The sequence below is a fragment of the Bombina bombina genome, chromosome 3 (genome assembly GCF_027579735.1).
Source record: "Bombina bombina isolate aBomBom1 chromosome 3, aBomBom1.pri, whole genome shotgun sequence".
NCBI lineage: Eukaryota > Metazoa > Chordata > Amphibia > Anura > Bombinatoridae > Bombina > Bombina bombina.
Window position 1 is genome coordinate 1,029,268,902 of NC_069501.1, and position 72,089 is coordinate 1,029,340,990.

General features: G+C 40.1%; 1 protein-coding gene across 1 annotated transcript; it reads right to left on the minus strand.

The window, feature by feature from the left end:
- Positions 1-17,958: 17,958 nt before the first annotated feature.
- LOC128652038 (chymotrypsin-like elastase family member 1) lies at positions 17,959-25,651 on the minus strand. The gene is made up of 9 exons (XM_053704993.1): positions 25,565-25,651; positions 24,137-24,234; positions 22,845-22,945; positions 20,801-20,926; positions 19,470-19,606; positions 19,215-19,360; position 18,807; positions 18,566-18,717; positions 17,959-18,077 (listed from the first exon to the last, which is right to left on the minus strand). Exons 1-9 carry the CDS (start codon positions 25,602-25,604, stop codon positions 18,060-18,062), a joined length of 819 nt encoding a protein of 272 aa, XP_053560968.1. The 5' UTR covers positions 25,605-25,651; the 3' UTR covers positions 17,959-18,059.
- Positions 25,652-72,089: the final 46,438 nt, after the last annotated feature.

Genomic DNA, 72,089 nt, shown 5'->3' on the forward strand with positions numbered 1-72,089 from the left:
ATTCTGATTCTGATGACTCCTCTGGTTCAGAGGATTCTGTCTCTGAGGTTGATGCTGATAAATCTTCATATTATTTAAAATGGAATTTATTCGTTCTTTACTTAAAGAAGTACTAATTGCTTTAGAAATAGAGGATTCTGGTCCTCTTGATACTAATTCTAAACGTTTAGATAAGGTATTTAAAGCTCCTGTAGTTATTCCAGAAGTTTTTCCTGTTCCTAATGCTATTTCTGCAGTAATTTCCAAAGAATGGGATAATTTGGGTAATTCATTTACCTCCTTCTAAACGTTTTAAGCAATTATATCCTGTGCCGTCTGACAGATTAGAATTTTGGGACAAGATCCCTAAAGTTGATGGGGCTATTTCTACCCTTGCTAAACGTACTACTATTCCTACGTCAGATGGTACTTCGTTTAAGGATCCTCTAGATAGGAAAATTGAATCCTTTCTAAGAAAAGCTTATCTGTGTTCAGGTAATCTTCTTAGACCTGCTATATATTTGGCTGATGTTGCTGCAGCTTCAACTTTTTGGTTGGAAACTTTAGCGCAACAAGTAACACATCGTGATTCTCATGATATTATTATTCTTCTTCAGCATGCCTAATAATTTTATCTGTGATGCCATTTTTGATATTATCAGAGTTGATGTCAGGTTTATGTCTCTAGCTATTTTAGCTAGAAGAGCTTTATGGCTTAAAACTTGGAATGCTGATATGGCTTCTAAATCAACTTTACTTTCCATTTCTTTCCAGGGTAACAAATTATTTGGTTCTCAGTTGGATTCCATTATTTCAACTGTTACTGGTGGGAAAGGAACTTTTTTACCACAGGATAAAAAATCTAAAGGTAAAAACAGGGCTAATAATCGTTTTCGTTCCTTTCATTTCAACAAAGAACAAAAGCCTGATCCTTCATCCTCAGGAGCAGTTTCAGTTTGGAAACCATCTCCAGTCTGGAATAAATCCAAGCCAGCTAGAAAGGCAAAGCCTGCTTCTAAGTCCACATGAAGGTGCGGCCCTCATTCCAGCTCAGCTGGTAGGGGGCAGGTTACGTTTTTTCAAGGAAATTTGGATCAATTCTGTTCACAATCTTTGGATTCAGAGCATTGTTTCAGAAGGGTACAGAATTGGTTTCAAGATGAGACCTCTTGCAAAGAGATTTTTTCTTTCCCGTGTCCCAGTAAATCCAGTAAAAGCTCAAGCATTTCTGAAATGTGTTTCAGATCTAGAGTTCACTGGAGTAATTATGCCAGTTCCAGTTCCGGAACAGGGGATGGGGTTTTATTCAAATCTCTTCATTGTACCAAAGAAGGAGAATTCTTTCAGACCAGTTCTGGATCTAAAAATATTGAATCGTTATGTAAGGATACCAACGTTCAAGATGGTAACTGTAAGGACTATCTTACCTTTTGTTCAGCAAGGGAATTATATGTCCACAATAGATTTACAGGATGCATATCTGCATATTCCGATTCATCCAGATCATTATCAGTTCCTGAGATTCTCTTTCTGGACAAGCATTACCAGTTTGTGGCTCTGCCGTTTGGCCTAGCTACAGCTCCAAGAATTTTACAAAGGTTCTCGGTGCCCTTCTGTCTGTAATCAGAGAACAGGGTATTGTGGTATTTCCTTATTTGGACGATATCTTGGTACTTGCTCAGTCTTTACATTTAGCAGAATCTCATACGAATCGACTTGTGTTGTTTCTTCAAGATCATGGTTGGAGGATCAATTTACCAAAAAGTTCTTTGATTCCTCAGACAAGGGTAACCTTTCTGGGTTTCCAGATGGATTCAGTGTCCATGACTCTGTCTTAACAGACAAGAGACGTCTAAAATTGATTGCAGCTTGTCGAAACCTTCAGTCACAATCATTCCCTTCGGTAGCCTTATGCATGGAAATTCTAGGTCTTATGACTGCTGCATCGGACGCGATCCCCTTTGCTCGTTTTCACATGCGACCTCTTCAGCTCTGTATGCTGAAACAATGGTGCAAGGATTACACGAAGATATCTCAATTAATATCTTTAAAACCGATTGTTCGACACTCTCTAACATGGTGGACAGATCACCATCGTTTAATTCAGGGGGCTTCTTTTGTGCTTCCGACCTGGACTGTAATTTCAACAGATGCAAGTCTCACAGGTTGGGGAGCTGTGTGGGGATCTCTGACGGCACAAGGAGTTTGGGAATCTCAGGAGGTGAGATTACCGATCAATATTTTGGAACTCCGTGCAATTTTCAGAGCTCTTCAGTTTTGGCCTCTTCTGAAGAGAGAATCGTTCATTTGTTTTCAGACAGACAATGTCACAACTGTGGCATACATCAATCATCAAGGAGGGACTCACAGTCCTCTGGCTATGAAAGAAGTATCTCGAATTTTGGTTTGGGCGGAATCCAGCTCCTGTCTAATCTCTGCGGTTCATATCCCAGGTGTAGACAATTGGGAAGCGGGATTATCTCAGTCGCCAAACGTTGCATCCCGGCGAATGGTCTCTTCACCCAGAGGTATTTCTTCAGATTGTTCAAATGTGGGAACTTCCAGAAATAGATCTGATGGGCGTCCCATCTAAACAAGAAACTTCCAGGTATCTGTCCAGATCCCGGGATCCTCAGGCGGAGGCAGTGGATTGCATTATCACTTCCTTGGAAGTATCATCCTGCCTATATCTTTCCGCCTCTAGTTCTTCTTCCAAGAGTAATCTCCAAGATTCTGAAGGAATGCTCGTTTGTTCTGCTGGTAGCTCCAGCATGGCCTCACAGGTTTTGGTATGCGGATCTTGTCCGGATGGCCTCTTGCCACCGTGGACTCTTCCATTAAGACCAGACCTTCTGTCACAAGGTCCTTTTTTCCATCAGGATCTGAAATCCTTAAATTTAAAGGTATGGAGATTGAACGCTTGATTCTTGGTCAAAGAGGTTTCTCTGACTCTGTGATTAATACTATGTTACAGGCTCGTAAATCTGTATCTCGAGAGATATATTATAGAGTCTGGAAGACTTATATTTCTTGGTGTCTTTCTCATCATTTTTCCTGGCATTCTTTTAGAATACCGAGAATTTTACAGTTTCTTCAGGATGGTTTAGATAAGGGTTTGTCCGCAAGTTCTTTGAAAGGACAAATCTCTGCTCTTTCTGTTCTTTTTCACAGAAAGATTGCTATTCTTCCTGATATTCATTGTTTTGTACAAGCTTTGGTTCGTATAAAACCTGTTATTAAGTCAATTTCTCCTCCTTGGAGTTTGAATTTGGTTCTGGGAGCTCTTCAAGCTCCTCCGTTTGAACCTATGCATTCATTGGACATTAATTACTTTCTTGGAAAGTTTTGTTCCTTTTGGCCATCTCTTCTGCCAGAAGAGTTTCTGAATTATCTGCTCTTTCTTGTGAGTCTCCTTTTCTGATTTTTCATCAGGATAAGGCGGTGTTGCGAACTTCTTTTGAATTTTTACCTAAAGTTGTGAATTCCAACAACATTAGTAGAGAAATTGTGGTTCCTTCATTATGTCCTAATCCTAAGAATTCTAAGGAGAATCGTTGCATTCTTTGGATGTTGTTAGAGCTTTGAAATATTATGTTGAAGCTACGAAATCTTTCCGTAAGACTTCTAGTCTATTTGTTATCTTTTCCGGTTCTAGAAAAGGCCAGAAAGCTTCTGCCATTTCTTTGGCATCTTGGTTGAAATCTTTAATTCATCTTGCCTATGTTGAGTCGGGTAAAACTCCGCCTCAGAGAATTACAGCTCATTCTACTAGGTCAGTTTCTACTTCCTGGGCGTTTAGGAATGAAGCTTCGGTTGACCAGATTTGCAAAGCAGCAACTTGGTCCTCTTTGCATACTTTTACTAAATTCTACCATTTTGATGTATTTTCTTCTTCTGAAGCAGTTTTTGGTAGAAAAGTACTTCAGGCAGCGGTTTCAGTTTGAATCTTCTGCTTATGTTTTTCGTTAAACTTTATTTTGGGTGTGGATTATTTTCAGCAGGAATTGGCTGTCTTTATTTTATCCCTCCCTCTCTAGTGACTCTTGTGTGGAAAGATCCACATCTTGGGTAGTCATTATCCCATACGTCACTAGCTCATGGACTCTTGCTAATTACATGAAAGAAAACATAATTTATGTAAGAACTTACCTGATAAATTCATTTCTTTCATATTAGCAAGAGTCCATGAGGACCCGCCCTTTTTTTGTGGTGGTTTTGATTTTGTATAAAGCACAATTATTCCAATTCCTTATTTTATATGCTTTCGCACTTTTTTATCACCCCACTTCTTGGCTATTCGTTAAACTGAATTGTGGGTGTGGTGAGGGGTGTATTTATAGGCATTTTGAGGTTTGGGAAACTTTGCCCCTCCTGGTAGGAATGTATATCCCATACGTCACTAGCTCATGGACTCTTGGTAATATGAAAGAAATGAATTTATCAGGTAAGTTCTTACATAAATTATGTTTTTTGGTGGTTGCTAGGTACCATCATCCCCAGGGCCTATAGGGATTTAGTTGGCGCGGGTCCATACCCATTAACCTGATACTAGTTGTGAGCATTATGGTGCTATGTGCTGGGACACTATCATACTAGTGGTGAGCAGTATGGTGCTAGTGCTGGGCAGTATGATACTAGTGGGGGGGCAGTATGGTTGCTAGTGCTGGGCAGTAGGATACTAGTTGTGAGCAGTATGGTGCTAGTGCTGGTACAGTATGATACTAGTGGTAAGCAGTTTGGTGCTGGGCTGTATGATACTAGTTGTGAACAGTATGGTGCTAGTGCTGGGCAGTATGATACTAGTGGTGAGTAGTATGCTGCTGGACAGTATGGATACTAGTGGTGAGCAGTATTATTATTATTGGTTATTTGTAGAGCGCAGTATGATGCTATTGCTGGGGCAGTGTGATACTAGTGGTGAGGCAGTATGGTGCCAGTGCTGGGACAGTAATGATACTAGTGTTGGGCAGTATGGTGCTAGGCAGTATGATACTAGTGGTGAGCAGTATGGTGATAGTGCTGGGCAGTATGATAGTAGTGGAAAACAGTATGGTGGAAATGGTGGGCAGTATGATACTAGTGGGGGGCAGTATGGTGCTAGTGCTGGGCAGTAGGATACTAGTTGTGAGCAGTATGGTGCTAGTGCTGGTACAGTATGATACTAGTGGTAAGCAGTTTGGTGCTGGGCTGTATGATACTAGTTGTGAACAGTATGGTGCTAGTGCTGGGCAGTATGATACTAGTGGTGAGTAGTATGCTGCTGGACAGTATGATACTAGTGGTGAGCAGTATTATTATTATTGGTTATTTGTAGAGCGCAGTATGATGCTATTGCTGGGGCAGTGTGATACTAGTGGTGAGCAGTATGGTGCCAGTGCTGGGACAGTATGATACTAGTGTTGGGCAGTATGGTGCTAGGCAGTATGATACTAGTGGTGAGCAGTATGGTGATAGTGCTGGGCAGTATGATAGTAGTGGAAAACAGTATGGTGGAAATGGTGGGCAGTATGGTTATAGACATACAGATACCAACATAGATAAACAGACAGCTCATACTATTGGTGTATAAAATAAAGTAATTGGGCTTATCCTACTACAAGATGTTTCACAAACACCTTTATTTGCAATGACTATTTTTCTATGTGTGTACACTTGTTTTTCCCATGCAAACTTCATCCTTGCTATTTTTGGAAGAACAAAAAGTAATTCCAATCAGAGAGAAAGCAGGAAGCTGGAAATACATGACTCTGCCTTCTTTGATGAGCAATTTTTTTCTTTGGTTAAACTATGAACTTTTTTATAAAAAAACAACTTTAAAATAACTAAACTAGACACACATGAACGTATGTTTAATAACAAGATCCATGGTGTCCATACTTTGTTTTTAACTTACATGGTGCATAGCCAGCTTAGCTTAAGTTCCTCACACCCTTCTTCCTCCCTTCACCTTCCTTTCCAGGGCGGGTTGAGACCTCTGTGTCTAATAGCAACTCCAGACTCCTCCTTTGTCACCCATTTATTATTTAATAGTCCTATTTCTGCTGAGGGGAGCTAAATAACCCCAGAGCAAGACACACAGAAATGTAAGCACCATGTGTTCCACACAGTGCGGGATGATCACACAACTGGACCAATGACAGGCTTAAATTTAGTGTATTGTAGTAAGTGTTACTGTCCATTACTAGAGGATCTCACTTTCCCTCTAACCAGACTGTGGTCCAGCTCCTCCCACCTGCAGCAGCAGCAGTAGTTTTTATTAAAGCATTTCTGTTCTCTGTCATGGGGTAACTTAGTTCCACCAGCAAAAATAGTGCAGTTCCCATGCGTTCCTACTGGACTTGACCCCTGGCGCTAGTATTGAGCAGTATGGTGGAAGTGTTGGTCAATATGGTTGTAGGCTTGGGGCAACATTGCATACTGTGTTCCAACAACATTTTTAATATGCACAAACAACTGAATCAAAAGTTAGAGTTAAAACATATGTTATTACTCCAGTAAGGGGCCCCACTAAAGCAACTATTTTTTTTTGTAGGTTTTGAAATTTGAATGCATTTATATAGTTCAAAACCTTGCAATACCACACATCCTATGTTTTTCATTTGTTTAAAACGTGCATTCTAATCAATAAGATAGCCTTTAACATTTTCATGTAATTTTGCGCTTTTTAAATTCACCACTTGAACCTCTTTTTGAGCAGATTTTTGGAAGTTTAAGTAAAATAAAAATACAAGTTGTAGATGAGCAAAATAGCTATAATAGAGAATGTATTTTTCTTGTATTTAACAATGATTTTCTTATTCCTTGATTTATGACATGTGCATGCTCCATACAAATAAAAAGGGATTTAATACTTTATAGCTGATTTAAAAAAATGAAAATCGAATTTATATTTTTCTAAAGTGCATCCATAACGTCACTAATAAAAATGTAATATTACTGATATGACCATTCTGCAATAGCGTTGAGAATGTAAGAGGAGCAGCATCTGTAAAGATAACTGATAGTGGGGCTGTTAGAATTGTGGAGCCTAACATTGGGGCTTTCCTGTAAATAGGACATTGCATTAGGACCAGCCATTAACAGATGCCGAGCTGGAGTGACAGAGATGGGTGAGAGTAGATGGATTATGAGAGTTGAAAGTCCAGTAGATGCAGGTATAAGAGTGAAGGATAGCCTGAAAGTCTGACCTCTCTTTGGGTAAGATACAACCAGGCTCATGATAAGCCAATAAAACCCAAAGCTCCATAAATACTGCACCAAAGGGTTCTTCTTCAGGGTCTGAAGGATTTGGAATGCAAAGATATAGGTCTTGGTTTCCTTGCTTTCTATGACCTACTAAAGGATGAAATGAAGTCAATATATAGAGGGAACAGGTCTGTGCCTAGGTTGAAAAGGATGCAGATCTGCATACATTTTTTTCAAACTTCCTGTATTTTTCAGCTGTCCAAGGGCTTTGCCATTGGAATGACCCAGTTAACTTTTTCAAAGTTTCCAGGCCTCTTCCTGACAACTCTGAGGAAATGCAGATAGAGAGGTTTGTATTATTTTCTGCTACTGTTTTTGTGGTTTTGATGAAACAAACAAAAAACAAAAACCCAGCCAAAACTGTGAGCAAACAGAGGCCTGTAATGCTGACCTCAGAATTAAGTCTCTGCAAGAAGAGTAGTAACAGCCTCACAAAGGACAGGCATAACAGCAGTAAACAGAATAAGTTGGTGATATTAATCCCACCAAGCCTGAAAGTGAGTATACTGGATGCAGTGACTGGATGACTAAGTGACAAAGATTTCAGAGAATCCAGATATGATCCCCAAAACAGGAGCAATGTTCATAGGCCTTGATACATGGATTAAACTCATTAGCCGAATCAGAAGTCTTTAAAGATGCTGTGGTCAAAGGTATAGATGAAGAGACTGAGACCTTAGAGACTGGCACTGAGAGACAGCAGGGCATCTTGGTACCAACGGAGTTACTTGAAAATAGGACAGCACATAAAAAGGCCTCTTGAGATAGAATGGCACAGCAGAAATTCACTATTAGAAGAATGGCACTGTAGAGATTAACTGAAGGCAGCAAGGCACTAGAAAGTTTAGCTAAAGGCAGATTGGAGGTTAATTTAAGGTAACATGGCACTGAATAAACTCACTATTAGAAGCATAGCAATGGAGAGGTTAATTGAAGGCAACATGGCTCTTTGGGGCATTCAGATTAATGTTCATCTCATACATAATAGGTGGAAGCAATGCCTCAAAATGATGTGCATTCTGTAGAATTTTACGGTCAAGTTTAACAGAATCTAATTCCCTATAAGTATCTATTACAATGTCAATCACCAATTTACTAGCCACAGTATTAAGGCGGCAAAAAAATAGCTCTGAAAAATAATGGGAGAGAAAAGTGTTGGAAGGCAAGGACTGTCTCTGTTTCTAAGTTTATTTGTTGTTTTATCCTGCAGGACTGTTATAAGTGCATCTGGAACTGCCACACAGGCTTGGGACTTGTAAAAAGACACAGCTGATTGTGAAAACTCCAAACTTACCATAGTGTGGATGGTTGGTGATACGGAAATGGAATTGGAGATACCCACGGCTCTAAAGGGACCATCTTTAAACTATTGCTGACTGTCACATACCTCATATGTGTGAGTTCATCCTTGTGAGTGTACATTTTTAACTGCATTTAAAAATAAATTGTTGCTTTTAACACTTAGATCGTCTGTGCACTTGTTGCGTTCATTTGTTCTGTTTTAACTGATTTGTTTTGATACAAGGTTTTTCAGCCACGGAGAATACACCAGTGGGCTAAGAAAGAGCTGCATATCACTATACAGAGGATCATATATCTGCAAAGGGGACTAAGTATATGTGCCCTAAGAGACCTGAAGTACTTGTTTCTGTTTATATCTGAATGTGCTTTTGCATGGCAAAACAATTTTTTTACTAATATTATGCTTACTGCTTTTTCAGCATTTGGCTGACATTTCATTTATGTGTGGCACACCTTGTTTTGCTGTTTTCTTACAAGGACTGCCCTTTAAGATGGCAAAAAAGAAAAATCTAGATAGGAGAATAAAACAGCTGTAGGAGGAGAGAGTAGTTAAAACAAACAATGGGAAAGCAAAGGTAAGGGTAAGAAACTGTAGATGAGTTACATATCTGATCTGAAAGCATTTAATCCTATACGCCTAGATTACTAGGGGTGCGCTTACTGTAGCGCAAATGCGATATTGTTTTTTTTTTAGGCTCCCTAGATCGTCTTCAGCCTCACCAGTCCTCACGTAGGACTGGTGAGGCTAGAGAGGCTGAGAGGCGTGTTTTATGTATCTCATTGTTTTCCTTATGCAAGTGCTGCTGTAATAATGTCTTATGTGTTTAATTACTTCCCACTTTTGCAAAAATGCTCAATATCTTCATATTCCTTTCTGCTACCTCTTGTTTCTATAACAAACTACTTTATTCAATTACTCCTTCTCCCTCACCACCTGTACTGTTCATTAGCCCACCCCTCTTAAACTCACCTTACTTTTGTACTCATGAACTTTATTCCTAAACACTCTCTCTCCCCCCTGTACCTTGTCCCATTACTGCAAACCTGTATCTCATCTTATGTCACTCTTCCTATTGCTGTATACTAGCTGCTGGGTGACATCTCCCCTAATCCTGGTCCCCAACAACTCCTAGCCATGCACATCCAGGTGTACCGTTCCATAGACTCAGAAAACAAAACTCTGGTAACCTTACTCACATTCCTCTTGCATCTAAAGCCACTACCCCTTTCACTTGTGCACTCTGGAATGCTCGCTCTGTTTGCAACAACCTTATTTCTATACATGACCTCTTTATCTCCCGCTCCCTCAACCTTCTGGCTCTAACAGAAACCTGTCTCTCTCCCTAGATACAGCATCCACTGCTGCTATGTCACATAGAGGTCTCCACTTCAGCCACACTCCTAGGTCTGGTAAAAGACAAGGAGGTGGTTAGGTATTTTACTTTCCTCTCGTTGCACCTTTCAACAAATACATCCCAGTCTCTTCCCTCGCATTTTCCTCATTCGAAAACACATGATTCTCTTATTCTATCCCCTCTTATATGTGTTGCAGTCATATACGGACTCTCTGGCTCCTCAAATCAATTTCTAGATAACTTGACTGCCTGGCTACCTTATTTCCTTTCCTCAGACACCCCTGCCCTCATTCTTGGTGACTCAACATCCCTTTTGACAATCCCATTGCCCCCTCTGCAAAACAACTTCTGCAACTCACTTCTTCTTTTGGTTTGTCACAATGGACTGACTCTCCCACTCACAAAGATGGTCACTCCCTTGACCCTGATCTTTAGCTATCGATGCACTATTTCAAACTTCAAAATCTTCTTTTCCTCTTTCGATGAGGACCACCATCTCCTCACTTGCACAAATCTCATCCCTCCCTACAACTTTCCTCCTTTCTTCTCCTCACACCAAACTTCACAGAAACATTGTCATTAGATCAGCAACAGCTTGCTAATTCCCTCAAACCTCTCCTCTCATCCATCTTCCTCCTTTTCTTGCCCTGACCTATCTATCTGCCACTATAAACTCCACCTTTACACGGTCCTGACAATCTGGCCCCTCTTACCATAGCTCGTAAATCAAACACTCATCCTCCAGCCCCTGGCATACTCCTCTGACACAGTACCTACGTAGATGTTCCCGTACTGCTGAGTGGCACTGGAGAAAATCTCGGAGTATAAGCTGATTTAGTTTATTACAAGTTCATTTTGAACTCCTACTATTCTGCCCTTAATTTCAATAAGCACATTACTTCTCTACTCTTATCTCTACCTCTTTCTTCAAACCCAAAACATCTGTTCTCCACTTTCAATACTCTTTTTTTCGCCCTCCCCCGACCTTCCTAATACAGCTTCTTCTGTCAGCTCAAGACTTTGCCCAGCCTCTTCAATAAAAAATCGACTCCATCAGAAATAAAATCAGGTTTCACATACTTCCATTCTCTCACGCCCTCAATGCTCGCTATCAACCACAACCCACATATCCATAAATGTATCTCTTTCTCACCAGGTTACTGAGGGAAGAAGTTCTGCACTTATACAGCACTCTCCACCTCACTACCTGTCCCCTTGACCCTATCCCCTCACAGCTACTCCCCTCCCTCTCTTCTACCCTTACCCTATACTCACCACACATTTTCAACGCTTCCCTCAGCACTGGTATATTTTCCCTCAATCTCTGAAACATGCACTGGTCACACCTATCCTCAAAAAAAACCTTCTCTTGATCCAACCTCCCCATCCAACTACCGCCCTATTTCCCTTCTCCTCTTGCCTCAAAGCTTCTCAAAAAGCTAGTACATGCACACCTATCCCATTTCCTTACACTAAACTACCTCCTTGACCACTGCAGTTACAGCAAAATCAAAAGGCCACTTTTCTCTGCTGATCCTCCTTGATCTGTCCCGCAGCCTTTGATACTGTTGGCCACCCTCTTTTGCTCCAAACCCTCCAATCCTTCGGCATTTGTGACACAGCTCTTTTTCTACTGTCAAACCATACCTTTAGTGTAGCCTTCTCTGGGTCCCTCCTCTACCCATCACCACTTTTTGTTGGGGTACTGCAAGGCTCTGTCTTCTGTCCCCTTCTCTTCTCCAATCTACACGTCATCAGTTAGGTTCCTAATAACGTCCCACGGGGCTCCATAATCATTTGTATGCCGATGACAACCAAAATCTACTTCTCTGCACCAGACCTATCTCCTTCCATGCTAACCTGTGTCACTAACTGTCCTTTCTCACATCTCTTCCTGGATGTCCTCTCACTACCTCAAGTTAAATATCTCCAAAATCCGAGCTCCTTATTTGTCCCCCTTTCTTCCAAAATCTCCACCCCCTATCCTCTATAACTGTCGACAACTCGATCATTACCCCTACAACACATGCCCGATGTCTTGGGGGTAACACTTGACTCAGATCTCTCTTTCACGCCTCACCTGCAGTCCTTGCTAAATCCGGCCGCTTCCACCTTAAAAACATCTCTAAAATTAGACATTTCCTGACACTAGACACAACTAAGATTTTAATCTACTCTCTCATCCTTTCCTGCTTCGATTACTGCAACTCTGTCATCTCTGGTCTCGGCCTCCCTGCGCCGCCTAGCTACTTTACAATCCTAATAAATGCCTCTGCCAGGCTCATCTTCCTTACACGCCGCTCTTCTTCTGCTGCACCTCTCTGCCAATCCCTTCACTGGCTTCCTCTTGCCTCCAGGATTAAACACAAAATTCTCACTCTGACATACAAAACCCTCAACTGCAACTGGCGCCCCCCTGATATCTCAGACCTTGTCTCCAGATACTCTAGCTCCCGTCCCCTTCGCTCTGCTCACAACCTCCTCCTCTCTTGTTACCATCCGCACACTCCCCGTTTACAGGACTTCTCCAGACTGGTTCCCAGTTTGGTGGAGCTCTCTGCTCGCCTCCACAAGACTCTCACCTAGTTTTGTAAGCTTCAAGTGCTCCCTAAAGGACCCTACTGTTCAGGGATGCATACAACCTACACTAACCTTTCTTTATATCAGTTCCTCTCCTCCATTGCTATCCCCTGAAACCCCTTAGCATGTAAGCCTAAGAGTCCAGCTGTTTGGTAGATCACCTTCTTTAGAGCTGGACTACAACAGTGTGACTCTTGGCAGGGCCCTTCTAACCGTTTGATCCCTATAAATTGTTTCCTAGTATTCCGCCTACGTTTATAGCGCTGCAGAAGTCTGTTGGCGCTCTACAAATACACGATAATAAAAATAACAATAAATTGTTTCTGCTTTACATTATACTATTTCTGATCATTTCTTCCATTTCAGGTTTAATAAACTTTCTGCTTCCTTACTGCTTATTTTTAGCTTAATTCTGATACTTAAAGGCACAGTTGTACACTATTTGCATAAATGTTTTGTAGATGATACATTTATATAGCCAATCTGGGATTATTTTTGTAACAATGTATAGTGTTTTGCTTTTTTTTAATAACGTGCTGAGTTCAGACTCCTAACCAAGCCCCAAAGTATCAGATTTAGGATCCAGGTCTAGAGAGTTGTGCTGCTATTGTTTGAGTAATCGGTCTTTTCATATGCAGGGAAGAGGGGAGTGTCTGTTCTTTTCTTTCCCAGCCCCTTTCACTAGGGTGTCCCAGCCTGACCTCATCGACAGTGCTAAACTGGGAGCTTCTAAGTATTTAAAAGGTTTTATACTGGATAAATAAATAAATGTTGAGGAGGTCAGGTGGATATTTACTTATCCATCAGGCAATACCATCAGGGAAGGCATCGTGATTGGCCCCAAAATTATTCGGCAGTGATGGTATGGGCCCCCACAGAGCTCATCTTCATTGAGTCTGTTCCAAGACAAGATGTTTGGAACAACCTACCTAGTAAGTTCCTTAAAAAACTGTGGGAAGTGGTACCTAGAATAATTTATGCTGTTTTTAAGACAAAGGGCGGTCAAACCAAATATGGATTTGATTTAGATTTTTCTTCTGTTCACTTTGCATTTGGTTAATTGATAAAAAAAATAAACTATTAACATTTCTATTTTGAAAGCATTTTTACTTCAGAGCATTTTTTCCACATGTCTATAATGTTTACAAAGTAGTATATATATATATATATATATATATATATATATATATATATATATATATATATATATATGATATAGATGGTCATGATCATTATTCAGTACAACATGACCTATTTCAGTGTTTTTAGTGTGTAAATCATTATGCTGCACAGAGTGTTCATCCTATACAGGTCAGTCTGTTCTGTTTTGTTTGCTGTATGAGCCCTCAACATCATTACACAATGTAGCATTTATGTTATAAGTGTATAAATGCCTTGAATTATTATATAGTGCAGAGTGTTGTGTTTATTTCTTGTCCAAAATAAGTGTGAGTTGTACTGGTCCCCAGGCCAAAACTTGCCAGCAAGTGAATGTAATCTGTTGTAGGGCTGTTGCAGTTCAGGCTGGCAAGAGTGAGTCTGCAACCACCAATCTCCGCTTCTTATGCTAGGCGGCACATTGGGGTGATTGACAGGCCCTGCTCTCACGCAATTGGTTGCCCAAGAGAAGAGGGCAGGATTGAACAACAGAGCTCTTCTGCAGTCTTAAAGTTTGCCAAGCGGCGATTGCAGGTGAACACGTTTGTGTGTTTTATATATTGTCACCACTATTTGATTCATTATGCAGAGCCAATACTAATTTTGGTACGTTGTACAGAGACACCGGTTTGGTATGTTATGTCATGAAGAAATGAACCATTATAGCTTTTAAAGTTATGATGATTTAGATTAAAGGGACATGAAACCAGAAATGTTTCTTTCATGATTTAGATAGAGAATACAATTTTAAACAACTTTCCAAATTATATATATTATCTAATTTGCTTAATTATTTAGGTATCCTTTGTTGAAGAAATAGCAATGCACATGGGTGTGCCAATAATACAAGGTATCTATGTGCAGCCACCAATCAGCAGCTCCTGATCCTATTTAGAAAGTTTTTTTAGCAAAGAATATCAAGAGAATGAAGCAAATTGGATAACAGAAGTAAATTGGAAAGTTGTTTAAAATTGTATTTTCTATCTCACTGGTTTTCAAACCTGTCCTCAGGCCTCCCTAAAAGGCCACATTTTAAGAATATCTGAACTAGAGCACAGGTGAAATAATCAGCTGATTAGTAAACATGGTTATTTTACCTGCTCTCATCCAAGGTAATCCTGAAAACCTGGCCTGTTGGGGAGGCCTGGGGACAGCTTTGAAAACCAGTTCTCAATCTGAATCATTAAAGAACAAATTTGGGTTTTATGTTCCTTTAACAGTCTAGAATTTGATGAGTTAACGGAAATCTATTTTCTCTATCATTAGAGATAAAGGGCGCGATCCGATATAGATCGTAGTTTGCGGCGCAAGCGAGGGAACCCCTAAACCGATGCTCCCGGACCCCGCCGCACCTAATAAAGTTATTAACCCCTAAACCGCCGCTCCTGGACCCCGCCGCCACCTACATTATCTACCCCCTAATGTGAGCTCCTACCCCGCTGCCAGCTACATTAACTACCCCCTAATGTGAGCTCCTACCCCGCCGCCAGCTACATTAACTACCCCCTAATGTCAGCTCCTACCCCGCCGCCAGCTATATTAAAATTATTAACCCCTAATCTAATCCCACTATACCTCCGCCACCAATATTAAATTAATTAACCCCTAAAATACTAAACTATCCCTACCACTAAACCTAAGTCTAACCCTACAAATAGCCCTGAAAAGGGCTTTTTGCGTGGCATTACCCCAAAGTAAACAGCTCTATTGCCAGCCCTTAAAAGGGCTTTTGCGGGGCTTTGCCCCAAAGTAATCAGCTCTTTTACCAGCCCTTAAAAGAGCATTTTGCTGGGCATTGTCACAAAGTAATCAGGGTTAATATAGTTAATATAGGTGGCGGCGGTGTAGGGGGATTAGATTAGGGGTAATATAGTTAATATAAGTGGCGGCGGTGTAGGGGGATTAGATTAGGGGGTAATACATTTATTATAGGTGGTGGCGGTATAGGGGGATTTAGATTATAGGCAAAAGAGCTGATTACTTTCTGACAATGCCCTGCAAAAAGCCCTTTTAAGGGCTGGTAAAAGAGCTGATTACTTTGGGGCAAAGCCCCGCAAAAAGCCCTTTTAAGGGCTGGCAATAGAGCTGTTTACTTTGGGGTAATGTCACGCAAAAAGCCCTTTTCAGGGCTATTTGTAGGGTTAGACTTAGGTTTAGTGGTAGGGATAGTTTAGTTTTTTAGGGGTTAATTAATTTAATATAGGTGGCGGCGGTATAGTGGGATTAGATTAGGGGTTAATAATTTTAATATAGCTGGTGGCGGGGTAGGAGCTCACATTAGGGGGTAGTTAATGTAGGTGGCAGCGGTGTAAGGGGCTCACATTAGGAGGTAGTTAATGTAAGTGGCGGCGGTGTAAGGGGCTCACATTAGGGGGTAGTTAATGTAGTTGGCGGCAGTGGTAAGAGGGCTCACATTAGGGGGTAGTTTGAATGTAGGTGGGTGGCGGTGTATACGGGCTCACATTAGGGTGGTAGTTATGATAGGGTGGTGGCGGTGTAGGGGCTCACATTAGGGGGTTATACTATTAAATGTAGGTGGCGGCGGGGTTCGGGAGCGGCGGTTTAGGGGGTTAAATACTTTATTAGGGATTGCTGCGGGGGATCACGGTTGAAAGGTAGATAAACATTGCGCATGCGTTAGGTATTAGGTTTATTTTGCAGTAGTTTAGGGATTTACAGGGCTCCAATAGACAGCGTAAGGCTTACTACGCCTGCAATTTGTGGGCGAGGTGAAAATGGAGTAGGATTTCTCCATTTCGCCACGGTAAGTCGCTTACGCTGTATATTGGATACCAAACTGCGCGTGGTTTGGTATACCCGTCTATGGGCCAATGAACTACGGCCGAAGGCAGAAATATACGAGGGTAACTTCTATGTTACGGCCGTATATGTGATACCAAACCAGCACAAAATTTGGCTTCGCCGGCTTATGCGGGCGACGCTGCATATCGGGATCGATGGCCAAAATATTTATCTATAGCTGCTTAACACATCACTAGAACATTTTGTGAAGAAGCAGAAATTGCAGGGGTTTATCATTTCTTTAGGGGGGTGGGAAGGCAAATGTGTTTTGACTGGGTAGCACCGGGCCCAATGGAACCTATAGCTTATCTTTTTATTACATTATTTACTGCTACATCTACGTAAAATAGCACTTCCTTTTTGTTTGTGTCCATTTTTCTTGTATTGTAATTGCCTTATATTCATTCTTTTGTATTTATTGGTTGGTGGCTCTATAGTAAGTTGAAAAAACCCAGAAGTCAAAAGATACCAAGTGTGAGAAAAAATTGCAATGCACATTAAAAGGGACAGTATAGTCCAAATTAAACATTCAGGACTCAGAAAATAAATTTAAACAACTTTCCGCAATTTATTTTCTTGTATCAAATGGTGCTTTGTACTCTTGGAATCCTTTGTTTAAAATGTAAACCTAGGTAGGGCTGATATCAGCGTAGCAGCGTGCACGTGTCTTTAAGCAGTCCTATAGCAGCAGTATATGCAACATTATGTATCACTGCAATAAAACAATGTTGCATTACGATGCCAGATGCTACGACAGGGTGCACATTCATGAGCTTCACCTGATTACTCTTTAACAAATGATACCCAAGAGAACTAAGCAAAATTGAAAATAGGGGTAAATTGGGAAGCTGTTTAAAATGTAATATTTTATTCAGGTGAATTTAAGTTTCATTTTTGCTTTACTGTACCTTTAACTGACGAGGTAAGAAATCTATGTTCATAACATCTGCAAATTTGTACTTATTTGGTTTGTTAAATGTTAAATGGTTCTTTAGTTTACTTAACTGGGATTCAAACTTATAGTTTGCCTCACTCTTGTATAATGTCTGTTTATTTATTACATGTGCCCCCTTTGTAAGCATAGGACACAAATCTCTCCATACAAGTCATTGTATCTAATTTGTGACACCTGCTCACATGTGTTATAATGTAAAATTTATTTCTGATGATCATTTCTGTGAAACCTATATTTTAAAGGCCATTGCATTATTTTTTTTCTGGTTTTTTTTCCAGCTGAAATACTATTTTTAAAAATAAAGTATATTTGTAATGCTTGTTTTTGTGTTGAATAAATCATTTGAATTATGTGCAATTTGTATTTCCTGCACAATTTGTTTTAAATTTAAACTGTTTTTTACATAGCACCTTTTTAAACAAATACATTCTTAAAATATTGAGGTGATTGCTCTTCCATACATACATAATTGTACGTCCCTTTTAACTGCTAATAATAGGTGATGATTTAATTATAGAAAAATACTTCTTATTTGTGGTTTTGTCAATTAATATGTTTATACAAATAAAACAGGACACATAATTGATGCCAATGTATTGTTTAATTGTATATTGTTCTTAAACAGCATATCAAGTATAGTAGATATTACATTTAATCGGTCATTCTCCTTTTTTGATGTCAGTTTAGTTAGTGGCAATAGCCTGCAAGAGAAGCAGAACACAGATTGTAAGTCATTTTTTGTTTCAGCTTTTTTCTTGCTATATTAAACAGACAGCAGTTACACATCGATACATGATAAAAGACCCATAGAACAATAATGAAATGTTAGGACAAGAGAAGAGTTAACTAGGGAAGAAATATTTTAATGAAAGAACAGAATGATATAACTGTAAGACAAAGAAAAGATAGAATGAATGGAGGCTAATGATAAAAGTTATCTTAGGAAAGTAGTGAAAGAATGTCTATCAGAAGTTTTAAGTCAACTCAAGGGTAAACATGATTGAAATAAGAAAGGCAGGAATAGATAGTAGGCAATGATGACCCCACCAGGACCTGCTGTCTATCCTTGATATTTAGGTTTGTGCCAGATTTATAAGCACCCCGTTCCAAATTTTTAAGATCTAAAACCAACCCTAATCTTTTTATTTTCAAAAACATTGACTATATGTGATTTGCATTAGTAACTTACATTATCGATCCAGGCATTGTAAGCTGAAACCCTTGTGAACACTGATGGTTTGAGGTAGTAGTTGCATCCAAGGGCAGATCCAAAGCTAGTGATTACCATGGACTTGTGAAGACACCATTGACAGCACAGTTTGAGAGGTCCACCAGAATCTCCTAAGAAAGAAAACATATGAATTGACTGTTGTAAAAGTACAAATCATGTAGACAAGTATGAAAAAATAATCTTAAATAAAATATGCAACCCTGGACTATTAACACATGGGTGGTGGGAGGTAAGGAAATATCCTACTTGTCCTCATTTTTTTCCCATACAGAAATGTTTTAACAATATTATTGTACAAATTACCTAATGTTAATACCTCCAGTTAAACTATGCAACCCCTTTGTTTCAAACTATGCAACTTATTGTACGCTGTCTTCTATGATATTGACTGCAGGTTACAAGAATGAAAGATTCTGAAAATGCCTTGTTACATTGAGTGAGCTACAAACTGTGATTTATTGTGGCTCTTTAGATAAAACACCTATGGCTTTATTTTGTATCACAATTATTATGATAATATTTTAAATATAATAAAGCTAGCTGGAAAAAAATATGAAATATTACAAGCAAGTTGGAAATGCCATATAATTGATGTAAAACATCTTACATTGCAGCTTGAAGTGATTCCATCACCACCAGCGCACACCATGGTGGTCTTGACTGTGGTGCCCCAATAAGAGCCGGAGGAACAAGTTGAGTGGGCGACCACAGGGAGAGGAGCCTGCTGAAGAATAGAAGGGAGAGATCCACCAGCTGCAGGAAGAATGAAATGGGGAAGCACATTAAAACTTTGAAGCAACTTTTACAACTCACAATAAAAAACAAGCAATAACTTAATTTAATAAGTATATTTTTAACTTACTGCTAGTCCTGCCCCATCCTGTAACGGTGCAAGGGTAATTGTGGGCCAAGACAGATCCACTGCTGGGCAGGGCAGCCACTTTCACATAACTGTTCAGGACAGCGTTGGAGGCCAGCTTGAGAACTGCAATATCATAACTAAATACAAATATAGAAGATTATAAATTAATTAAACCATTAGGTCATTTACTTGAATATTTACTCTAGGTATATAGTAATTCATAACATGAGGACTTCTCAATGAGAAACATTTCACCTAGGCCCTGATGATCGAAAGTGCCACCACACGGCAACATTTTCAAAAGGGATCTGTTGCAAGGTCGAGAAAGCGAACAAAATATTCAAAAGGGCCAACAGTAGTACTGTTTAAAGGCAGCATTGCTGAGAGGCGTTTTACCATATATTATATTAATATACTTCTAACCTCAGTGATTACCTGGTATCTAAGCCTCTTTTTTATTTATTATCTATTGACTTGCATTTTAGCCAATTAGTGCTGTGTTGTGCACAACCCACGGACGTGAACACAATGTTTTTTATATGGCCCACATGAACTAGCAGTCTCCTGTTGTGAAAAGCTAATAAAAAAGCATGTGATAAGCGGCTGTCTGAAGTGGCTTAAATACAGGCAGAAATTTAGAGGTTTAAATGATATAAAGTATATTAATATACAATGTTGGTTGTGCAAAGCTTTGGAATCGATAGTTAAAGGGACAGTTCACCCAAAAACTTTCTCTCCTTTAAATTATTCCCAATGATCCTTTTTACCTGCTAGAGTGTATTAAATTGGTTGCAAGTAGCTCCTTTACTCATATTTCGGCATTTGAAATAGCTAATTTAGCCTGTGGTTTCCCAACCTATACTGAAAGTTTTGATACTGGCGTATACGCTATTGACAAGCCTAAGTGAACACAGTCAGCAGAAGGAATAAAACTCACAGTGGGGGGCAGGATAGTTAAGTAATAAAATGATAATTTTCCATTGTTCTCTCTATGTATTGAGCTTTGGTGTTCCAGACAAATATAAGATAAGGAAGCAAGTCTGTGTACATAAAAGTGATAACATAATGAGATCTGATATTACCTGAAGCTCAACCCATTGTAATAGGCTATGGTTTCAAAGCATAAAACCAGCTACTTCAGATAAACAAATAAACCCGAAAACTCAATTTCTCAAATATTTTATACTCTGCAGTTGGTATAACAAGTAATTTAAAATACATTTATGGAAAAACAATTTTACAGTGTACTGTCCCTTTAAAGCATTATCTAACTTTTTAAAAAATAACAATTTTATTGTTGACTGTCCCTTTAAGTTGTATGCATTACTTACCCAGCTGCAACATTGTTGGTGTTCCAGTTAGCATGTTTCACAATCTTTGACACAGCAATGATCTGCTCAGTACCATCATTCAAGCTAAGGTTGTGATCTCCCAATGCCACACGGAAAGAAACCACTCTGTGCATGAAACATAAAAAGTATCTTAGTCTGTTTATTGACAGCGTCAGAAGGAAGTTTATCAGAACAGCTAGACTGAAGACAAACCAGTGAACAGAACACCATGAACACTAGCGATCATTGCACAAATGTTACAACACAAGAAACTCTGCATTAAAGGTCTGTTATAATCCATTTATCAATGCACAATCCTCATTTAAACAATTCTAGGTGTATTCAGTATGTTAAAGTACATGCATATTTACATAAATTTAGTAAGCAGGAAAGGTCAGCAGGTGTTTTTGGAGTGGGCATTACGCTGGCATGAAATCTTTGGCTGCCAGTAGTACTGAGGGGTGATAGAGGTTGCAAGTAGTACTGAGGGGTGACAGAGGTTACAGAGGTGCCCTATGTATGCATGTAGCTGTCCTTAAAGGGGTTGCAGAGGCATGGTTTTGGTCTGAGGTCTCATGTGGACATGTAGGTGGCCTTAGCTGGTTAAGGCAAGGGTTGAGGTGGGATGCAGGTGTTTAGAGTAAAGCTTTTATATTTTAAAGATAGCCATGCAGGCCATATTTGTAATTATCTGGCTTCTTTAGTAGTTCTATATCAGGGACTTTCTTAAATAATTATTACTAGTTTACATAATTTACACAAATAAGTAAGATTGCAGCAAGACAAAAGAGGAAAAGTGCAACCCCACATCAAGGTAGAAAATTTAACTTTATTATGCACACTGTATACGGTTAAAATCACTTACAAGATAGGTATAAAAACAGGCATATATCCCAATCAGGGAAAAAAGAAGACCTCAGTCCGGTTTAGTTGTTTCCAATGTGATTCAACATGTGAAATATGTGGATACCGGTGTCTGTCTCCGTTGTAGCTTTGTTTCACCAGGAACAAACGGCTACAACGGAGACAGACACCGGATATCCACATATTCCACATATTGAATCACATTGGAAACAACTGAACCGGACTGAGGTCTTCTTTTTTCCCTGATTGGGATATATGCCTGTTTTTATATCTATCTTGTAAGTGTATACAGTGTGCATAATAAAGTTAAATCTTCTACCTTGATGTGGGGTTACGCTTTTCCTCTTTTGTCTTGCTACAGGATTGTTCTATTGAGAGAGTTCAGTGACACACCTCTGAGTGTAGCAGCACCCCACGAATTAAGGAGATCGGGAGGACCCTGGAACTTTGCAAATTAAAGGCACTATTGGGAATACCTGGACCTTAAGGACTATTTTGTTCCTTTAATCTGGAGTTGGTAAAACGTACTGTTTTTTTTAACTACCTATAGGTTTAATGTATGCTGCTATTTTGTAACTACAAATTGCAGGATTTTTTTTACTTTTTTTTAAGTATTGCAGGCAGTGTTGCCTTTTAGCGTATTTATATTATGTATTGTATAATTTTGTTTTTTAGGCACTGTTTCAATACCAAATACTTATCTCTTTTGATATTTAAATTTATTATCTTAATTGTGGTATTATAATCTAGACCACCCACGCTACCTCCAGCCACACTTATAACATCACACATCCATTAAGTTGCGCTGTTAATACTTTTCTTGGTTCAAATAAGTAAGATACCTAATATTTACGGTTATCTATCTATCTATGCGGTGGAAGAAAATAGAAAACATTTTTTGGCGTAATAGCAAATGGAATGATAGAATGCATTAAACAGTGGAAAATTAGTCTACATAAAATTGTGTAAATGGGTTCTTTGTTGTAAATAATATATGTTACACAATGCTTTTTTTAACATTTTTACATTTTTTGTAAGCTTGAAGAACTGTTATCACAATTTGCTTTGACCTTACACCTCACAAAAGAATGTGCTGAATCTTCCCATGTGTGTAATATAGTACAGATCATGCAAAAGATTGTTTTAGTGCAATTGTTTTGCAAATCTGAGGACTCCTTACCTGTCCACACAGTGAGCAGCAGTCAGGACCCAGTTAGCACGGATCAGGGTTCCACCGCAGGTGTGGTACCAGCTGCTGCCAGAGAGATATTGCAGAGAAACCTGGTTGAGAAAAATAATGATACACAAAAATTATGAAATTACAAAGTAGTTATTAGAAAGTTAGTGGTATATTTTAATGTAATCTTTTAGACTTCTGACATCTTGGTTGCTCTGTGGTTACTACTTTTAGTTGAAGCATTTTGAACACCTGTGCTAAATGTCTGATCATAAACTGAATTTTACTTTACACACTGCTACCAAAAAACATAGTAGCATCACTTTCTTATTAATATATATATATGTTTATTACAGCATGTATTCCATGAATGATCATTTTATGGTAACCTAGTCTTTAATCAATTAAAAGGTTAAAGGGACACTGAACCCAAAATTTTTCTTTTGTGATTAAGATAGAGCATGCAATTTTAAGCAACTTTCTAATTTACTCCTATTATCAATTTTTCTTCGTTCTCTTGCTATCTTTATAGGAAAAAGAAGACATCTAAGCTTTTTTCTTGGTTCACCACTATGGGCAGCAGTTTTTGATGTGTTGATGGGATTAATTTATCCACCAATCAGCAAGGACAACCTAGGTTGTTCACCAAAAATAGGCCGGCATCTAAACTTACATTCTTGCATTTCAAATAAAGATACCAAGAGAATAAAGAACATTTGATAATAGGAGTAAATTAGAAAGTTGCTTAAAATGTCATGCTCTATCTGAATCACAAAATAAAAAATTTGGGTTCAGTGTCCCTTTAAGCAAATGTAAACTCTGCCAACTAGAAGCTTATATTGTCAAATGAAGAGGCCTTTGTTAAGAAGATTTTTTCCAGTTGGGCTCTCTACAAGGGGGAAGACTGAATACCTAATGTAGAGTATGAGTATAAAACCTCATGTTACCATATTCCAGCAGCAGGACATAAGCTCCTAAAGTCTGTTTCTTCCTTTTTGTCCCAGAGACTCAGGGCTAGATTAGCGTCAGAAAGTGGAGCGCAAAATTTTTACTTTCAACTTGTAATACACGTAGTACCTGACAAGCGCAAAAAGCGAACTTCTAGCGAAGTTTACACTCGAGCAAAAGTGCTAAATAGGGTGCCACTTGTAATCTGGCCCTCAGTGGGGTGTATGACCAAATACAATTTTATTTGTTTTGCAATATAATGTCTCTTTAAATATGTAGCTGTTTAAGTATTTGTTTAAATATGTTCCTAAAGGGTTATCAAACATTTTATTGCTATTAATATTTACCTGCCAAGGCCATGCATTTTTGGCTGCATTGGTTCCTCCTACAACACGTGCACTATCCTGTATGTCCTCAATGTAGCTGATGTCCTCGGAACATTGTCCTTGAAAAAAAAAGAAAGAGTTGTAAATATGAAGATACTTAACACTTCTGCTTCTTTCACTGTTAAAAATGATTATAAAGTGTTTACTCCTATATTAAATTGTATGGTTGCTTAATGAGTTTGTAATTATTCTCTAATAATTTGCCTTGCATGGGCATTAAAGCTACTGGCAAGAAAGTTTACTTGTTTGACATAAATGTTTTGTTATGTTTAACATAGAAAAAAGGGACATAAAGAACTAGTAACTAGATTCAATGCTTCTGCTTTCAACGTCTTTCTTCTAAACAGTTTACCATATATATATATATATATGTCAACCATATCTGAATTCTGTAAAAAAAAATTTTTTTAAAAAAAACCTAATAATCAGAGCTAAGAATAGTTGCTGTACTTTATGAAAAATAAATTGGGCCGTTATGTAAAAAAATGTAACTGTAGAATATTATGAAATAATGCAAAGCACTGAGAAGAAAGCTACAGTCTCAGCAGTGTAGTGAGGAGGACTTATCTTACTTCCTCATGCCTTCTATCCTCCCCTTTCTTTCCTCCCCTTTTTTTCCACAAGAGAGTCTAATAAATAATGTTCTTACTTGCCCCCCCCCCCCCCACGTCACTTCGGGTCACAATATTATTTAAGAGGGCCTGCCTTTAAGGGCACACATGCTTGTTTGTGGACTGTTAAAGGGACACTGAACCCAATTTTTTTCTTTCATAAATCAGATAGAGCTTTACATTTTAAGCAACTTTATAATTTACTCCTATTATCAAATTTTCTTAATTCACTTGGTATCTTAATTTGAAATGCAAGAATGTAAGTTTAGATGCTAGCCCATTTTTGGTGAACAACCTGGGTTGACCTTGCTGATTGGTGGATAAATTCATCCACCATTAAAAAAGTGCTGTCCAGAGTTCTGAACCAAGAAAAAAGCTTAGATGACTTCTTTTTAAAATAAAGATAGCAAGAGAACGAAGAAAAATTGATAATAGGAGTAAATTAGAAAGTTGCTTAAAATTGCATGCTCTATCTGAATCATGAAAGAAAGAAAAAATTGGGTTCAGTGTCCCTTTAAAAAACTGTATTACAGGGTTCCAAGACAGTTGCAATTTTATGAAATAGAATGAATTTAATACAGGAAAAATGGAAAATAATGGTGATTTATAGTGTGATTTTACTAATTCATAGTGTGATCTGGAGAACAGACCTCAAGCAGTCTGTTACATTACCTAATAGTGTGACTTGACAACTCTGCTATATACAATTACATATGCACAGACACATATATATTTACTAATAGACTGCTGTATAATAGTGTATAAATATGTAACTTACCGCAAAGGACAAGAGCAGCAAGCAGAACGAGCTTCAGCATTGTGGATCTGTTTCAAGTGAACTTCCCTACTGAATATCATTGTTGACTTATATTTATACCCGGACTGGCAAGGAATCTGCTAATGTGAGTATGGGAATAGCTCCATAAATTACAGGTGCAACAAATGGCAAACACGTTGCTTTGTTTCGCAATGGTCATATTTATAGTTCTCAAGGTCTTGTAGCATATTTATAGTTTATTTTCTTATTCAAGTTATACAGTAGTTTGCATAAGCACTCACCCCCTTATAGGCATTTGTTTCTGTGGTAAATTTATTTAAAGGGACAATCTACACCATAATTTTTTATTGTTTTTTTTTTTTAAACAAAATTTTTTTATTGAGACAATATATTATATAACAACATTGCCTAAGTAGATAAATTTGAGATTATAACGATATGTAATTACAGTACAGATATGAATATTGCAATACAGGCATTTGTGAACGTATACAGACAATGGTGAAAACAAATCAAGGATGAATGTAGGCCTGGATATGGTCTCTTTTTCTGAAAGTGATATGCTATAGGTAGGAGTTTAGGAACCGTGTCTGTGATTTTGGGTATGGGAATATCGTGAGCGTGGGGGGTGTGAGGAGAGGGACAGAGAAAAAAAAAGGGGGGGGAGGGGGGGGGAGGGGGTTGATGAAGGATAAGGGGAGAATGAGGGAAGAAGGGGAGAAAAGTGGACGGTGGGCCTGAGGTGGTATCTAGATGTTTGGCGACCAGTTAGGAAATTTTGTGAGCCAAGGATACCAGATTTCATGGAAAGTATCTGTCTTGTCAAGTACACTGTACGAGTATTGTTCCATTTGGCCAATATAGTATACACATGAGATTACTTGGTAGAGTGTTGGAAGCTCTACTTTTTTCCAATTTCTTGCTAGGACCAATTTTGTGGCCATGAAGACATAAATTGTGAGTGATTCTCTAGCTATAGTGAGATTAGGCATCTGCATTGTGCGAGGAAGAGTTACGTTCAGGGGTAAATGGGGGGGTAGGCCTAATGTCTGGAGAAGTGCGAATACTTTTTTCCACAATGGCTGTATAACTGGACAAGTCCACCAGATGTGGAGTGGGAGAACCAAGCAGTTTGCATCCTCGTTCAACACTCTGGAGACTGCGAGATGGTATATCTTGTGTAGTATAGTTGGGACAAGAGTGCCCAGGCGCACCAGGATCTTATAATGCAGCTCCCACAGTGGTGGCGCAATGGAGGATCTTTTTGGTGTATTTTGATTCGAGTTTGCCATAGCCTCCGTGGTAGATGCAAAACCTATTCTTTCTCCCAGGCATGATGCTGGAGATTTTATGTGAGGGAGACGGGTTAGTGAGTATGCTGTATTGGAAGTATAAAAGGTGTCTGAGGCTATGAGCCCTATACCAAGACTTCTCCCAAGTGGTCATTGGACGCAGTGTCTGTTTGGGGTACCCCCATGTGCGTAGTCGAGTGCTTAGGCAAAATCCCTCAAAGTGCAATTTGGGTGGGAGTTGAAGTTTAGTGCAGATTTCAGGGTGTGAGAGCCATTTGTCTTCTTCATAGAAATCTGCGATCTGGGGTGTTCTTAACTGTGGCCATAGGTCACAGTGAGAGTCCGGGAGACAGTAAAGGGCTGCAGGGATTGTCATGGCGGGAGAGGGATGGGGGGGAGATGTCTGGGTTATGTCTGATCTGATCCCAAAATCATAGCACATGTTTAAAGACAGGGTGTAGGTTGTCAATAGCTCGTCTGTGATGGGGGGGAATCCATATTATGTCAGGAAGGGTTACACTTGAGGGCAGTAGTGAGGCTTCTAAGAAGTACCAGCCGAGTTGTCTCTCGGGGTCATTCCACCGGAGAATGTGCGATAGCTGAGCGGCGTTGTAATATGAGATCAAGTTCGGGAGGGCTAAGCCCCCTTGTAGAATCGTTTTTTCGAGTGTGCGACCCGACGTTCTAGGCTGTTGGTCTCTCCAAACATAAGAGGTAATCAGGCTTTGGAGTCTGTTAAGGAGTGCTCTCAGGATGTTATATGGAATAGATCTTAGGAGATTTGTAATCTTGGGGAGGAATGACATCTTTATCGCCGCTATGAGGCCACTCCATGAGATTTCGCGGCATTCCCATGACTCGAGGAGTCTCTTAAACTCTGGCAGTCTGTCAGTGTAATTCTGCGTTATAGTGTCGGTAGGATCTGGGCCGAGGAGGACCCCCAGGATCTTGAGTGAGGTGTTTTTCCATTGGAAATGGTAGGTTGACTGAAGAGAGGTGAGAACTCCTGGAGGGATGTTTATAGGGAGTGCTTCAGTTTTGGTCACATTAAGTTTATAAAAACTCAGAAGGCCAAACTTTTCTAAAATGGTGAAGACTGCGGTGAGGGAGGTGTTAGGTGATGTCAGGAAAAGAGTGATGTCATCCGCGTAGAGGGAGATTTTATGGGTATGTGGCCCTATGACGAGTCCCATGACTTGAGGTTCCTGTCTGATAGATTGAGCTAAGGGTTCTATGGTGAGGGCAAACAGGAGTGGGGAGAGGGGGCAACCTTGTCTGGTGCCGTTAGCTATGGTGAATTTGGAGGACTGGAACCCTACTCCTCGTACAACGGCCATCGGGTGGTTATAGAGGGACGTCACTGCACTTATAAAGGGAGCGGGGAAACCAAAGGTATTCATGGTCTCCCAAAGGAACTCCCACCTGACCCTATCAAACGCTTTCCCTGCGTCTAGTGACAGGGCCAGGAATGGAGCACCTCGCCGGGCAGCCAGGTGGAGGACATCCAAAATTTGTCTAGTCGCGTCAACGCCTTCTCTGTTCGGAATAAATCCGACTTGATCCCGAGCTATGAGGGAAGGAATGACCTTCGTGACCCTATTGGCCAGAAGTTTGGCATATATTTTTGTGTCACGATTGATTAATGAGATCGGCCGATAACTGCTGCAGAGATCTGCGGGCTTACCAGGTTTTAAGATAGTGACAATGACCGCTTCTAAGAATTCAGCTGTAAAGGATGTCCCTGAGTATATCTCCTGAAAGAATTTGCAGAGAATAGGGGCTATCTGAGGTAGATAAGTTTTATAAAATCTGGCTGTAAAGCTGTCAGGGCCAGGGACTTTCCCTAATTTTAGGTTGCGAATAATTTTTACTATTTCCTGAGTTGTGATTGGGGACGTGAGGATAGATGTGTCTGCAAGGGTTAGTGAGGGGGAGAGCAAGGGAATGAAGAAACTCGGATATGCACTCCACAGAACAAGCTGCAGAATCCAAGTTGGCCTCAATGTTATAGAGGTTCAGATAGAATTGTCTGAAGGTGTCTCCGATATCGAGAGGGGCAGACACATGTGTGTTCGAAGGGGTTTGTATAGACATAATTCTGGCTTGGGCTATTCGGTTTTTGAGTTTGTTTGCTAGAAGAGTGGAGGCTTTGTTACCGAAATGATAATGAAACCTTCTGTATTTTTCTAGCATGTTTTGGGTCTTTTTGAGCTCAAGGGTTTAAATTTGTTTCATTGTGTCAGTTATTTTGTCATTGATAGAGGGGGAGTATGCGTTGGACAAGCCGCTTTGAGGCGGCGAAGCTGGATAATCAGGGAGGATAAGGTGGCTTTACTTTTTGAGCGTGTTTCGAATTCAAATTGCATGAGGTGGCCCCTCACCACTGCCTTCAAGGCTGCCCATAGGTTCTGGGCTGAGGTCTGGTCATTGTCATTAAGGGCTATATAGTCTATGATGGTATTCTGGAGAACAGACTTGAAGTGGGGATCTGTGATAGTCCAGTCTTGCAGGCGCCAAGTGAGAGGGGGTGAATGGGCATGTGGGCCTATATACAGGTGAAGTGAGTCATGATCTGACCAGGAAATGGGGGAGATAGAAGCGGAGTAAATAGTATCTAGGAATGTCGCATGCGTGAAGAAGTAATCTATGCGTGTATGCGATTTGTGTGGGGAAGAATAGAAAGTGAATTCTTTGTCTTGCGGATGTAGGGCACGCCATACATCATATAGCTCGTATTGTGCGATTAGGGATTGGAAGGCTGATGATAGGGAGTGAGTTGCTCTGTCCTTTCTAGAGAGGGGGTGTCCACATCTGTCTGTTTGTACGTCCCATATTAGATTGAAGTCTCCCCCTAGTATAAGGTCACCCTGTTTAATAGCTGCTACCGACTTGAGGAGAGTCCTGAGGAATTTCAGTTGTTTAATGTTCGGGGCATAAATGTTAAGGAGGGTCACTAGGTGGGTGCTTAACTTGCAAATAGCTATAATGAAGCGTGCTTGGGGATCAGATTCGGTATAAATCGGGACATAGTGAACATTCTTGCCTATATAGATAGCGACTACTCTAGATTTCGATGGGAAAGTGGCTTCTAGAAGTATGGGGTAGTGTTTGGAAGTGTAGCGGCTGTCTTGTGTGGGGGTCCAATGTGTCTCTTGTATGAAGGCGATGTCAATGTGGTTTTTGCGTAAAGAAGATAATAGCAAACTGCGTTTGGTAGGGGAGTTTAGTCCCTGGACATTGAGAGTTAGGAGATGTAGGCCCTTAATTGTAGAGCTGGATAATATGTCAAGATTGGGGAAGGGAAAGAAAGAAGGGGAGGAGAGGGGAGGGAGAGAAAGAAAAAAAAAAAAAAAAGGGGGGGGGGGGGAGAGGATTGGCGTCGGTGAGATGTGAGTGGATACTAATTGCCGACACGGGGAGCTGTTGTTAAATTCGCTTCCAAAAATGCTGTTCAGGGGGGGGGGAGTACAGCGGACCAGAGCCGCTTTGGTTATAGATAGAGAAGGGATGAGGGGAGGGAAGGGGGATGAGCTAGCTTAAGGGAAGCGTATAATACACAGTAGTAAATGTAGGGGTAAGGGGAAAAGGAAGGGGGGAGGGGGACGGAGCCTCAAGTGTAAGGTCAATAGGAAATTAATATGTAAGCGGGTGTTGGAGCAAGTCAGTAGTATGAAGGAAAGGGGATGATATTATGGTACAGAGCTAGTAATGGTGGTAGAGAAAGGGGAAGAGGAGATGATAAGGAAAGAGGACCACAAGCACTTAGGGGACGATGGGAGGCAGCGGAAGTATGTGAATGGAGATCAGGATAGGAGGAAGAGTAGGAGTGGGGAGGCAGCGGGGGCGACGCCCCCCAGTTTTGTGTGAAATGGTGTATGAAAAGGATTAGCAGTGTGTGGAGGTGTGGACAAGGCTGAAACTTGGTGATTAAATGGGTGTATGGGTGGCCATCCCAAGCTGGAAGAGAGGAGTTAAAGTATGTGTGCGAGGAGCGGCACTTAAGGAGTAGAAAATGGTGAGTAAAGATGCATGGAGCTTACTTGTGAGGGGGCGAGGAGAACTAAGTCTTAGGAGATAGTAGTAAGAGTATCGTAGGGGAGAATATGTAGATGTGAGCACTGGGATTTGTTATTGAAGAGGAAATAACAGGGCGTGGAGACAATCCTGTGGGAGAAAAGGCAAAAGAGCAAGAGAGAGAGAGAAAAAAAAACACATCTGACATATCAATACCAGTAATAATTCTAAGTGATGTAGTACAGGCTAAAACAAAAACAGAGGCATAACATTAATGTTGTATATACAGATCCATATATGGAGCCATAAATACAGTTACAGAAAAGGACATTTTCCTAAATGCATAGGTGAATACCAGGACAGAGGCAAGCCTGCACATGTTATGTACTAGATTTCCTCTGGCATGATATATTTTTTTATTGTTTTTACAATATATGATAATACCTTTATTACCCATTCCCTAGATTTGCATAACCAGCTTTTTACCTCTGTGATTACTTTGTATCTAAGCATCTGCAATACTGCCCCCTTAGTTCAGTTCTTTTGACAGACTTGCATTTTAGCCAATTAGTGCTGACTCCTAGGTAACTCCACGTGCATGAGCACAATGTTATCTATATGACACACATAAACTAACACCCCCTAGTGGTGAAAAACTGTCAAAATGCAATCAAATAAGAGGCGGCCTTCAAGGTCTAAGAAATTAAACTAAGAATACCAAGAGAACAAAGCAAAATGTGTGATAAAAGTAAATTGGAAAGTTGTTTAAAATTACATGCCTTATCTAAATCATGAAAGTTTATTTTGGACAAGACCCTTTAATTAGGATTGTCTGTCCCTGATCTTGAATAATATTAAAGCGGAAAACCTTGTTTTTAAGAAAACCTTGTTTAAAATTAGAAACCAGGAAACATATTAAGGGCTAGATTACAAGTGAGGCGCAAACGTCTATATTGTGTTTTTGTGGCTCCGTTTAATTGTCTTATGATTACAAGTTTGAGCGAAAACGCGATTACGATACAATTCTTACCGCAATCTCAGAGCTGTGGTTAACTGTTTTGCAAAACTAATAAGTTGAACAAAACACTTCAATAACACAATTACAAAGTACAGGTTACACTCATAATAGTACCATCTTATAAAATAAGTTAAAAAATATTGCATGAAGATGCCCTTAATTTGAAAGAAAAATAATTAATCTTAAAGGGACACTGAACCCAATTTTTTTTTTCGTGATTCAGCTAGACCATGCAATATTAAGCAACTTTCTAATTTACTCTTATTATCAAATTTTCTTCATTCTCTTGGTAACTTTATTTGAAATGCAAGAAAATAAGTTTAGATGCCGGCCCATTTTTGGTGAACAACGTGGGTTGTTCTTGCTGATTGGTGGATAAATTCACCCACCAATAAAGTGCTGTCCATTGTTCTAAACCAAAAATTAGCTTAGATGCCTTTATTTTCAAATAAAGATAGCAAGAGAATGAAGAAAAATTGATAATAGGAGTAAATTAGAAAGTTGCTTAAAATTACATGCATCTGAATCACGAAAGAAAAAAATTGGATTCAGTGTCCCTTTAAGCCTACTTCAGTTTATTCTGACCCACAACTATTTCCTATTCAATAGCCAGTTTTATTTGCAAATATGTCGGACTGCGATGGGGACTGCCTACACACCCACATATGCACATTTATGTTTAGGCTGGTGGGAGGCCACTATGATCTTCAAGGAGAACATGTCAGATGATACCAAACATATAAAATTATGGACAAGGTATATAGGATAATATTTCTGGTATTTTGGGAAGGTCCAATGGAAATTTTGAGATAATTTGTTGATACCCTTAACTCCAATACAATGGGCCTGGAACTCACAATGAATCATGACACACAAAATCTCAAATTCCTAGACATAGTCATTTCTAATTCAGAGAAGAAACTACATTAAAACAGATCTTACAGAAAGTCCACAACAATAAATAGTATGCTGTTAAGCAAGTAGGTAATCATGCCTCCCTCTACTATAAGGGATCTACCAATAGGGAGAGTATCTATGACTGAGAAGAAATTGTTCTGACCTCAAATCATTAAAGAGGCAGCATGTGATTTTAAGGTCCTAAGTAGAGGCATACCATAGGGCTTGAATTTAAATATAGAAAAAACTGTTAATACCTAAGAAAAGGAATGCAAGGGAAGGGTGATAATGAAAGCCAGATTCATAACCACATACTCCACACAGTCTCAGGCAATTAAGTATATCTTGCAAGAACACTGGCATGTACTCCAGAGTGACCCTGAATCTATAATAACTGAGAGCCCCAATGGCACATATAGAAGAGGCCCACATTTGAAAAATAAAAGGGTCAGAAGACACTATGAAAGGTATGAGCGCAAAAAGCCTTTATACAGTGGATCTATTGGCTGTGGTCATTGCATAACATGTGCATGTGAACATTTTTACTATGTAGGGATGTCCACTAGGAGCTTGGTTACCAGACTCATAGGATTTGGATAAGGACAAAAAATTGACCACAGTGGCTAAACATTTTAATTTATACCATAACAGTGATGAAAACCACCTGAAATGCTGGGGGACTTGAACAAATAAATCCAGACATTAGAGGTGGGGATATACTAATTGAACAGCATACACCCAAGAGGGATGAATGGAAACAACAATTATTGGGTGTTTTTGTAATGTGAAAGATTAAGGTGGGTGTACTTAGTTATGTATTAATATAACATTCCTTCCTTTCTTTCACTAATGTGTCGGTGTAATATACATCTGTCATGAGAGGACATAGAGGAAGCTTCTAATGTTGTTAATACAATTGCCACAGTAGGTTAAAAGTAAACTTTAAATATTTACTTTATTTTAAAAACATTTTTTTTCCCATTGAAAACAAAGGAGGTGGTAGGCGCCAATCTGATTGGTCGGCGTTTTCAAATACCACACAGACCTGAATGAGAATTTAGAAACAGCATGCTGAAACACAAATATAGGGGAAGGTAGGCGTGAATCTGATTGGTCGCCATGATTTACATCTAGAAGAACCTGATTGAGAACTGATAGAAACTGATATAACGGATAGAATCCTCAGCGCTTTTTTTAAATGGAGATCAAGCGGAGAAAAGCAAGCGCTTTCTGATTGGTCACCATTTTATTAAAATTTTCAGAAAGTTTTTTTTAGCAAATACAGTCTTTTCTTGGTTTGAAAAAGTCCCGTATGACAGCCGAAACCCCCACCTGACTTCAAAAGTCCTGTAAAACTCTTTTCAGCCTGTTGGAGGGTGTGAGGGGGTGTCTCCACCCGACGCCGAGGTGATCCAGCTTTGGATGGAAATCTTTGGGGCATTTTCCTCTGTCATCTTTGGCAGTATATTTTCATCAGCTCTGCTGGATTTTCTCAAAGTCTGGAAAGCTCCTCTTAAACAAGGCCTTTTTTTGCCAATTGGAGGAGAGAAGTCCACAGCGCTTTTTTTGACAGTTTATGTATGTATTATTCTGTTCCTCACTTTTTGATATAAATATAAATAGATTTTAATCTGTGTAATAAGCTTTAAATTTTAGAAATAAGCTGCACTCTATAGGCACCCTTTTTCCTAGCTTTTCTTTAGTATTAAAAGTACAGTTACACTCATAATATCATATAATAAAATGTTTAAAAAAAAAATGGACAAAAAAGTTATAAGGAGTTAAAGAGATATGAGATCTCGGGTGTTAGATTCCCCCCTCCCACCAAAGTACTTTAACATAGAGATACATACAGATACAGTTGCTAAAGAGTATTTGTGGTGTATGTGTGTATATATACGTATATATATATATATATATATATATATATATATATATATATATATATAGTATATAGTTTTAACTGTGTATTTACTGTGAGATTTCACATTCCAATATTCTGCACACTAGCAGAATATGTTCTATTTTAAATAGATACTTCTATATTATCTCTATATATCTATACCCTATATATAAACAGTCTATATAGTTATGTATAATATATATTATGTTAAAAAAACCATTCCGATAATGCTAAATATATGGTAGAATTTATGAATAAATAGAACATATTCTGTTATGTTAAGAACATTGGAATATAAAATATTCATATTTTCATGTTGGGTTAGCGCAATTGCGAAAATGTGATCGTGTTTGTGCCATATTCCGGTGTTATTTTTCTCTTGATTGACTTCTATGGGGGAATACATGAATGCCCAAGCGTATCAATGTTAAGATTTTTGCCCCAGTCGGGTTACCACTTGCGCAAAATATATTTTTTTAACTTGTAATACACGCGCAACCCAACTAACGCAAAAAGCTTAACTCTAGTGGAGTTTTCACGATCGCAAAACCGCAATATACCGCACCCCTTGTGCAGCCAGTTCCTTTTTATTAGTTTAGAAGAGTTTACAAAAGTGCCACATGATCTCTGATTAAATTAATTAAACCTAGACAGTACAGAAAAAAATGCCCAAATTGCTGATAATCATCTAAAGAAATCCTGTAGCAGACAGTTATGATTATAGTGGTTGGGGCAGTATTTTGCAGATAGTAGGCAATAGGGTGGAAGTGCTGGCTAGTATGGGGTTATTAGTAGTCTGTATGGTGCTAGTAGTGGGAAGTATGGTGCTGGGCAGTATGATACTAGTGGTGAGCAGTATGGTGCTAGTGGCTGGGCAAGTATGATACTAGTTGTAAGCAGTATGGTGCTAGTGCTGGGCAGTATGATACTAGTGGTGAGCAGGTATGGTGCTGGGCAATATGATACTAGTGGTGAGCAGTATGGTGCTGGTGCTGGGCAGTATGATACTAGTGCTGAACAGTATGGTGCTAGTGGCTGGGCAGTATGATAGTAGTGGAGAGCAGTATAGTGCTAGTGCTGGGAAAGTATGATACTAGTGGCTGAGCAGTATGGTGCTAGTGCTGGGCAGTATGATACTAGTTGTAAGCAGTATGGTTGCTGGGTGCTGGGCAGTATGATACTAGTGCTTAGCAGTATGGTGCTAGTGCTGGGCAGTATATACTAGTGGTGAGCAGTATGGTGCAAGTGCTGGGCAGTATGATACTAGTGGTGAGGAGCAGTATGGTGGAATTGCTGGGCAGTATGGTGCTAGTTCTTGACAGTATGTTGCTAGTGCTTGACAGTATGATACTAGTGGAGCAGTATGGTGCTAATGCTGAGCAGTATGGTGCAAGTGTTGGGCAGTATGGTGCCAGTAGTGGGCATGTATGGTGCCAGTAGTGGGCAGTATGGTGAAAGTATTGAGGCAGTACGGTGGGTAGACATGAGGTGAGCATTGCAAAGTGCTGGATGGTATGGTGCTAGTAGTGAGCAGTATGGTGCTAGTAGTGGGCAGTATGGTGGAGGTGTTGGGCACTATGGTGTCAGTAGTGAGCAGTATGGTGCTAGTAGTGAGCACTATGGTGGAAGTATTAGGCAGTATGGTGCAAGTAGTGAGCAGTATGGTGCTAGTAGCGAGCAGTATGGTGGAAATGTTGGGCAGTATGGTGATCGTAGTGAGCAGTATGGTGCTAGGAGTGAGCATTATGATGCAAGTATTGGGAAGTATGGTGATCGTAGTGAGCAGTATGGTGCTAGTAGTGCGCAGTATGGTGCTAACAGTGGACAGTGGGCAGTATGGTGCTAATAGTGGGCAGTATGGTGTTAGGAGTGGGCAGTATGGTGAAAGTTATGGGCAGTATGGTTGCAAGCTTGGGGAAACATTGCATACTGTGTTCCAACAAAAGTTTTGATATGCAAAAACAACTGAATCAAAACAAGAGTTAAAACATATGTAAACACTCTAGTAGGGGCCCCACTAAAACAACTTTTTTTTCTGTGGGTTTTGAATTTGAATGCATTTTATATAGTTCAAGCCTTGCAATACCACACATCATATGTTTTTCATATGTTTAACACCTGCACTCTAATCAATAAATTAGCTCCTGTAACATTTTCATATAATTTTGTGACTTTTCAAATTTCCCATTTGAACCTCTTTTGAGCAGATTTTTTTTTTAAAGTTTAAGCAAATATAAAAATTCTTGTTGTATATAAGCAAAGTAGCTATACATTTTTGTAGAGAATGTATTTGAACAATTATTTATTTTATCCTTCATTTATGACATGTGCACGCTCCATACAAATAAAAAGGGATTTAATACTTCTTATCTGATATGAAAAAAATGAAAATAACATTACTGTAGTGCATCCGTAAAGTCACTGATAAAAATGTAATGCTATTAGATGCAAACCAAATTTTCATTAAACAATTTAACAGTTAGTTGAGTCTATTGCACATCTTTTACCTACCCATACAGTACTCAGGATATTATAAAATACAACCATTACGGGGGGCAGAGCCTACAGCTAATACGGAAGGACGTGTTTGAGAAGAGCTCCTGATTCTTACTGGACTTGTGGGGGTTATCTTACCCTACAAATCTGTTTAATACCTTTGAATTTTAACAGAGGGGACCTAGGAAATCCCAGGGGAGTTTGAGAGTACATTTCAAGAACCTAGACCCTCCTTTGCTTTTCAACTAAGCTGCATAGGCGCTGGCCACAAGGGAAAGTGGCCTGCATTGTGCGTCAGCTACACTATGTTGCTTAGCTTACCGCATGTTTCCCCCCCCAGGATTCAAATGATCCTGGGTTACTGGCAGTGGAAAGTGCTGCATCACCCAACGCAAAAGCTTAAAGCGAGATTGCACATACATTTTTTTTTTTTTAATTGGTCAAGGTCTTTGAGAGATGCTTATTATACCCTAGCTGTAACATAATGGCGGACATACACAGACTCATGAAGTAGCTTGGCAATACTTCTTGACACATTCCATAATACAATGCTCGAGACCATTAATGCGCAGTTTTACTATAAGCCATGACAATGAGAGAGGGGATCAAGATATGGAGGAGCCACAGGCTGCTTGGCAGTCACCAATATTACTATCCAGCAATAATGCAGTAAGTGATGTGTCTACTCATGGTCCTAATCCCTCACATTTAGCTCTGACCTATACAGTGGACTTAACAAGTGCTTATGTTGGAGGCACAGTAAAGGAAATGATTGAGAGAACCTTGAAGCCTGACAGGAGAAAGAGACAGCTGCGTGCTCTAGATCTCAGTCCCTTTGTAAGCTGCAGTACATAAGCAATGTTCTGGATGAGAAAGGTGTTCCTGTCGTACAGCTGGACTCAACTTCCATAAATCTTGAACTTCAGGATGCTACCCAAGATGTGGGAATGCATCTGAGATACTATTTCATATGGTCTTGTAAAGATCTCCTGCCTTTGGACTTTGATGTCAATGGTCCTACATTTCATAGTCTGCCCCTGAGACTGCAACTACACAATGTCTGCTGTGCCTACCATTGGTTAGATTGACTGAGAGCTGGAGTGGGATAAAGGAGGTCTCTTTGCTTAGGATCTTCTTAATCCTCCAATAGACCCTAGACATGCATTGCAACCTGCGTATCCCACCCGCAGTAGGATCATTTGCTATATAAGATGAAATTAATTCAGCTCAGTATGTTTAACCTTTATGTGTGTCATGTTCTGTCTCAGGATATCATGTGAGAGCCTCATTGTCTGGAACAGTTGCTTTAAAGGAAGATTAGTAGAAGCCATACTGATTGAAAATGATAAATTTATTTAAACAACAAAATACTTTGTTTAAGCAAATACTTGCAGAATATTTAAATATGCTACTCAGGTATGTTAAGACCACATACAGCAGGAGTGAAAATAAACAAACAAAGTAAGCAGAGATGCAGATTCAAAAAGGAAAGTCTTTCTCCTGATAATAACTGAAATGTAAGATTTGCACAAGGCAGAAAACAACTTGTAAACAGGTAGCAGGTTTAAAGGTAAAGTCTTTCTCCTAGTTATAGTTGAGTGCAGGAATTGCACAAGGCAGGATACAAACTTGTGAACTGGTAACAGGTTTAAAGGTAAAGTCTTTCTCCTGGTTATAGTTGAGTGCAAGAATTGCACAAGGCAGGATACAAACTTGTGAACTGGTAACAGGTTTAAAGGTAAAGGCTTTCTCCTGGTAATACCTTGTAAACAGGTGCAAAGGTGAAGTTTTTCTCCAAAGAAGTACAGGAAACAGATTCTGACTTGACAAAACAGATCCAATGTGAAGACACCAATGCAGACTAAAAGCCATCCTTAAATAGGGAGGTTTTGCACAGGGTTGGTTCTGATTAATTCCAGAATTGAGAACACCTGTGTGTTGCACAGGTGTAATAACAAGTAAGGGCAAATATTATTTATCAGATCTTTTTAAGTTCCTTTGCTATTCCTAGAACTGGGCTGTGGCTCAACACACAAGCAAACCGACTTTGCAAGCACACAGGAATAGTAAGCCACAGAGCCACAGGTTCAAATCTCAACACAGCCTTCTTAGCAGAATGCCTATCAGGACCTTTTCTTTTCATTCTGGAGGCTTGGTTCCTGACAGGATGCCCCCTCCAAAGAGCGCACTCTGGGCGCTCAAAGCTGTTCAACACATCTGAAAGGTGGGATTTACTAACAAGTGTTTCCATTTGGAATGCCCTAACACAATCAAACGGAATGGGATTCTTTGCTTGGAACAGCTGCCTGAGATTGGGGACCCTTAGAAGATATTCCCTGTAGACAATAACAGAGAGCTGAAAAACCATGACAGTTTGATTTAGAGGTTCTTGATTATACCCAGCAGCTTGCACTGGGACTGCTGATGGCAGAGTACCTCTGGGTAAAGTATGACCTCTCCTTCAGAGTCCAGAATTCATTTTCTGTATCATTTATATCCTATTCACCATCTCATTCAATTCTTTTCTCAGTCAATGAGTAGCTGGGTGAAGGTGGGTGCAGGGAGGTGTGGAACTTTAGATTTGTCAGGGTCTGATTCAGCTGGAAGATTTTCACTTTTATGTCTGATGAGTGGACTTTTGTTAGATGGATCTCCAACCAAGGCAGAAACAAGGTAATGTGCAGGAGATTCCAGGAGGTGTTATTGCAGAGTGTCCCCAATGTGTAGATGCAGAAACAGTGGCAGTGCATGGCGAAGTGGATGTTTTGAAGTTGTACTGCCAACAACCATCTGTTTCAAATCAGGTACCATTTTCTTGAAGCGTGTTAGGAAACGATTGCTTGTAAGAATAGATGGTATTCTCAGTAGCGTGGATCCTCTCCAGGAGTATCTTTAGTTTGCTAGTGGAATAATAATGTGTTCCCTTAACATCAGAGTCCATTTAAACTTGGCTGTATCTCGACTTAATCCTCTAGGGGGTCTGACTGGACACCCTGTGATGCGGTGACCATTCCCCCACAATAGAAACAGAGGTTAAGCTGTCTCGCCGAGTCCTTTCCTCTTCTGTTAAGGGTTACTTTAAAACCTTTCCTTGTTTTGGGAGGTAACTTCAGACAAGGTTTTTGGTTGGGAGAGATAACAGTTCCACCTAGCTCCATGAAGTTAATCAGTATGTCCTTAATAAACTTTAACACTGAGTCCATTACAGCAATAATCCCAGAGGGCCTCTTTTAAGGTCTTCACATCTGTCATGTGTCTGTTTCAGGATATCATGTGGAGAGCCACATTGTCTGGAACAGTTGCTTTAAAGGAAGATTAGTAAAGCCATACTGATTGAAAATGATAAATTTATTTACTACAACAAAAATACTTTGTTTAAGCAAGTACTTGCAGAATATTTAAATATGCTACTCAGGTATGTTAAGACCACATACAGCAGGAGTGAAAATAAACAAACAAAGTAAGCAGAGATGCAGATTCAAAAAGGGAAAGTCTTTCTCCTGATAATAACTGAAATGGTAAGATTTGCACAAGGCAGAAAACAACTTGTAAACAGGTAGCAGGTGTAAAGGTAAAGTCTTTCTCCTGGGTTATAGTTGAATGTAGGAATTGCACAAGGCAGGATACAAACTTGTGAACTGTAACAGGTTTAAAGGTAAAGTCTTTCTCCTGGTTATAGTTGAGTGCTAAGAATTGCACAAGGCAGGATACAAACTTGTGAACTGTAACAGGTTTAAAGGTAAAGGCTTTCTCCTGGGTAAAACCTTGTAACAGGTGCAAAGGGGTGAAGTTTTTCTCCAAAGAAGTACAGGAAACAGATTCTGACTTGACAAAACAGATCCAATGTGAAGACACCAATTGCAGACTAAAAGGACATCCTTAAATAGGGGAGGTTTTGCACAGGGGGGGTTGTTCTGATTAATTCCAGAATTGAGAACACCTGTGGTTTTGCACAGGTGTAATAACAAGTAAGTCAAATAGTTATTTATCAGATCTTTTTAAGTTCCTTGCTATTCCTAGAACTGGCTGTGGCTCGACACACAAGCAAACCGACTTGCAAACACACAGGAAATAGTAACCACAGAGCCACAGGTTCAAATCCCACACAGCCCTTCTTAGCAGAATGCCTCCCAGACCATTTCTTTTTCTTTTAATCTGGAGGCTTGGGTTTCCTGACAATGTGAATGTATAATTCTCTATTAAGGTAGTTGTTTAGACTATAGGTCTGCGTATACACTGTAGCCACCCAAATGCAAAAGTTGCCAATTAATAGGAGTCCGGCTCTCACTATGTCTCTTTCTCCATTATTATACTTGGGCTGTCGCTTAGGCTGTCTGCGACTGGGCAGTGGAGTTTGGAGACGCAGACACTACCAATTCTTTTAGAGAGAGACAGAAATAGTATTATACTTGGTAAGTACCTAGGTGTGTTTTTCAAGACAGTGTAAGTTAGTTTCCAGTCTATAGTAGCATGTTGATTCAAGTCACTTTTAGGTTGTATAGGTAATTGTTTTACTCTCATTTGCTAGATTGGCATGGGAGGCTACTGGGGGGAGCTCCCGTTGGTTGCTTCATATGTTAAGATAGAACGTCTGCTGCCTTTGACACAGTTGACCATCCCCTTCTCCTATTGACTCTCAGCTCCTTTGGGCTCTCTGACACTGCCCTTTCCTGGATCCACTCTTATCTCTCTAATAGGTCCTTTTCTGTCTCCTTTGCTGGTGGCGACTCCTCTCCATTGCCTCTGTCTGTTGGAGTACCTCAAGGCTCTGTTCTGGGTCCCCTACTCTTCTCTATTTATACATCCTCACTGGGAAAACTTATCAGTAGCTATGGCTTCAACTACCACCTCTATGCTGATGATACCCAGATCTACCTATCCGCCCCTTCACTCTCTCCTTCTATCCTTGCTCACATCGGTGTCTGCTTATCTGGCATTTCTTCTTGGATGGCCTCTCGCCACCTAAAAATCAATATGTCCAAGACTGAGCTCCTTCTAATCCCCCCCTCTAATTCTACCCCGGTTCCTAACTTTTCAATCACTGTTGGTGATACCACTATATCCCCATCACCCCAAGTCTGTGTCCTAGGAGTTACACTTGACTCCAATCTGTCCTTCATTCCCCACATCCAATTGCTCTCTTCCTCCTGTCGCAACCATCTACGCAATATCTCCAAAATCCATCCATTTCTGAGTGCTGAAACTACTAAACAGCTAATCCACTCCCTGGTAATCTCCCAACTTGACTACTGTAATAACCTACTAACTGGCCTCCCTCTCTCCCGCCTCTCCCCTCTTCAATCCATCCTAAATGCCTCTGCTAGGCTAATCCACCTCTCCCGACGCTCTGTATCTGCTGCACCTCTCTGCGAGTCCCTTCACTGGCTACCCATCCAAAGCAGAATTAAATTCAAAATTCTCATCCTGACCTACAAAGCCCTTACCAACGTAGCCCCCCCCTACCTGTCCTCACTCATCAAGAAATATACTCAGCCCGCCCCCTAAGATCCAACAATGACCTGCTCCTTGCATCTTCTACCATCACCTCCTCCCATGCCAGCTACAGGACTTCTCTCGTGCAGCACCAACCATCTGGAATGCACTTCCCAGAGCTGTTAGACTTTCCCCTAACCTTTCCTCCTTTAAACGCTCCCTAAAGACCTTTCTGTTCATGAAGCCTATCTCTAAATCGTATAAAATTAATTCTACCTGCCTAACTGCTGCGCCCATCTTAACTCCACACTAACATCATTCTCACCTTTGCAGTCCCCACCTCCTGTTTCTCACCCTCCTACCATCTAGATTGTAAGTTCACGACGGGGAACAGGGCCCTCAATTCCCCTGTATTTGTTTTGGTTAAACTTTGGTGTCTTCTATATTGTATTGTACTGTACTTTTATCTTTGTACCCATGGACAGCGCTGCGGAATCTGTTGGCGCTTTATAAATAAAGAATAATAATAATAATAGAACCATGTCTCATCTAGCGAGGATATAAACCTATTACTGTGTACTATTTCTACAATAGTAGTCTCATTGTTATGTATATTTCTGATTATTCAACTGTTTAAAGGTTATAATTGTACAGTTCATGAGGAAAGGAAACTATAGACAGGAAGGATACTGGTGTTTACTATTACGTGGTAAAGTCATCACAGTGCTTACTGTATATTTTATGGAACAGAGGAGGCCATTGTATACACTTCTTTATTTGCTATACCATAAGTTAACTTGAGTGTCTACTCCATTTATACCATCCTTATATTTCCTATAATATGAGTGTGGAGTGCCCAGAAGGGGCAGGGAGCACAATAAGTGTGGTGGGACAATGGAGGAGCACAAGAAGCTGGCAGTTCCCCTCCCTTCACAACAAGCGTGGGGGGAGGGGGGAGGGGAACTGCAGGCAGACAAAGGAAGTAGGCAGGGATAAGGGAGAGATAGGGATAGGGATAAGGGAGGGATTAGAAAACGAGTCAGGGATATTAGGGACTTACCAAGGCAGCAGGATCAGTTCACAGCTTGTCTTCTTTCTTCACAGATCGCAGAAGCAGCAGGTCTTCGTGTCCCAGGCTGCAGGATCATGGAGCGAGGAAGCAGGTTCCACCAAAAATGCTGCAGGACAGTGTGCTCAACATACGGTTACCTAGGAAGAAGACAAGGGTCACAGGTGAGTTTTATTCACAAAAACCACAAACAGGCCCTCCCAGGTCCCCTGTTCTTCCCCCCTTTCCTCTGAGGCTTCAAGCTCTAGCGAAGGTGAGGGTCCCTATGGAGCGGCAGGCAATTCCAGGTCAGCTCCCCCCTTTTCCTCCTGGGTATCCCCGGTTCATAGTGAATTAACTCCTTTCCCCTCCCCTTCTTCCCATCCCGTTTCCCCCCTCCCCGGTAAAGGCGCTTGGCAGGGAGCCAGATCACAGGCCTTAATTCCGGCCTGCGGGCCACCTAGGCTCCGGCCTGGCCCACATTCAACGCGCCCTCCGCCATCCCACTCAACCTCCCCCTTTCTCTGCCAAGGCCACCCGCGCAGGTCTCCCAGCGGGGCTTCCTCCTTTGGTCAGGAAATCTGGTGCAGATGGGGCACGGTCTTCCACCCCAAAGATGGCGCCCGGCACTCAGCCCCCTCCTTCTTTCTGGAAACGGACCAACCGGAAGTGTACGGATACACTGACGTTACTTCCGGTTGCGTGTCCCTCACAAGCGGCCGGCTGGTGAACGGAGGACAATGGACGTTCCTCCGTTCCCTCCCCTAGTAAACGAGCAGGCTCTGGCCAGGGATGGGAGGCGGGGGAGTGCTCCTCCATTCCCTCCACTACAAAACAAGCACATTCTGGGAATTACAAGGATGCAAGCCACATGGGGGGCAATGGGAATAGGGCCAGGGGCTATAGGAAAGACACCGGACTAGGGGGCAATTTCAGTAACGCCATGGGACAGGCCTACAGAGATGGCCCAGAACGGGTGGGGAATGAGGTGCCATGGGAGGAAAGGGGGGATCCTCATAACAGGGCTAGTGCTTCCCTGAGTCAGCCCCATTATGTGAGCCACCATGTGGCCAGCAGGGGGTCTGATTATATCCCAGGCAGGGATCCCCCACCAGTTTCTTGGCACCCATCTCTGGAGGGTATGTCCTATACCCACACATGCCCGTCCACTTCCAGGGACCACATTAGCATCCTACATCCCCCTCCCTTCCCCTACCCGCTATCATTACAGGATACGGTGGGATGGGCATCACCTACCCGCAATCAAGTGCATTTTGGCTCGGCCAAGGGACAAACACTAGGACGCGGAAAGGAGGGCAGAGAACAAAGCAGCAGGAGCCGCAGCCAGGTGGAACGAGCATCAACTTCCAGGGACCTGAGTGAGTACAAAGAAATGTTGTTTGAATGCTCTGATGGGGGGTGTTGTTCTAGTTCTGATTCAGAGTCCAGTAGTTCCGATTCAGAATCTGAAGAGGGAGAGGGTAGTCAGCAGAAATGCAACAAAATACTGAAAATGTTAAAGAAATTGAGCAGAAAAGATAAGAGGGGGCATAGGAAGGCACCAACGGCGAACACATTTTCAAGGGAGTTTAATAATACCGGGGAGTTGGGTGCAGTGTTACCTAGTGCAGGGAACAGGCTAGGCACACAATGCGAACTAGACCCATTATGGGAACACTTAAAGCAGAAGACAATTAGCAAAGCCAGGATTGGGCGGTATATGGATGTGTTTCAGTTAACAAAGGTGGCAGTGAAGGCCAAGGAAGCAAAAGGGGACAAACTGCAAAAGAAAGAAATACCTAGAAAGGATATTTTACAGTGGGTGAAAGGATTTCTTGTTTATGCGGCATGTTACTTAAGGGACAAGCCGACGCAAGGGGAGAGCCTTATTAGATATCTGCATACTATTTTGGAGGTGTACACCACTTTCGGGGGTCAGGCTTGCAGAGACTATGACACAGAATTTAGGAAGAAGCTAGGAAAGGCTAGTGTTAAGTACTTTGGTACAAAGGAATTAGATATGTGGACGAGATTGGTTAAGCCAGACAATAGTCAGAGGTTCAAGCATGCGTATACTAGCGGCGGTTACACAAGTACCGCAGCTGACGATAACATGAAAAAGATATGTTGGGGGTATAATGACAAAAAATGTGATCAACAGATTTGCGGGTTTAAGCATGTTTGTAGGTACTGTAAGGGTGGCAATCCAGGGGTTGAGTGCACGAGGCACGGCAAGCGGCCCTTTTCATCCCATGCAGGGGAAGGGAAATCTTGTTTCAAATTGATTTCAGTAGCTTTACTCCACTGCAGATACCAGTAATACTGGCTATGCTAAGGGCATATCACAATACAACAAGGGACTCATTCCGTACACAGTCATTTAGGCATGGTTTTATTATACCAACACAGGGGGGAATTAAAATGGGGAGACAACGGAACTTAATTTCAGCTTACCAGTACCCGTTAGAGGTGAAAAGCAAAATACAAAAGGAAGTACAATTAGGGAGAATGGTGGGGCCCTTTATAACACCACCACTAAGGGATATGATAATTTCACCAATAGGGGTAACGCCAAAAAAAGAGGAAGGGAAGTTCAGGTTAATCCACCATCTGTCGGCACCCAGGGGTACCTCGGTTAACGACCCAATAAATGACCAGATTTGTTCAGTGAAATACCAATCGTTTGACCAGGCTTTGGAAATGATAAAATCAATAGGCCCGGGTGCAGAGATGGCAAAAATAAATGTAGAGTCAGCATTCAGACTACTTCCATTGCATCCGGAGAGCTATAGATTGATGGGAATCAAATTTGGGGACCAATACTTCTATGACCGTTGCTTACCAATGGGATGTTCGCTTTCTTGTGCGTACTTTGAGGAGTTCAGTATGTTTATACATGATATGTTGGTATCAAGAACAGGCATGGCGACAGTAGCCCATTACTTAGATGATTTTTTGGTTGCTGGGGGAAAGGGAACAGAGCAGTGCAAGTATTTAATGGTTCAGCTACAGACGTTATTAGACCTAATGGGAGTTCCCATAGCACACGAAAAAACTGAAGGACCAGTGACGTCATTAGCATTCCTAGGGATTCAAATTGACACGGTGGCACGGGAATGTCGACTACCCATGGACAAACTTAAAAAGCTGGGAAAGCAGCTAGATCAGGCACACACAGTACAGTACATGACACTTAAAGAAGTTCAGTCTTTGCTTGGGTTACTTAACTTCACTTGCAAGGTGATACCTATGGGCAGGGTTTTTAATAGGTGTTTGGAGCAGGCCATGGCAGGGTATGACAACCCTAGGAGTAGAATAAACCTAACGGAAGAATTGAAGCAGGACTTGTAGATGTGGGCGGAGTTTATAACACAATTTAATGGGGTACGGATTTGGCAGGATGGCCCACATTCAAACCAAGTGTTGCACCTATTCATAGATTCAGCGGGTTCACACGGGTTTGGCGCATATTTAGAGGGACAGTGGTGTGCAGAACAATGGCCGAAAGCATGTGTGGAGATAGGGGCGACACAAAATCTCACGCTCTTGGAGCTTTTCCCCATAGTGGTGGCGGTAGAAATTTGGTACCAGCAGTTAAGTAACAAGAGCGCAGATTTTGGACAGATCATATGAGTGTTGTGCATGCCATAAACAACTTGGCATCAAAATCACCGCCAGTAATTAAATTACTGAGGATACTGGTGCAGAGATGCATGCGGAGTAATATTACCTTCATGGTCAAACATGTGCCTGTGGTTCAAAATATATTAGCTGACGCATTATCAAGGGGCATGTGGGACGTATTCTGGAAAGTAGCGTCTAAATCAGAAAAGATTGGAATGGCTTGCCCATGCTATCTTTGGCAGGTGGTGGAGCAAAAAGAATCCTCTGGGACCTGGTAAAGCGATCTGTGGCCTCCAGGACTTGGACCAATTATTCAAGGTACTGGGAGGAATGGGTGTCATTTTTAAAGAGGGAGCAGGGCCAGGCAAACACGCTCAACGCCCTCTGTGAATACATGGCAAGGCAAAAGGAAAAAGGGGTCAAGAAGGGTCTTATGAATTCAAAGTTAGCGGCACTTCTCAGAAGATTATACAAAACAGTTTATTATCAGAAAAGCTCTTAAGGGATGGGATAAGGGAGGCAGTAGGCGAGATCAGAGGAGATCAGAGGGAACCCATTACCCAAGGGAGAAGCTTGCATTAATAGGGAAAACATTGCAAAGCATATGTAAAGATAAATTTGAGGTCAAATTATTCAAAGCAGTATACGCCTTAGCATTCGCAGGGGCATTTAGGGTTAACGAAGTGGTAGCAAGAAATAAACGGGACCCAGAAGGGGGATTACAGCTGAGTCATGTAAGTCTATACCCCAATTCGCTTATGGTGTATGTATGTAGGTCAAAAACAGACCAGGACGGAAAAGGGTGTTGGATAGCTATTCAGAGGGATGAAAATAAGGACATTTGTCGGGTAAAACCTTGACAAAATATATGGGTATTAGGCCAGAGGGGGGGCCTCAGTTATTCAAGCATAAGGGAGGAGAACCGGTGTCGATCTTTCAATTCAGGAGAGTGCTGAAGTTAGCAGTCCAAGGACTGGGATGGGAGGCGAGCAGGTATAACACCAATTCATTTAGAATAGGAGCAGCCACGTCGGCTACATTAGGGGGGTCGACAGATGAACAGATTAAGAAATTAGGTAGATGGAGATCAGAGTGTTTAAAGAAATACATACGGCCATAAAAATAAAAAAAAAGTGATTGTTGTGAGAGAATTTTATACTCACGCTATTAGGTAGTAAGCATGGTTGTGTATGCATGTTTTTCATTATGATTTGTTTTGGAAATGATATCGGTTAAGGCCACAAAGGATAACAATCAGCAGCTGGGTTTCCACAATAGCAAAGTTTCAATAAGGTGGTTAGGGAAGAGAGGCATGAGATGGGAGCACTTACTGCAGACCATTAATCAAGCAGCAGCAAGGTGGGGGGCCCCAGAGATAATAGTCATTCATTTGGGAGGAAATGACATAGGATATTGGCAGAACCTCGACCTGATTGTGGCAGTGAAGTCGGATTTCAGATGGCTTGTTGCACGATGGCAGCACATTAGGCTGGTAATGTCTTCTATAATATCAAGACTGAATTGGTAGGGAGTAGAATCCCAGAAAGGAGGTTTTAGAGCTAGGAAACGCATCAATAGTGCCATTACACAGTTTCTCATGACCTTACATGAGCCGGAAAGGCATACAGTGGCCAGACACGGGGAGCTCAGGGTAGAGAACGCAGAAATATACAGGCCAGACGGGGTACATTTATCAGAGGCTGGATTAAACATTTTCATACAGGACATAAGGACCACCCTAGAAAACATGGTGAGTGGAGGTCACGAGTTAAGGGTGCAGTTCATTAGTATAGGGAGGTGGTGGCAAAAGAGTCCCCTCTTTTTTGTTTCTATTTGTTTTGGTGGCGGTAATTGGTGGCCAGTGTTGGTGCATAGTTTGACCGAGTAACGCACAGGGCGTAAGTGGAAATATAGGTCTACGACCCCGACGGGCGAGCCAGTAAAGTTTTCCACATGGGCAATGCAGCGTTTTGGTGCGGTGTAAGTTTAGCACCTGGTAGGCTTACTGGGGGAGCATGGGCTCCCTGACCCCCTCTTTGGCAATTGTTGGTTCCGGTTGTGTAAAGTTCAGCTGCAATTACGGGGGGTTTAGTTAGGGGACTCATTGCCGTTACTTATGGAATTGATTTAAAATAAAGTGACCTTGTTAATTTTGCCACTACACCGGTGTTGTGTCTTTATTGGGGAACAGTAAAAGAGGGAAGGTAAAGTAATAACAAATTCGGGTGCGGGGACAAGTGTAACTAACATAATTTGTAACTACCATGCCTTCCAATAGCCTTTATTTGTATTTTCCATTTATCCCCTTCGACATTAGGAAATACCCTATAGATGTTTAAGTAGCCCCTATGCTGTTTGATACATTCTGTGTATGCTTCCTCATCAGCTACCCAAGCTAATCCCTATTTTCAATATATACAGTACATATAGTTCGGGTTGTCTACCATTATCAGAGTGTCAATGTTTGGTACATAAATAATGTTATTACCCAAGTTGCTCGTTATTATACCCCCCTGAGTTTAGCTATGAATATTTGATATTGATGTGGAAACGAAAGCTCTCTCCTATAGTATACTTTATTTATTTACTTGACCCCCGCAAATATATAATAATTTATTTCTTTGAATTCTTCCCCTCTTTTATTAGAGAGTGCTTACTCTATGTCATTTGGGGAGTTTCTTACTACTTTACATTATAAATATCAGGGGATATTTATTATAGAGAAAATAAGAGGTAATATTATTTTATTATATTTATCTTCCTTTATGTGAGTGTTTTCTGGTTTTGTTGCAGTTGTATTTACTCGTATGAAGATATGTAATGATTGTCCATCAGTCCTTTCTGCTTTGTCTATATACAATGACTGTATGCATATAATTGTGAGATATCTGTAATTGCTTATCTAATTACCTCAATAAAAATAATAATAAAAAAAATACAACCATTACATGCAAAAGTCAGTCAGATGCATGACCATTTTTCAGTAGTGTTGAGAATGTGAGAGGAGCAGCGTCTGTAATGATAAATGTATCTCACAATATATAGCTGCCTTTTGGGTTTTTTCTACAAATATTACATTTATGGTATGTGTATCAGGACAAATCTACATTTAACCGTTTGTCTTCCTGAATCTCACAATATAGCTGCCTTTGGGTTTTTTTTTCTACAAATATTACATTTATGGTATGTCTTTATTACCTTAAAAACTTTCCTTTCTCTGTCTTCCACTTTGATAAGAAAGGTATCATCTGCATTGTTTGCTCAGGCCTTGTTTGATCCTGTTGCAATTTATCATTTTTGCTAATTAAGAGCATGCGACTCTTATTACCTTTAAATTGAATACCCTTAGTTTGTTAGATCAGTGCAGCATGTGTGCAGTAAGTGTGTTAGTTCATAAGTGTAGAGAGTTATAACAAGGAGTGTACAACAGAAATAAGTACTTTTAAATCTCCCAAATGACCTGCTATCATGCTACACTTTCTAATGTCTGCATTAACTTTTTCCTCCCTTCTTAAAGTCACAACTCTTCCTTTCACAAACAGCACCCAGAATATTTATATTTCTCTTTCTCTTCTGCCTTCCCCCCTCTACAACACACATGAACTTTATTCCTATCTCACATCTCTCAGCCAGCCATGCTTCACTGATTCTAAACTTAAACACTCACATAAGACACACTCTCATCTTCTTTCGATCACCATCTTTCTTCTTCTTGCAGCTGGGGATGTCTCACCTAGCCCATGTCCACCCTCTGCTTCCCTCTGTTCATTACCCCAAATGACACCTCATACACCTTGCCCATGTAACCCTCTAAACCTCATCAAACGCACCTCTATTAGTACACCGCAATTCTCTTATGCCCTTTGGAATGCACGCTCTGTATGCAATAAGCTCAGGGGCGGATTGAGAAGTCGGGCAAATCGGCAGGCTCTTAGGGGCCCCATTACACACTGAAGCAGGAGGATTTTTTTTTTAAATCTATTAAAATTTATTAATAACATATTTTTTTTGTTGGCCTTTGTATAATTTGATTTTTTTTCTTGATGGGGGTGCACCTCTCACATGTGCGGCCATCAAGTGGAGTCAAGTGTGCAGTGTGTACAGTTACTAGTGGTGAAGCATCCGAGCGTGTGACTTCCTTGAAGGGACTCCGACTAATATGATATGATGAAGGAGCCGGTTAGCCTGGTAAGTAACAAGTCCTGGGCTGGCTGGCATACTGGAACTGACTGCTGCGCTGCCCTCTGCAATATGTGGACCGGCCGGGTGTCGGGTGTGTATTAAGTCTGAAATCCTGTCCACATATTGATGATCACCTGGCTGCTCAGTTCCACCCCCGCTCGCTGTGCACAACAATTTTAACTGCGCAGTGCGCATTTAGTAGAGGCGGCAGACATCAGTGACACTGTGGCGAAGGATGAGGACTGACTGAGTCACTCAAAGACGAGAGGCAACGACTCAGGTAAGTGACTAGTGAGGTAGCCGGCGGACTGAAGGCAAACAATTTCGCTATCCCATCCTGATCCCAATAGAATAGTTTATGGAAGCTGACACCTCAAAACTGATTAACGTTTTGAAACTGACTTGTTAATCCACCACTCCTAGGGGGAATTTAATCAAAATTCAGCACAGAAACCAACAATAAATCTCTCACACTTAAATGAACATTCAAATGTTAAACTAAAATGTTCTAATGTGTTTCCTTCATATTTGTTTAACCCCCATGAAGGGGTTAATTATGCAACTGATGTCAATCTGAAAAACGGATCACTTTTCAGCTCCTGATTTGGAAACAACCAGTGATTGGCAGCTACATAAGCTGCTCCTATTGGCTTGAAAGCTTTGTGCTGCTCTGGAGCCGCTCGCAATATAATGCACTTCCAGATTGGGAACATTATAGTCATGTATTTAACTCCTTTGTGCTGGTTATATAGATAGGAAGGGGGCCATCATTGTTTGTCTTGACTTTGGTTTGATTGAATGAATTTTGAAGAAGTAGTGTGTGTCACTCATGAACTTCGAGTTGCTTGCTCACTGTTGTGAAGGGGATCAGTAAGTAATAATTAGTAAAGTACTGCACCCGCAGTCTGCCTTGCTTGCTTGATTTGCTCATTAATAGCAAATCCAACAAGCAAGCAGAGACTGCAGTTGTACTTTTCTAATTACCAGTTACACTTACTAACTAATTAACTTTTTTTTTAAAGTTGTTGGACACAGAACTGTTACTACATCTTCTAGCTAGTGATATGACTTTTTTTTCCCCCAAAGCCAATTTATATTGCCTTGGATGATTGTGTGGGAAGGGTAGGTTTACAAGGTTGATCCTTGCAATTGCAAACCTACCCACACACAATGACTTTATAACTTGGGCGTTACCTGGCTAAATGTTGGCAATTTATGACTACTTGGTACGGTACTACTGTTCTTGGCATCATAGCATAAGCTAATCCAAACTCACTGCTGTGCTGGCATTGATCCCTGACATGATGGCATCCTTCAGGCTATATACATTATGATTTTCCTGTATTTGTCTAACAGGCCATCTGCAGAAATGTTGGGGAAGGGAGGGGGGCTATGAACATAATATTTTCAGTGACAACCTGTTCAGCAGGAGTCAAGAGTTGCTTACTGTCACAGTGCATATGTACTTCAAATAATTAAAAATTGGCATCAAAGTATTGACTATGGGGATTGGGGTTGTGTATGGTGAGATAAGAGCAACATTCTCGACACTCCTCCCACAGCCACAGTGTTTAGTTATTTTACCATCTTTCCTTTAATAAAAACCTACCAATTCACATGGACTGTTATTTTGGTTAATAAATTATCTGACAAACTCCTGTCATTGGCAGTGATCACAGAAAATAAGACCTTTACTTCCCAGGTTGGTTGAGAATGATAGGCAGAGTTTACATGAGCAGCAAATTGTAGACTAATCTATTAATTTGAATTTAATCGAATGCCTCGCCTTACTCATACTAAGCTGCGGCTGATTTGCATAAGTAAATGTGCTTGCTTGGTCATTGCCCCCAGGAGCAATATAAATGGAGAAAGGTCGGTATTAAGCAGGCCCTCACATCTGTTTAGCAGTGATCAGTAACTCTAAAAAAGCATTCCATCTGCTTCTCATGTTAATATGTATCAGTAACCAGCCACCAGCCAAGCCATTATTATATATTATTAACAAGTGATTTGCTTTGCTTCACTTGTTTATATATTGGCGTGCCTGGTTACTGATACATTACATAACATGAGACCATACTGTACTGAAGCTAGCAAGAAGCCATTGGCAATGCTCAAGAAACACTGTGAAAAGTTTTTTTTATATTTATATTGAGGAAGCTCTTGTGTGGATCATGTTGAAAGATATTGCTCTAGACAGGTCAGGGCATTTTCAAAAGAGCAGGGTTTGAACAGAGCAGGTGGAATGCTTTTTTAGTGTGATCATTGCTAAATGGATGTTGGCTGCTCTCTGCTTAATACCCACCTTCCTCCATTTTGCTCTTGGGGGCAATGGCCATGCATTTACTTATGCAAAGCAGCCAAGCAGGTAAAGGTTGACTTGATCTCTTATAATTATTACCATATAAGTGGTAATGCACAAAAATAAATATTTGTTTTTAATATAATTTATATTTTGACCCCCCCCCCCCTTTAGATGAATACTTCATCTAAAGGGGGGAAGTCAAAGTGTAAATGATAATAAAAACAAATATTATACTTGTTACTAACTTGGGTTGTGATTTGGAAATATTTTTTATGACCAGACCAGCCTTAAAATAATGCTTTCCTTTCTGTCTGGTCTGTGCCCTAATTGATTGCAAAATATATGCTAACTAAACAGTTTCTTGTTAAAATAATATGCAATGCGCACATATCGAGAAAAAAAAAGGTATCCATCAAGGGAATCATCTAGCTCTAATCTGCTGGGGGTCTGGGGCTCACTAATTGAGAAATACACACACACTCTCTATATGTCACACTGTTATAACACACACACACACCTGCTGAGCTAACACTGACCTCACCCAGTTTTACTGAGTGTAGCATTTTTACTCAGACTCAGTCAGTCAAATAATGGATTCTGCCACACAGCATTCATTATCTGACTGAGTCTGAGTGAAAATACTACAGTCAGTCAGTGAGACTGGGTGAGGTCAGTGTTAGGTCAGCAGGCATGTGTGTGAACAGTGACAGAGAGAGAGTGTGTGTGTGTATTTCTCAATCTGTTATGAGATTATTTAATTTTTACATTTTTTGGGAACAATGTAGCACTTGTTAATTCATATTTTGTTATTATTAAAATATTTAAGTTAACAAAATTAAAAATTGCAACATGTTTCTCAGCTCATACGCCTGAGGAAACGGTGTATGAGCCGAGAAACGCGTTGCATTTACAGGGGGCTTGACTGTAGGCCCCTAGTTCACTCCTTTGTACATGTATTTTAATTTGTTTTTAATAAATAGTATTTTTTAATTTGTAAAAATACTCTTGTGAGTGATTTTACCTGCCTGCACCTGCTTGGAGTGCAACCTAACACACAGAAATCTGCCACTTTTGGATACTGCATCCTAAGGAAAAGTCCCTTGGTGTTGAGCTGACACACCTTACCATAATATGCCAGCTTGCTCCTACTAGCACATAAGTGTGCTCATCTAATATGTGAGTACCCAATCTTCCTTTGTGCTAAGTCAAACACCATATCCTTTGTGATCTGCACAATTTGGTGCTTTTCCTGTGTTTTATCTTTCTACTACAGTTAATGACTGATATCCTCTGTGGGTGAGCTGTCACACCTGATAAAATCTGCAGCCTGTCCCTACAAGCACATAGGTGTGCTGCAGAGCCTTGTGAGTACCCATTTGGCTTTTTTCTGTGGCTTTGTGCTTATTTGATGATACTACACATGAGGCGCCCCTTTGTTTTGTCTTTCAGAAGACAAACAATGAGGGGGAGTAGGAATTCTCCTGTCTCCACACAGTACCTTTCACTGCATTCCTTCACCCCCCTCTCTTTCCTTCTCATCTTTTAAAGTTCATGATATCCGCCTCTTCTCCCCTGTACCTCTCCGTGTTGCAGTTATCTATCGGCCTCCTGGACAAGCACCACAATTTCTGGACCACTTTGGAGCATGGCTTCCACATTTTCTCTCTTCTAATGTCCCTTCTCTCATCTTAGGGGACTTCAACATACCCGTTGATAATCCTTACATGCCTGCTGCCTCTAAACTTCTATCCCTTACCACCTTTTTTGGCCTGTCCCAGTGGACAACATTTCAAACCCATTGTGAAGGCAACTCAATAGACTTGGTCTTCACTAATCTCTGTGCCGATTCCAACTTCTTTAACTTTCCTTTTCCTCTCTCTGACCACCATCTAGTAACTTTCTCTCTTACTCTACCTGCTACATCTTTGCAAGCCCCCAAAAAACTGCTACCTTACAGGAATTTAAATGACTTGGATCTTACAGACTTTTTCACTCAACTGAATCCTCTGCTCTCTGACATTTCCTCCCTCTCTTGCCCAAGCCTTGTGGCTTTACAGTATAATTCAGCACTATAATCAACACTTGACAAAGCTGCACCCTCCACTGTTCACCGTACATCAATCACTCGGCAACCGTGGCACACTAAACAGACCAGATAACTTCAGCAATGTTCACAGCTGCTGAACGGCAGTGGAGTAAATTACACACCTGTGCTGATTTCCATCATTATAAATTCCTCCTTAAGTCCTACAACTCTGCGCTAAGCCTGGACAAACAAGTCTATTTCTACTCTCTTGTGTCATCTCACGCATCCAACCCCAGAAAGATGTTCTCAACCTTTTACTCCCTTCTATGTCTGCCTGCACCCCGCCCACTATCAACCTCACTACTCAGATTATTGCTGATCACTTCAAAAACAAAATTGACACCATTAGAAAAGATATCTGCACCTCACACCCCTCAAACCCAGCACTCCTACCCACCCCTTCTATTAACAAAGCTCTATGCTACTTCCCTCCTGTAACAGAGAAAGAAGTCTCTGTACTCATATCTTTGGCTCATCTCCCAACCTGCCCACTTGACCCTATTCCTTCACAACTTCCCTATCTCTCTGCTTCACTAACCGCAACCCTAACTCATCTCTTTAACCAATCTCTCACCGCTGGCACATTTCCTGAAATATTCAAGCATGCGTCAATCATACCAATCCTAAAAAAGCCCTCGCCTAACCCCTCCTCTCCTTCTAAATTTTGACCGATCTCCTTACTTGCCTTTGCTTCAAAATTATTGGAACGACTGGTCTATAATTGTCTAACTCAATTTCTCACAACTGACTCCTTACTTGATCCACTACAATCTGGTTTCCACCCTAAACACTCAACAGAAACCGCTCTTACTAAAGTAACACATGGCCTGTTATCAGCAAAAGGCCACTACTCCTTAGTAATTCTTTTTGACCTGTCTGCTGCTTTTGGCACAGTCGACCATCCTCTCCTCCTAAAAATACTACATTCATTTGGCATCAGAGACACAGCCCTCTCCTGGTTTGCCTCATATCTCTCAAACCGCTCATTTTCAGTTTCCTTTAACAACATATATTCTGATTCTATGCCTCTCTCAGTTGAAGTACCGCAAGGCTCTGTCTTGGGTCCCTTGCTTTTCTCTCTCTATACATCCTCCCTTGTGAAACTTATAGCCTCCTTTGGATTCCAGTACCACTTATATGCTGATGATACCCAAATCTGTCTTTCCTCTCCTGATATCTCTTCCTCTTTACTCAACCAGATTTCCAACTGCCTTTCTGCAATTTACTCTTGGATGTCTTCACACTACCTCCTACTCAATCTGTCCAAAACTGAGTTACTTCTTATTCCACCCTCTTCGAGCCATCCAACACCTTACATTTCTCTGACGGTTGGAGACTCTATTCTGAACACCTCATCCCAGGTTCGCTGACTTGACTCAGAACTCACATTCAACCCACATATACAAGCGCTTACCAAATCCTGCCGTTCACACCTATGCAACATTTCCAGAATTCATCCCTTCCTTACTCAAAAAACTACAAAAATACTAATTAATTCTCACATTTTGTCATGCATTGATTATTGCAATCTACTTCTAAATGGCCTTCCAAAACACCGCCTCTCCTCCCTCCAATCTATTATGAATGCTTCTGCTAGACTCATCCACCTAAGTCGCCGATCTACAACATCAGCTGCTCTGCTCTGTCAGTCTCTACACTGGCTCCCCATACACTCTAGAATACAATTTAAAGTATTAACCTTAACTTACAAAGCACTCAACAGTCTAACTCCCAACTATATTTTCTCTTCAATCGTGAAATATTCCCCATCCCATCCTATTCGAACAACCTCTGACTTACGTTTCTCCGCTCCTGTTATTTCTACGTCCCACTCCCATCTCCAAAACTTTTCACGTGCTGCTCCTGTCCTCTGGAACTCTCTACCCTGCTCCATAAGACTGTCTCCTTCCTTGTATAGCTTCAGACACTCCTTGAAATCCCACCTATTCACAGAGGCTTACCATCTCTCACCCTAGCCAAACTAATACATGTACTTTAGCCTGACTCACTGCTGCAACTACAACTCATGTGACAAGCTACCCCAACCTTATGTCTATGCACCCTAAACCTGTAGACTGTGAGCTCTCAGGAGCAGGGCCCTCTTCCTCCTGTACTAGATTTGTTTAGTTTTGTTATGTTTTGTATTTTATCACAAATCCTTGTCATTGTATACCCCTATAATTGTACCCAGCGCTACAGAATTAGTACCAGGCTCATGATAAGCCCATAAAACCAAAAACTCCATAAATACTGCATCAAAGGGTTCTTCTTCAGGGACTGAAGGATGTGGAATGTAAACATATAGGTCTTGGTCTCCTTGCTTTCTAAGACCTACTAAAGGAGGAATTGAAGTCAATATATAGAGGGAACAGGTCTGTGCCTAGGTTGAACAAGATGCAGATCTGCATACATTTTCTTACATCCTGTAGTTTTTAGCTGTCCAAGGGTATAACAATGGTATGAATATTTATCCTACATTGCCATAGAGAGTTATCTGATGCTGTCATTCACATGAATGCTTTAGCTTAGGGATCAGCTTAGGTTGGGGGGATCTTGTGGTAGGGGTGTGTGATTAAGGGATTAATAGCAAAGGAGTATTTTGGATTATGACTGTGGCAGTTTAAAGATTAATAGCACTTATGATTTTTATGTGCTAGAGGTTTGTCTGTTTAGGGGTTAATAGTGGTTAAGGGTTTTTAGTTACGGGAGGATTTTTTGCTTTAGGGGTTGTGGCAGTTTAGGGGTTAATAGCAATGGGGGTTGTTGTGGTTTGGGGGTTTAATGCACTGGGGAGTCTGGGGGTTTAGATATTTATTACTGGGGGTTAGGTATACTTTAGTTCTGTTGGTGACTTTTACAATAATGATAATAGTATACAGCAGCTTTTAAAGAGATATAACAAGTTTATTAACATGTGCATTAGTAATACAATGCTCAACTCAATGTAAATTTGGTTAACATAAAAAAATTGTTTAGCCTTATTGACAAAACAATGCACTTTATACTAACAAAATTACTGTGGCTTTTCTTGTCTTCTCCAGTAACAAGCCCAGATTGACAGCTCAAAATAAAGCAAGTGCTCGGTGAAGTTTGGCTATTGGAAAACAATTGCAGCAAACATGATGTTAATTTGTTTTAAATGTTTAGACTTGTCAAATATGTTATTCTACAACAAATATATAGCAAGGTGTTTTGTTTCCCTTTAGCCCCTACAACATCCTTGGGTTTCAAATGAATACTTACATGTTCTCAGTGGCCCTTAAATTGTAAAGTGGTACCTTTACTCTGTAAAGACTTTAGTTTAAATAACTTGTTGATATTGTGTATAGTTTATTGTGGTTTAAGATATATTTTACCTTAACTAGTAAGCAATTGTGCTTATTAAAATGTAAATTGATAATAGAGTTGCCAGATGTCTATTATTAAAAGGAACAATCCCATATTTTAACAGGATGTCCAGTAAAAGAATGTGAAAATGAGGTAAAGGTAAGGGACCTGATTTGTCAAAGGGGGTGTCAAAATGTATTTTCTCCTTCATGGAGAGAAACAATCCTTACACTGACCCTGCATGGAATCCTCTATCTGGCCATGGATTTGCTTTAAAAGGACATAAAACAATTTGGGATAGAGATAAAATAATATAATATGTACTTTAATTACTTTACCTACAAATTTATACTGCAGTGCCTCGTCATTAACCCTTTCTTTTTAGTTTCTGAATTGGACAGCTCTAACTCCCCCCACACATTTCCTTTTATGGCTGAAGCTATAGCCAACCTTGTTTTGGTAAAATGCAAACGTGAACAGGGATTATCTGCTGGAGCATGCCTAGAAGCTGTGAACTCAGTTGAAATACAATGCCTCTGTCTAAACACTGATAAGGGGGGTGGAGTTAAATGTTCCAGACAGCGCAGCTTTGTAACTAATTTTCCTTATTTTGAAAATTATTTTAAAATACTTGCCAGCAATTTTTAAACAAGTTTTTTATGCAAACTATTTTTACTTAATTATCCCTTTTAGGATATGCACAGATCTCAACCTGTTTTATGGCACTTTAAAGATCTTAGTAGAGAAAAGGGAAATTGATTTGGGCTGAATATAGAGCATAATAATAATAATAATAATAATAATAATAATAATAATAATAATAATAATTAATGCAATTTCTATGTGGTCTACTATAAATATCTAAACAGAAATAAAGAATATAAGGATGCACAGTATATATCTTGTCTGAGAGTATAAATGGCTCATATTGCTTTGAAAGTAAGTGAGGCAGAAAATAAAATACATTTGTCCTGTGGTCTACTTGATAAAGCTCCTTATAGGCTGGAAATCAGGGTACCTCAGCTCTGCTTTGCTACGCTGACGTACCAATAAAGTTGTACTTATTAAATGCAATACATTAAGTTTTCTTTAACTTATTTGTAAAGAGTAAATTATGTTAAATAGCATTGTTTCTAAATAGACTTTAGAAACATTCAGACAGATTCAGACAGAGAATACAATTTTAAACAGCTTTCCAATTGACTTAAATTAACTAATTTGCTTCATTCGCTTGGTATCATTTGTTGAAGAAGCAGCAATGCACTACCGGGAGAGAGAAAAAAACGCATTGGGTGAGCCAATACATATATGTGCAGTCACCAAGCAATAGCCTACCTAGGTATTGTTTTTAACAATATATACCAAGAGAACAAAACAAATTAGATAAGAGAAGTAAATTGGAAAGTTACTTAAAGGGCCATAATACCCAAATGTTTAAACACTTGAAAGTGATGCAGCGTAGCTGTAAAAAGCTGTCTAGAAAATATCACCTGAACATCTGTAAAAAAGAAAGATATTTTACCTCAAAAGTTCCTCAGTAGCCACCTCCCATTGTAAAGGATTTCTAAGCAGCATTTTAGCGTGTCTGTCCTAGGACAGCAGAAGGGATGAGCATTGTGCACTCTCATATTATTTCACCAATCAGGTAAAGGAAGCTTACTATGAAATCTCATGAGAGTTAAGTCAAATCTCATGAGATCACAGTAAAAGAGTTCATGACTCAGCACTGCTGATGCTGATTGGCTGCTGTTCATTTCTTCATTTTTTTAAAAAATTTTTTACCTGCAGCTGGGAGCAGCTGAGTATAACTTTTTACACAGAACTTACTCTGCTGAGCTGAGGAGATTGTGAGGTAAAATATCTTCCTTTTTTTACATAGAGATGCTCAGGTGATATTTTCCTGTCAGCTTTTTACAGTTATACTGCATCAGTTTCAAGTGATTTAGCATATGAGTATTATGTCCCTTTAAATCACATGCTCTATCAGAATTATGAAAGAAAATTGAGGTTTTATGTCCCTTTAAGTTTAAGCTTTATCATAGGCACAAGTTTGAGTAACTCCCCATTATTTTCATTTAATTGAAACAGCATATTCAATGCAAGTGCCATATGTGTATATGTAATTTGTAGTTATTTCCCTGATCTAGGCAGAAATAAAAGCTAGTTATGTCGGAAAATTTAATAGGGAGAAATCCAAAGAAAAGTGCCCAACTTAGAAAGATTCCTAGCTGTGGTAGAAAGCCAGAAGCACAATAGTTTTTAAAATGAATAGCCTCAAAGATACTTTAACAAAGGTGTAAAGGAATATCCTGAAGAAGATTTAAAACTGAGAAACCTATCCTTTCAGTGAACTAATGGATAAACTGTTATTCGCATTCTGCAGATACATAAAGATAAATAAAGCACATTCTTGGGTTTACACTATTGACCAAAGGTGACTCAAGCTTTGTAATACTCTTTGGGTGTTATAGGTTTATAAACCTTGAGAAAAGTAAAGCAATTTTATGTATTAAAACTGAGTCTTAGGAATTAAGCATTTACCAAGCAAGTTGCTTGTGTATATCAAATAGAACATTGGTAAAAAAAAATAATTGTTGTGTTTGAAGACCTATGTCCAAAAAGTTATCTTGGTCCATAATAGAGAAGAAAAGTGTTCTATGTTATACCTTGTTCCTTTGGGTCACTCTCAGGAGAAAAATAATTAGAAGAAAGGTATAAACTAATTTAGGGACATGAAACCCACACATTTCACAATCTATTCTTTCTATTACATAATTTGCTTCATTCACTTTGTATCCTTTGTTGAAGGAGAAGCAATGCAATACTAGACGGTAGCTGAACAAATTGGGTGATCCAAGATATATGTACAACCACCAATCAGCAGCTCCTGAGCCTACCTATTTATCCTTTTAACAAAGGATACCAAGAGAACAAAACAAATTAGGGGCTAGATTGCGACTGGAGCAGTAGTAGGTAGCTTTACATGATATAATACCACATGTAGCTCCACCTGTAACATTTGCAGGGGCTCTGGGCAAGACAAATCTTTAGGGCCCATAATCTCAGCCTTTATTTCCCTCCTACTATATGGCCAACCCATGTTCCAAAATTCAGTGCATCCTATATAAAGAACACCACTATATATTGCATCTTATGATACAGTAAACTCTTCTTCATAAACATGAACCTTCTCATGCCCTCACTCCTAATGATAGTGCGGGGGCCCCTGAAGCCCAGGGCCCAGAGCAGGTTGCCCTATTGCCCTACTCAAAGGAAGACCCTTCACCTTGCTACACAAAGGGCCCTGAAGAGCTTGAACTTAACTGGCATGTTTTTGGATTAGCACATTTATGCTATAGGGATCTGAAAATGTGCAATTGTGCACATGGTTTATAATTTATATTCTAATATTTATATTATATTATTGAGTTTATATTTATGTACATAGGAAGATGGCCTGCTGCTAAAATGGTCCCATCTTTTTAGTAGAGTGTGATACATTTTAATTCAACAGCCTAAAATGTTTTACTCTATTATTTATCAAGACCTCCCTGCCCTGGTCTTTTTTTCAGATGTAGGTAAACGGCTGTCTGTGTAGAAGAAATATATTTATCCTGAGCATTCTGGATTAACATAAAGACATATGTCTAGTTTGTAAAAAGATTCTGGAGCCTGTTAATGCACAATGTCCCACTTCCACATAGTGTACCTATAAGGAAGTGTGACAAAGTGTGATAGAATTCCCCTATAACCTCTACTTCTGTGTGATTTACTGTGATAAATTGAGTTAAAGGGACAGTAAAGTAAAAATAAACTTTCATGATTCAGACAGAACAAGTTTCCAACAATTTTCCAATTTAATTTTGTTATCAAATCTGCTTTTGTTCTTTTGATATCCTTTGTAGAAATGTATACTTATGTCATCTCAGGAGCAGCAATGCCCTACTGGGAGCTGGCTGTAATTGGGTGCTGTTGCCTTTTTGGCCTCCCCAGTCTTGCAGTACGTGGGTCTGGCGATATATTTAAAAAAAGTATGGTGAACCTCTCTGTTCCGGCAAAGTTTCTCCCATAGGAAATAATAGGGATTGCAGCTTCAGCAAAAGTCCACCCACATCGCTACTCATCTGCGATCTCAGGGGTGGGGGGAGCTGTATTCAAAAGGGGTCAAATTATCAAGCTCCGAACGGAGCTTTATGCCCCTGTTTCCGCCCGAGCCTTCAGGCTCGCCGGAAACAGCAGTTATGAAGCAGCGGTCTAAAGACCGCTGTCCATAACTAGTCCGCTACCTCTGAGGCTGCGGTCTGCAATCCGCCCGATCGTGTACAATCAGGCTGATTGACACCCCCTGCTAGCGGCCGAATGGCCGCGAATCTGCAGGGGGCGGCATTGCACAAGCAGTACTGGTGAACTGCTTGTGCAATGTTGAATGCCGACAGAGTGTGCTGTCGGCATTCAGCGATGTCTGTCGGACATGATATGCTACAGCGCATCATGTCGGACAGACATTGAAAAATCGGCCCCAGAGTGTGTTTACACAACATACACTAGATTCGCTAGATTTGTTAAACTGGAAATTCTTGCCACTGAAAAGCTGGCGAGACTGATATGGCTGAAAAGATGTATCTAGGATGGAGGGCAGTCCTTTGAATATTACACACTCCCGGCAATGTTTCACCATTAGGACCACATTGTAACAAAAGTGTTATTAAAGGGACAGTCAAGTCCAAAATAAACTTTCATGATTCAAATAGGGCATGTCATTTTTTTTTTATATTCATTTTTATTATATATTTCAACATGTTTATACAGATACATTTGATTTCAAAAGAGTAAGTAAAGATAATTAGGCCAACAATTGACAATTCAAGTATTGCTACATGTGAGCAAAAGAGAAGGTAAAACAAACAAGAACGAACATAAAACCCTCTAATATTTTTCTAAGCTTTTTCTGGCCTCTAGTAACCTGGTTACAAAAAATTTTTTCCTGTTGAAATATTTTTATTTGTGAATTTTTTAACTACTTATGTTATCTCAATTCCATACAAAAAATAATAAAATTAAAAAAAAAAGAAAAAAAAAACCTAGCACCTCAAAACAAAACAAAACAAAAAAAATAAAAACAAAACAGCACACAAAAAAAAAAAAAAAAAAAAGGAAGGGGGGGATTTTCTTCAGTCCTCCCTCCTCCCCCCCCCCTCCACTCCCCTGAGTCCCATCCATTCACCATAGCCCCAATAGAACCAGCTCTGTGTTTTGAAAGGGAAATATAATATAGTCTATTTCTGTGACCGGGAGGGATTTAATAAATGGTGCCCATTTACCAAAGAATTTTCTGATGTCAATTTCATTGTTAATATTCGTATCACGTTGCTCTAAAATGCATTGTTTTTTAAGGTAATTTTTTATTTCTACCACCGAAGGTAATTCTTTCGTTTTCCATTTATTAAATATTAGATATCTAGCTGCTAAAATGGAAACACTTATTATCTTTTCATTCAGATGTTGTTCTGCCTGATTGTCACAGCAAAAAATGATTAAACTTGCTGACAGCTCAAAGGGAGAAATCTTAAGAGAGGTATTAATCCAAAATTCAAGTTTACGCCAGAATTGTCTAATCAGGGGGCATTTAAACATCATATGCATGATGTCGGCCGCGGCCAGAGAACATTTCGGACACTTATGAAAATTCGGGTTCTGAAGCTTATGTCCTTTTTCTGGTGTGTAATGAAATTGATGTAACAGTTTAAGATGCGCTTCTCTCCATGTCGCTGAGAGAGTGGCTTGAGCCACTATGTGAATGGATTTTTGGATAAATTTACAATCAATATGCTCTAGTGCCTTAATTGCTCTCCAGTCTTGAGCAATTTTCTCTAAAGTGTGTTTCCCTTCTTCAGCTCCTAAAAGATAGTAGCAATAAGAAATGGACATGCGGCCCTTCTTAACTAATGTAAGCCAGTCCTCTAGGTCGCCCAGCTCCCAGTTCCACTCCCCCTCCCTCAGTAACCCAGATACATAATGCCTTGCTTGGAGAAAAGCATAAAACTCCTTGTTAGAGAGATTGAAACTATTTTTAATTTCTTCAAATGTTCTGAGACACTTGTTCTCTTCATCGATAAATTGTGTTATCGTTTTCAGTCCCACTGAATACCACTTTTTGAAGATAGCTGAGTCTAGACCGGCTTGAAATAATGGATTGCCCCTTAGGGGGAGATATTTGGAAACCTTGCAGTTAAAAGAGAGAAGCTTCCCTATCTTCCACCATGCCTTTAATGGATTAAAAATCGCTTTGATTTTCTTGATTCTAAGTGGCATGTCCTTTGGAGCCCAATGTAATAGTGCGCCAGGTAAGTATGGATCGCAGATACTCTCTTCTAATGCATTGTTTAGAACATAATTATTGCCGGAGATCCAATCTGCCGCAATACGTGCTAAAAAAGAAAGATTATAAAGCCGCAAATTAGGTAGTGCGAATCCTGCAAATATCTTGGCTTGTGTCAGTTTATTCAGGGCTATCCTAGGTTTTCTCTTTTGCCATATGAAGCTTCTAAGCCAGCTGTTTAGGCTTCGAATGTCCCTATCAAATAACATTATTGCCGTATTCTGTAGTATATACAACAATTTAGGAAGAAGGACCATTTTGAACAGAGCTATCCGTCCTGATATAGAGAGGGGTAGGTTTTCCCAAGTCTTCAATTTATCTTTAAATGTTGTAAGAATTGGAGGGATGTTGAGATTGTATAAGTCAAGTGGATTCGTAGGTATTACTATACCTAAATACTTAAATGAATCCTTGACTATTCTAAAGGGGCTGTTCAAAAAAGAATCTTTGTTCTTACGAAGCCAATAGATCTCTGATTTGTTTACGTTTGTTTTATACCCAGAAAATAACCCAAATTGATTAATAATTTGTAAGAGCTTGGGTATATTAACTTGAGTATTTGACAGATAAACAAGAATGTCATCCGCGTATAAAGCTAATTTCATCTCCTGTCTACCTATCCTGACACCGTCCAACTGTGACCTAATCTTAATAGCCAGTGACTCAATAGACAAGTTAAAAAGGAGGGGAGAAAGGGGACAGCCCTGCCTGGTTCCCCTATTAAGCACAATTTGTGAAGAAACAATGTTATTAACAATTATACTGGTAGAGGGAAGAGTATACAAATTTACAATAAATTTAAGAAAGTTACCTTTGAACCCAAATTGACCTAGCGAAGTGAAGAGATGATCATGCTGTATTGAATCAAAAGCCTTTTCCGCCTCAATAGCCACGATAGCTAAGTCTGGGGTATGTTCCCCTTCCTCCCTCTCCTCCCTTTCAACATTAAAAAAATATTCTGTTACCACTAAGACTTCTCTAATTTTGGCTGAAGAATTCCGTGAATTTAGGAAGCCTGCTTGATCTTTATGTATAATATTTGGTAATATCATTTGCAATCTTTTGGCCAAAATAGACATAAAGACCTTGTAGTCCACATTTAGTAGAGCTATTGGTCTATATGACTCCCTTTGTGCTGGATCTTTTCCACCTTTAAGAATAAGAGTTGTGTAAGATGCTGAGAAGGCTTTTGGTACCGGTTCCCCTTGGGTGTACATAGCGTTGTATACCTTGTTAACATGGGGCGCAATCTCTAACGACAGCATCTTATAAAATTCACTTGGTAAACCATCCGGCCCAGCGGCCTTATTAGTAGCAAGTTCAGAGATCGCTTTCTCTATTTCCTTCACCTCTATCCATTACTTCTGCCGATACTTTGGGACAGCTAATTTTGCTCCAAAAATCCTCTGCCTGAGATAGATCAGATTTTCTCTGGGAATATACCTCTTGATAATATTTAGCCATTTCTTTATGTATATCTGTACTTTCTGTATAAAGCTTCCCATCTATAAGAAGTTTTTCAATAAATAATGACTTTCTGTCGTTCCTAACCAGGTTTGCAAGTAATTTGCCAGATTTGTTTCCATATCTATATAGTTTGGATTTCAATTTTAGATCTGACTGGGTTTCTTTGTATATTGCAAATGTGTCTTTATCGTTTTTGGCCCGAATATAGCTTGCCCAATTGATCGGGTTTTTGGTCAGAAGTAGACAATTGTATGAGTTGATCACAGCGTCATTTAGTTCTTTTTCTCTAAATCTTAGCTTTTTGCTAATCATTGAACTATAGGAAATAATTTTGCCTCTTATAACTGCGTTGGCTGCTTCCCAGAAAATTAAAGGACGTTCCCAGTATTCCCTATTATGTTGAACAAATTCCTCAAATTTTGTCCTCAGATATACTTTAAATTTTATGTCTGATGCTAAGAAGGAGGGAAAGTGAAACCGCATGGAGCCCGACCCAGAGACTGCTAGTTGAAAATTCAGAGATTGGTCCATGGTCAGAGAGGAAAACAGGTAAAATATTTGCTCTTACTTTAGCTGTGCACAACCTTTCATCGATTAAAAAAAGATCAATTCTTGACAGTCTTATGTGCCTTAGATAAGCATGTACATTCCCAAACATCAGGATTCTGAATCCTCCATATGTCTCTAATATTCAAGTTTTGTTTAATTTTCGCCAATAATTTGGATTATAGATTATCTTTTTTATTCTTTTTTTGTTCCCTGTTTTCCCTCAATCTGTCCAGAGGACAATGAGGGGCCATATTGAGGTCTCCTCCGAGGATTAAATATCCTTCCCTAAAGGCAAGAATTTTGGCCTGTAGCTGGTTCCAGAATTCGAGGTCTATAATATTGGGTGCATATATATTACAAAGTGAAAAAACAACCTTATCAATTTTAATTTTTAAAAATATATATCTCCCCTCAGGGTATGTCAAGACCTGTAAAATTTCTTCTTTTAACCTTTTTCCCACTAATATGGCTACCCCCCTTTTCCTGCCGGTACCTGGTGAGGCGTAGACTTCTTTTACCCATCCTTGTCTAAGCTTCGAAGTTTCCACCTGGGTTAAGTGGGTCTCCTGTAAGAAGACAATATCAGAATTAAGCCGCCTTGTGTGGGTTGAAATCGCTTTTCTTTTGATGGGAGTTGAAATACCCCCGACATTCCAGGAGATTAATTTAAAGTTGACAACTGGACTAGTCATTCACCTGAGATGGGGGGGAGACCCAGACGGGGAGCGGAAGAGGAGAGCGGGAAAAAAGGGAGAGAAGGAGAAAAAAAAAAAAGGGCCAAAAAAATGAACAGAACTAATTCTATCCATTCTAACAAGCTCTTAGATCTATAATTGTGATCCTTATCCATAAATTTTTATTTTTCCTGAATGTCTAATTGATGCAATCATTTTTCTGCCTCTTGTGGGTTGTCAAAGAAATGAATCTCACCTTTCACATAGATTTTTAATTTAGAAGGGTAGATTATTAAGGCCTGATAGCCTTGTTGAATAAATTTTGAACAAATTGGGGCCAAGTTTCTTCTTTTAGTAGATGTTTCGACTGAGTAGTCTTGGAATATTAAGATTTTATTTTCCTTATACATAATTGGCTGATTTTTGCGAAAATGTTGTAGTATCGTGACCTTATCTTGAAAGTTAAGTAACTTCTCTATTATCGGTCTAGGTCTGTTATCTTCCTGTCTGTTTGCTAATCATCTCCCCAATCTATGTATCCTCTCTACTACTATCTGTGGGTAATTAGGAGGAATCTTGAGCAGCTGTACTAATATTTCAGGAATAAATGTGTTTAATTCTTCAGTTTGCCCCCCCTCTGGAACCCCTATGATGCAAATATTATTGCGCCTAGAGCGGTTTTCCAGGTCCTCAATTTTATTTTGCAGTTTAGTAATAAGTGCATTGTTGGTTTCAAGAATGGACCCCTGCGCTGAAGTAAGATCTTCCAGATCAGATACCCTCTGTTCAGCCTCTTCTAGCCTGTTAGAGAATAACTTTATCTCGTGTCTGAGTAAATTGATATCTTGCTTGATCTCAGATCTTAAATTTAGGAGTTAATGCCTCAGAGATACTAGACACTAGGGCCTGTACATTGGTTAATTCATTTATAGGCAAGATAGAGGCTGCAGGTATAGATACTTCTGAGGGAACTTCAGGAGCGACCTTTGTCCTCCTTTCTCTCTGTTTAGCTGCCATGACTGGTGAAGGAGTCCGGGAATGGGAGTGAAGGAATTTATCCATGTGCTGTGCAATTCGTGAATAAATCAATTTTGTGGACACTTACACCGTGTGCTATATTGTGCAATCTTAACAATAAACGTGAAAGAGGGAGAGAGAAAAGGGGAGAAAGAAAAAAAAAAGGGGGAGGGGAAAGTGATAGGGGACCCCGTACCCAATCAAGTGCTAGTGACGTGACCCTGGGGTAAAAATAATTAAGCCCAGGGAGATTCCGTGAATAATTTCTTCAGAGGAAAAAAGAGTGAAACAAACAGAAAAAAAAAAAAAATCTTTGCTTAAAGAATGATCCTTAAAAAAAGTGAGTGGGAGTCACTTGACCAGCCAAGGTGTTGCACATGACAAGAAGAAAGTAGTTATTGGCAGTGGCTAAGGCGCTTAAAAAATCAGCCAACCTTTAGGCTTCAGTATTATGCTGATATTGAGCTATATATGTTCAATATCAGGATAAAGGAGGGCTCAGTCAGACAATACTAGAGTTAAAGGGGAGGGGAGAGTTCCTGAGTTTCAGTCCCTTTTACCCCTCTCCTTTCAACAAATGTGGAAAATTACTCCCTTTAATCTAAGGAAGTGATGTGACCTTCTAAAGGCCCAAAAGTTGATTTTATTATTTTCCCTCTTAGGCAGGATAAATATTTGAGGCTTCTGAGGTCTTCCACTACTACCAGATTGGTCTGTCTGCAACCCTTCTTCTCTTGTAGTGTGATTGAAAAAAAAAATATATAGTGTGAGGCCTTTAAACCTAATAGGTACGAGAATGAAATACTATAAAGCCTTTAATCCCAGCACAATGCGACGTGTTATAGGCCCAACTCTGAGGGACCCACAATAATGTATTAAACCATTTATTAAATCAACACCTTTAGATGCTATATACCTGCAGATTCATAAGCAAAGGTAGTTTGTTATACTATAATCCTTTCTGGGAGCCGGCCACGACTTATAATATAACATTCAAAACTTGTTAACCATAATCTCTTATGTCGTCATAGATGTATGCTTTGTGTCAGTTATATGTTTTTCTCATATATTGTTATTAAGAAGTAGATACTTCTAATTTGCACAATTTATATACCTATGGCCTATGATTTAGATTTAGATTAAAGATACAGCTATATAAAAACCAAAAGATTTATTTTTGTACTTCTCCCTATTAGTCAAAATTAATATTTAAGACTTTTGAGGTCATCTCTCATTAGGAAATTGGTTTTAGGTGTCTGAGTTCCTGACCCCCCCCCCCCCCACTGGAGGTTTTATTGAGTCTAAATAATGTTAGCAGATATAAGACCTTTAGGCCTAACCAATATATGAATAAAAAATACTATGAGCCTTTTATTGCTGCCAACAAGTGTATCCTTAAACAAGGTGCAGCCCAGTATGTTACAACCACTGCTCTAGTGCGCCCAGAACAACATGTTAAACCATTTGATTGTACTGTAAACACATACATCTTTAGACAGGGAGTATTTTAGTGTGTGTCTAAATCTTTCTGTGAAAATACAGCAGAACTATAATAAACCTTTTTGTCTTAATAATCATAGACTCATATATCAGCCAAGATGTAACAATTGTATCACATTCTGATTATTGTCATATACTGTTATTGGGAGATAGGTGCTTCTGAGAGAAAAAAAAAAAAAGAATTCCACCAGAGAGAAATTTTTGTACAAAATCCATAAGTTTTTCTTTTTCCTTTTTCTTTTCCTTTCTTTTTAAACCAACATTAGGCAACGTTACTTTTCCCCTTCTTTTTGTCCTTTTTTCTCTTCTACTTTCTATTCCCCTTCTATTTTTGCCTTTTCTCTCCCTTTTCTATTCCAATAAAGAGTCCAGGAAAGAAAGTTAGATTTTATGTGCTAAGTTAGATAGCGATCGTAGGGCCTTTAAAAATCTCCCTTCTTCTTTCTTTGTCCCCTTCTTTCTTTGTGGAAGGTCAGGTTGTTTATACCATCTTTCCCCGGTGTATCTTTTATAGAGTTTTATGCTTCCTTTTTCTTTTCTTTCTCTTCCCTTCCCCCTTAACTCTTGTTATTGAAGATAAATGTCCCAGTGTTAGCCCTCAGGTGAAAAAGTCCCTTCATGTGCCCCCTCCTGAGACCAGGTCTCAGAGTCACCTCCTCCTTCGGCTTGCAACCTTCAGGAATAAGTCACCTGAGACTCCGCGTTGAATCACCAGGGGATTCCCACGTTCCGCTCTGGCTTGCTGTGTGTGTCTTCGCTGCCGGCCTACCTTCTCTCATGCAGCATCGGTGATAGAGAAGGAGGTGGGACCCAGAAAAGAGGCCCGTCAGGCAGATGCAGAAATCAGGCTGTATTCATCCGCTCAGCCCCCGGACTCCTTCTCCCCTATACCCCCTCTCGCGCAGCACCGGTGGGAGAGGGGATGGGAGCTCCGTCCGAAGCCGGGTCAATGTCTGCCGATATCACAGAGCGGGGGGAACCAATTCAGCTCAGTAAGTCGCCGCTTCGAAACAAGGAATCTCCGCCGTCACCAGAGGTAGGAGGCAGAATGGGGGAAGCCAATGATTCTGTGGAGTAGTTCTTTCTTTTGCCTCTTTAGAGAGGAAAAGGAGGGCACTTGTTATATTACATAATGTTGTGATTTCTTAGAGGGAATAGATATGGGCAAAATACTGACATCCCCAAGTGTATCCAGGTGATAAGATATGCATAAGAGTTTATCTGTTTGAGCAGCAGGATGTAATGCCTCTACCAGGGTTCCAAGAGTGATAAAATTTGCTGTCCAAAAAGCAAGCTCCCTAGCTTTGGGAGAGG

What these genes read in the sequence shown, in the direction of transcription:
- LOC128652038 (XM_053704993.1), bottom strand. Translation starts at nt 25,604, where the DNA reads ATGCTGAAGCTCGTTCTGCTTGCTGCTCTTGTCCTTTGCG. An exon ending in AAAATGCATGGCCTTGGCAG is followed by an intron (nt 22,946 to 24,136) that starts GTAAATATTAAT and finishes TTTCTCAACCAG; the next exon opens with GTTTCTCTGCAATATCTCTC. An exon ending in GCTGCTCACTGTGTGGACAG is followed by an intron (nt 20,927 to 22,844) that starts GTAAGGAGTCCT and finishes TTTCATGCACAG; the next exon opens with AGTGGTTTCTTTCCGTGTGG.